At 38.6% G+C, this 72089-nt stretch overlaps 2 protein-coding genes, 4 non-coding genes and 1 pseudogene across 11 annotated transcripts in view; 6 read left to right on the top strand and 1 right to left on the bottom strand.

Annotated features, from left to right (window-relative positions):
* The window catches only part of LOC148862246 (putative casein kinase II subunit beta-4), a 17784-nt gene extending 7269 nt beyond the window's left edge, over positions 1–10515 (bottom strand). The window contains exons 1-4 of one of the 2 annotated variants that reach the window (XM_088975324.1): positions 7314–10515; positions 2930–3148; positions 2428–2534; positions 2176–2341 (exon numbers count right to left, since the gene is read on the bottom strand). In XM_088975324.1, the coding sequence (XP_088831450.1) occupies positions 2176–2341; positions 2428–2534; positions 2930–3148; positions 7314–7533 (712 nt within the window). In that variant the 5' untranslated portion in view covers positions 7534–10515. The remainder of the gene's footprint in view (positions 1–2175; positions 2342–2427; positions 2535–2929; positions 3149–7313) is intronic. The other variant, XM_088975325.1, reaches the window with a different exon arrangement.
* A 28657-nt stretch (positions 10516–39172) lies between these two features.
* On the top strand, positions 39173–42310 carry LOC148862241 (large ribosomal subunit protein uL16 pseudogene; annotated as a pseudogene). Its single transcript, XR_016109790.1, has 2 exons — positions 39173–39312; positions 41370–42310. The product of XR_016109790.1 is annotated as a large ribosomal subunit protein uL16 pseudogene (transcript).
* On the top strand, positions 39196–39278 carry LOC148862245 (small nucleolar RNA Z159/U59). The gene has a single exon (XR_016111743.1). It is a non-coding gene; the product is annotated as a small nucleolar RNA Z159/U59 (small nucleolar RNA).
* LOC148862244 (small nucleolar RNA Z159/U59) lies at positions 39687–39770 on the top strand. Its single transcript, XR_016111742.1, has one exon. It is a non-coding gene; the product is annotated as a small nucleolar RNA Z159/U59 (small nucleolar RNA).
* On the top strand, positions 39905–39986 carry LOC148862243 (small nucleolar RNA Z159/U59). The gene has a single exon (XR_016111744.1). It is a non-coding gene; the product is annotated as a small nucleolar RNA Z159/U59 (small nucleolar RNA).
* On the top strand, positions 40633–40707 carry LOC148862242 (small nucleolar RNA R21). The gene has a single exon (XR_016111740.1). It is a non-coding gene; the product is annotated as a small nucleolar RNA R21 (small nucleolar RNA).
* A 5615-nt stretch (positions 42311–47925) lies between the features above and the next one.
* On the top strand, positions 47926–66970 carry CXIP1 (CAX interacting protein 1). Of its 4 annotated transcripts, XR_016109789.1 has the most exons (4): positions 48759–49073; positions 50123–50392; positions 64162–64269; positions 66435–66970. XR_016109789.1 is itself a non-coding variant. In XM_088977534.1 (3 exons), the coding sequence occupies exons 1-3, from the start codon at positions 48812–48814 to the stop codon at positions 66488–66490; spliced, it is 588 nt and encodes a 195-aa protein (XP_088833660.1). In that variant the 5' UTR covers positions 47926–48811; the 3' UTR covers positions 66491–66970. The 4 variants fall into 4 exon arrangements, 3 of the variants coding, with proteins under 3 accessions (XP_088833660.1, XP_088833658.1, XP_088833659.1); XM_088977534.1 differs by lacking the exon at positions 64162–64269 and having other exon boundaries at positions 47926–49073; XM_088977532.1 differs by lacking the exons at positions 64162–64269; positions 66435–66970 and adding an exon at positions 55449–55777.
* Positions 66971–72089: the final 5119 nt, after the last annotated feature.

Raw genomic sequence — 72089 nt, 5'->3', positions numbered from 1 at the left:
AGGGGCATAAGGGTCTTTTCCCTTTTAATTATGGTCGCCCTATATATAATAATATAAGTTGGCACCGCCAGTCAATAAGTTCTTTATTTCAATCTATTTCGGAACCTTTGGTTCCATGCCATGGATTCACTTTACTCATTTTGTGAGACTCCATTATGTCCCCACCTCATTCTCTGAGCCATTACGCAACTCATTCGAAAGGGTCCAGCAAATTGGTTACCCAATTTAAAGAAACTCCACTACACTAGACCCAGGCCCTCAGACCAAGCCCTTTCAAATTTTAACATATGCCTAACCCAAGCTTACCCAAGTTGCACCCCTTAGGCATTCAGTTTTATGCCATTCCTCCACCCACATCAACCCATTAACCTCCATTTCTATTCTCCAAACTGTCATTCCACAAGCTTCCTTCATTCTGTAAATCTTCTAATACCATACCCCAATAACATATACACATGCAGAGATTGTATACAAATTTTATATACAGTAATAATAGACTCCAACATCTACTACTAACACACTAAGGTAATTGCAAAAAGGATTAACAACATTAGGCTCAATGCAACATTATTTGCACTAGTACAAATAAATGGGAGTGAAAATTCTGGTTCACTTTTACTCCAGGTTTTATTAAACTTTGATACAGGTCTTATTGTATTTCATCTAATATATGAAAAAAAAGGAAACAAAAGTAAACTAGAATTTGTAATCAAGCTCATTTGGACTCCCATACTTCATTTCCAGTTCAAATGAAGTTGCACTACAAACAAACAGGGTCATAGGTACATTTTATTGATATTAAGGTGGCAAGGTCTAAGGAAGGTGTTTTCATTGTTCAGCATAAATACACCCTTGATCTTCTTTTTAAAAAAAAAAAGGAAATTTGTTTCCAAGATAGAAGATACACCTATGGGAAAAAAAGGTATCTGAAATTGAATGATCAATAAGGTGAGCACTACATGATGTCAGTATGTTTCAACACATGGTACAGAAGCAAATATATCTCTATCCAAACCAGATTTTTTTTATTAGCCATCCAAACCAGATATTCCATATGACATTGGAGTAGTTAGCTAGTTAAGTCGTTCTCCAAGGTCTAGTCTTCTCAATATTTTGAAAGAATGGACACATGAAGGTTGAGGCCAATTCATATTAGATTGAAGAGGCTTAGTTACTAACAAAAGGTCAACTTCTGGGCATTCTACACTAGTGGAAGGAAATCTAGCCTCTAGAAGAGTAACAAACAATCCGGTGTGGTTGGATCTACTTTTAAGGTAAAGTATCATACCATTGTACATGGACCTGTGAGTTTCTCTGCTTGAAGACACTTCTCCACAAACTTGAGTGTCCAATAGTATAAGCATTGCCCACAATCCAATTCAAAAAGAGAGAATTGAACACATTGATGTGGATAGGAATATCACACCACACATGTGAGAAGGCTGAACTGGGGAACTTTGCTAACCTACAGAGGATCAGTTACCAAATATAACCGAAGTGATTGTAAAGTCCAATCTGTATACTATTGCTGGGTATATATGACAATTATGCTCCAATCAAAGGGGGAGAGTTGCATGATGCATTTGAGACTATAGTATAGGAATATAAAACACCTTAACATGGGTATATTTTATAATTTAAATATATGTTTTTGAGTAAATAAAGAGGAATAGGAATCATGTAACCTATTCTCTCATTTCCTCTAAACGATTTATTCTCTTCATTTCTTCCAGCTATCTCTCACATTACTTGATCCAAGAAGACATTTACCCAGTAACTCTCTTTTTTGTGTCCGTACATAGATAAGCTCAACTATAGTTGTCACTTTTTTCCGCTTCACATTCCCATGATGTATATGAATGATGTACATTCCCATACTTTTTTTGAAGTAATAAAATGCACAATATACCTTCTTGAAGAAAAAATTATCTAAGTGAACCAGATATGTGTGAATATGCATGTACTGATATATGTGTATGCACTCGTAAGTATGTATACATGTATGAATACACAAAAATAGATGTATATGTAAATAATATATGAAAACAAGAGTTATATGATCCATATAAGTTTTATCTAGATAAAAGGGCTTGTATGTATCTATGTTTTAATGGTGCCAAATTTGTCCATCAAAAAGTAATAGTGCTGAATTTTAAACATCTAAATAAAGGATACTACCCTGATATTTGCACCTAGGAAAGTACAGATCTTCACATTTTGGGCAATAGATCTTCACAGAGCCATTACGAGGAATATCCGATGTGCCAACAGGCAAGCATGGCTGCCCTGCACAAAAAACCCGAGGGCACCGTCCAAAATCCACCCTCTTGTATTTCTCATGCTGCAGATACAAGTTTGTAACCAAAATAAAATGCACCTAATAAAGTCAACAATCTCTAAACAATGCCATCAGAAGTGAAACCTTACCATAGCATTTAATCCTTTATTGGTTAAGATATAGCGGGCATGTATGAGGCCATATAATAACTCTGCTGCAGATTCAATCTCACTGTGTTCTTCGCCATCCAACTCACCTGTAAAATGTTTTCCCAAAGATAAAAAGATTCCCAATGCAAGGAACAGGTAATGTTTAGAGATGAGCAAAGACACAATAAGTGGTACCAACGGTAGAGGTTCCACAGCAATTTCAAATGTTTAGAGCCCACATGCACATTCTTAAAACCCAAAAGGCATCAAATTGCCCCATTATACCAAAAAAAAAAGAAGGGAAAATCCGGATGTTGAAAAAAAGGACCATTTCCATTACTTCATAGCAAAACCATTGTTAGTTACTAACTTTATATAAGATTGAAACATTGCTTAACTTGTTCCAACACCTAAAGATGATAAAGTGGAGACTCGTGGGGAGGGTGAGTGAAAAAGATAGAAAAGAAAAATAGCTAGGGAAGATTGTATAGAAAAACCATACCACTCAAAGAATCATTATCCAAAATCATGTCCAATGCATGGTCATAATAAGGTACTTGTCCTTGAAGTCCACACAAGTTGAAATCATCCTGTATATAGTCCTCATCAACTTCACAAAGGAGTTCATTTCCTCTAAGCCCACAATACCAAGAGATCCAAGATGACTCCTCTCCATTGGAACTACTAAGTTCTGTCTCCTCACTTTCTGTATCTGATAGCTCTTCAAAGAAGCAAAGATAACAGATGAAACATGTTAAAAATTAAGAAATATTAATCATAACAAAAAATAATAATTTAACAACTGCCTAAAGACTAGGAATCATTGGATTGCTGAAAAGCAGGTAGCATATAGTATTATGATTAATGATCTTCTAGTTTGTTTTTCGTAAAAGTTAAAGAACTATGCATTTCTTTCCATTTGATCATAAAAGAAAACTACAAAAAACAACTATTACAAATGTTGAATCTGAAGGCCTAAAATCCCATCCAAATTCCATCTACAAATACTAACTAAAAGATGAGGTTTGGAAATAAAAGTTTTCTTCACAGATCATAACAGAAGTAATAAAAAAGAAATTAAAGAAAAGCCAACTTATTTATTCAGAGGAATAAAGTCAGCAAAAACCAACAGGCAATTTTTCTTCATTTAATTATAGGGACAACCAAATAAGCCTTTTCGAATTCCCCAAAAATAACATAAAGGAGATTGAAAAACTATAAAAAAGTTATGGAGGAAGAAAAAAGAAAAGAAGCCTTTTTACCTAGCCAAATGGGATGTAGTGTGTGTGTCAAAACCAAATTGTGGTCTAGGAATAAAAAAAAATGGAAGCCATCAATAGTGCAAATCTTATGAAGCTTGGATGGAAAAGCAATGAAGGAAGATGATAATCGATGGGTCAAAATTGTAAGGAAAAAATATTTAAAAAATCAGAACTTCCTACAAGCCTCGGTTCGAAAATTAGCTCCATGGGTGTGGAAAGGCATATGCAAACAAAGAGAAAAGATAAAGCAGTTTGTGTCTTGGACAATAGGATATGGAAAGACATATAACCTATGGACGGAATGATGGGCTACAAACACATCCTCGGTAGATTCTATTGGGTTAAGAGTAGTACGAACCAGTCAAATCAGACTAAGTTGAGGCAATTATCAAAAATCCAATGAGGGAATGGGATATGGAGAAAATAGGTTTACTATTCCCTAAGGAAAATAGGAAAATTTTCAAAAATTAGTGTTGCCCTTGAGTGAAAAAGGAAGATGATATGGTATGCGGTCTAAATCCAAAAGGAACCTTTTTGGTTATATCAGCCTATGATTTTATAAATAAGGAACAGGAACAGGAAACTATCTAGAAAATAAGCATGAGAATAAACAGAATTCAATGCCCCCCAAGAATCAAAATATTTATGTGGCCTAACCCTAAGAGATAAGCTCCCTACAAAAAAGAAACTATTTGATAGAGGATTCAACTATGACCTAGAGTGCAAGTTTTGGGGAAAGATGGAAGACATAAACCACCTCTTTATCCATCACCAGGCAGCAGGTCAAGTTTGTATGCTAGTTGATGATATATTATCACCCCCTTCAGGTAATCAAACTACAATCAAAGAATAGTTGATAGAATTTCTAGTAAAAACAGGACAAGACATACCACTATCCATGGGAAAAACATTGCTTTTATTTTCAGGTATATTTGGAAGCATAGAAGATCTTTAATAACAAGGAATTTAGGCCTCCAAAAACAATTAAAAAGGCCCTAGAAAGCTCAAGAGATTACTTACATACTCAAAAATACAAAATGGCAATGAGAGGAAGGATCCAAAAATACTATAGAATATGGATCGGGTGGAACCCTCCCAACCCTGGTCAAATCAAAATAAATATTGACGCATCTAGGAGAGAGGATGGCAACTGTGCCTATAGGTATGTGGTAAGAAACCATAGGAGAGAAATCATACAACGGGCCAAAGGACCCATTGCTATCACTAGTATAATGGTGGCCAAAATGAGGTGGGCCTTGAGGCCCACGAAGTAGTTAAATCTATGAGTGGAAGTCAATTCCAGTGTCTTAAAAGCGCAAAGCGCAAAAAAGGCACAGGGGTCAATTTGCACCTGAGGTGCAAGGCACACGCCTTTTTGAAACAAGGGCGAAAATTAAAAAAAAAGTAAAAAAATGTTAAGTATACTATTAATAAAAAATATAAACTTTAAACTTTAAAATAAATGTTTTAAAAAACCTATTACCTAAAATTAAAACACATAAACATAACATGTAAAGCATATTCAAATGTGAATTTAAAAATAAAATCAAACATATAAAACATTTTCAAGCATGTAAAACCCACAATCTATTTTTTTCCTCAATTGCATTACTTAAAGTATCTAATGTGATGTAAAACATATTACATTCCTGATTCTACAATCCACTTCAAGGCAAGCCCCAACAAGTCCATGTTAAGATCTTAAATTCTTAGTTCTCACACAAAAAAAATAATGATTTTATAATTTTAATTACTTTTTAAGAAGATACTTTAGTAGGACGAATGAATGAACAACATCACCAAATAGGGACTAAGAATTTAAGACCTTGGGCGAGGCGCCTACCCTAAAATGTGCCTCACCTGTCCGCCTAGGCGCACCTAAGGCATGCCTTTTAAATCACTGGTCAATTCATCATCGAAGGAGATTCCAAAGTCACTATGGAAGTTGTGTGGTTCGTTTGAAGCTTCATGGAGGTGCTTCGCCGAGTGCATGAAAATTTAACTGGAGGAGAAGATAACAATCTTTTTTTATCAATAGAGAACATAACAATCTCATACTCTCACATTAATACAGAGTGTAACCAGGTGGTAGATTGGCTCACCAATCAAGGTCACAGTGCTGACACGCTATCATCTCCTTGCTGGGCTATGGCTTATCTGGCATTAGCTTATAGTTCTGGATGTTGTTTTCCGAGATCTGATTGACCTTATTTCCTTTGTACCCAAAATAATTATAGGAACACTACCTATAGCTTAGAGAAATACCTATAACTGATTCAAATAATGCCCTTTAATCCTTTTGAGCCATATTATACTACCATGCTTGGTAGCTGATATTATGACGCCTCATTTTACCTATTGATTGGCATTTCTGGCCCTTCTTCCAAAATTCAAATTATCAATTCCATGCTATACTATAGCTCTCTGGAAGCACTCAGTTTGGCAACTGGTTACCCTTTCCATGCAACAGCTTCAAGTAGCCCATCTATCAGGTAGTTTTTTTCTTTTTTGTGATTCAAATTCTAAACATGGAGTTTTCCAATATTAACTGATTCAAACCAACAAATACAAGAAACAACCTAGGACTAATAAAAATTAAATCAGACCCTTTTATCCATTTGTATCCATAAAATACCATGCCCTGTAAAAATTAAACCAGGCCCTTTTATCCACTTGTGTCCATAAAATACCATGTCCTGTAATCAATGTCTTGACAACTCACTGTGTGTGGTTCTCACTCCAGTGGCAACTGGCAAATATCCTTTTCGAACAGGTTTTTTTTTTTTGATAAATTTTCCACGAGGAAGTTTTCACCCTGCTCCATGTAGGCTTTCTTTAATCTAACCTTTTTCCATTACTCAATCACATTTTTTGTAGTAAATAGAAATTTTTATTACAGAAAAAAAGGATCATTTTAACCCATGTTAGCTCTAACTCCAGGCAGCTCGCATTTTTTCAGCTATGGCTTTCACTCTACTCCAAAAAACCACTTCAGCCCTTCTTCATGATTCAAACCCGAGATGTGAGATAGGCTCTAACACCGATTAATGAGAACCAAATCAGGCCCTTTAATCCTTTGCGATTGTAACTTACCACTAGCAATGTCTCAACAACCCTCGCTCAGGATAATTCTCACTCTCGTACTTGATATGTGCTAGCTTTTACTCTACTCTAGCCTCTAGGCATCCATTCACACGTAACTCTCAAGTAGCCCATCCAGTGACTTGAAGCCATGGTGCTACTCACTTAAGTCTAGGCAGATCTAACACCAATTGATCAAAACCCCAGGACTAATGAAACATACCAAATCAAAGCCCTAGCCCTTTAACCCTCCAAAACGCACCATACAACCTATGCAAGAAAGAAAGCATCACATAAACTGACTCAACATAACTGTAACCAAATAAAATGCATAATGGCAAGATGTCACGAACAAATCTACCAAAAAGAAAAACTTCGACAGAAACATATTTATCATACTGAGAAGACCAAGAACACGTCTGAAACTCTAGTACACAAAAAACATGCACAGCTAAGCACAACTACACAGTTGCTTTTCCACATAAATGTGCACCTAGTGTACAACTCACACATGTCAAAAAAAAAAATGGATGGAGAAAGTACCTGGAGGAGATTGAGCACTGAGCTTGGTCTCTTTGCTCTTAGGGGCCGAAGTCGAAGCGCCTTCCGGCCGTTTCTTGGAAACCATGCCAGAGCGCCCATCTGCCACAGCGGTCGAAGCGATTTTCAAAGGTTTAGAGATATCGATTCCGGTACTGGTACGGCTACTGTTCAGGTTAGACCTCGTGGCCACACCGCGAGAAGATGCCGTGTTTTTTATCATTATTCTTTTTTTTTATTATAATTGCAAAGCAATATACTGTTAACAGTTTTTGTAAGTTTTATTGATGGTGTTACCGTGTTACTATTACAACAATGATCACTACGAACCCGTCCTCGAAGAATGGAGAGAACGAAACCCTAGTCCATCGATGAGCTTCTTCTCTCTTTCCTCTAGGTCTTTTGTACGCTCGCTAGATGAGCTTCTTCGTCCCCTTTTTCTTTACTACTCTTGATCCAAAGTTCACAACCAAGTTGTAGGGAGCCAATATGGCTCTGACGGTACTACCTCTACCGTTCTGGGTTGAATCAGACGATGATCGATGACGACGACCGATGGTTCTTTATCATTAACTCATGTCGTCGTCTGCCGCTGACACTCGATTTTAGTTTGAGGATTTGAGCAAATAAACGGCAACCCTAGAAGCAGGTTTCTGGTGGGTTATTTGGCACGGCCTAGTATTATAGTATCAGAATATCGGGTATCGGGTATCGGGTATCGGGCGTCGTATCCAATCACTCATCGGACTGTTTTTTGGGGGGACTTAAATTTATTAAACTATTTTAATGGTTTAACTAATTGACTAAATATACTCTTATTGTTTAAAAGTTGATTAATACTACCCTACTTTCTAAAAATTGACTAACTCTATTCTTATCGTTAAGCTCCGTCAAAAACAATGCAAAATGTCTAAACTACCCTTCCTGAGTTCAAATGTTATTTGCTGCTAGGTGGAATTACACTACTCTACCTCATTCTCTCTCCAATATTTTCTACTCCCACCCACTTGCCACCCATTCGTCGCTAGGTGAAGTTATAGGGCAATGCCACCACTATCGCCTAGAGGAAGAAGAGAGAGAGAGATTAGAGTTCAGATGTTGTCATCATTGCCCAGAGGACGAAGAGAGAGATCAAGGTTCGGAGTTTAGATGTTGTCGTCATCGCCCAGAGGAAGAAGAGAGAGAGAGAGAGATCGAAGTTCAGATGCTGGCATCGTCGCCTAGAGGAAGAAGAGAGGAGATTGGAGTTCAGATGCTATCGTCATCGCCCAGAGGAAGAAGATAGAGATTTAGAAGTTGTCGACGTCACCCAGATGAAGAAGAGAGAGATCGGAGTTCAGATGTCGCCATCACCCAAAGGAAGAAAAGAGATATTGGAGTTCAAATGTTGTCGTCGTCGCCCAAATGAAGAAGAGAGAGATTGAAGTTCATATGTTGTCACTGTCGCCCAGAGGAAGAAGAGAGATCAGAGTTATGTTGTCGCTGTTGTGGAATGAGAGAGAGAGAGAGATGGAAGTTCAGAGGGGGTTGCCACTGCCGTCGCCATCGCCCAGATGAAGAAGAGAGAAAGGTCGAACTCTAAAGGGGGGTGCCGCCACCGCTGTCATCACCCAAAGGAAGAAGAAAGAGAGATCAGAGTTCAAATGTTGTCATCGTCACCCAGAGGAATAAGAGAGAAAGGTCAAACTCCAAAGGGGTTTGTCGCCGTTGTCGTCATCTCCAAGAGGAAAAAGAAAGAGAGATCAGAGTTCAGATGTTGTCACCATTGCCCAGATGAAGAAGAGAGAGATCGGAGTTCAAATATTGTCGTCATCGCCCAAAGGAAGAAGATAGAGAGATCGAACCTGATGTTGTCATCGTCGCCCAAAGGAAGAAGAGAGAGAGAGAGATTCAGATGTTGTTGCCGTCACCTAGAGGAAGAAGAGAGAGACCGAAGTTCAGATGTCATCATCGCCCAGATGAAGAAGAGAGAGATTGGAGTTCAAATGTTGTCATCACCCGGAGGAAGAAGAGAGAGATTGGGGTTCAAATGTTGTTGTCATCGCCCAGAGTAAGAAGAGAGAGAGATCGGAGTTATGTTGTCGCCGTCATGGAATGAGAGAGAGAGAGAGAGAGAGAGAGAGAGGGGTCAAAGGAGGAAGGGTGTGTGTGTGAACGTCGGAATAAACCGGCAGTTCACTTCCTGGCTTAGTGTTTAGAGTCGCCACCCATCAAGAATTTAATAATGGGGAGTGATGGGTCTCCTGAATTTAAATTTTACGAAATCATTTAAAACCAACGACTCTATACCGATCAACTAGGACAAGGCTGCTCTGGGAAGTTGAGAAAGAGAGGGGGAAGGGGTTAAGCACCCCTATCTCTGGTCAATGTGAATACTGAATTTTCCATCTTGGCTTACCAGGTTCTCTAGCAACTCAAAGGAGCATTTTATCTCTTATCTTGCAGACCAGTCCCCTTTTGGATGCAGGGGCTTGAGCAAAAGGACGAGGATCCCTCACCCCTTTTCTATCAGAACCCCCACCTTCGGACTCAGTTGAACTGGTCTGAAGAGTGGAGAAGCATGCTAGCCTCTCGGTTACAGGAGACACTCCGATTTCAGAATCAAAACAACAAGACAATATCAAAAACAAGCAAAAAGACAATGAAAGAAATAAATAAACAGATAACGAAGGTTAATCTACTTCGAGCAAGGAAAAGGAGATGAGGTATCAAATGTTACCTCTTGTGGCCTGTGAACCAGACCGATGATGTTGCAATAGAACTCTAAGGCTGGAATATCCTAATGTACCTAGTCTTGAGTTGTTGGGACAATGCTGTTGTTGGATTCTCAAGAGCTTACGGATTCAAGCTAGACGACTTGAAGGATTCGACGTCATCGAATGTCTGGATTGACGCTAAGGACTTTTAGCACGAGGAGACATGTCGAATGTGCAGACATTGGCGCTGGAATCTTCTCTCATTTCGTATCTCTATTATCTCCTTTGACTTCTAGCTCAAAGAAGTCTCCTCTTCCTCAATCTCTCTCAAACTCTTGAAACTTTCTATCGCAAAAACACTTGTCCAGCAATCCCTCTCCTCTGTTAGTCCCTTCATCTTTCTTGTCTCACCCGAGCCCTCTCCTTTCTCCCCTATTCTCTTCTGCAGCGCTCCCACTTTCTTTCTTAGTTCGGCAGCTCTTCAAAAGAGAGAGCCGAGAGTCTCCCCCTTTCGAATTCCCCCTTTCATTCCCTTATTCCTTTCCACCAAACACCCCCCCTTCTCTTGGGAAAGGCGCCTGAAGGGCAAGGGATGGGTCAGTAAATTATCAAAAACAAAAAGGGGTTTTGGGTAAGTTAGGGTTTAAAGGGATAAGGGGTTCAATATTTGGGGTCCAAAGGGTAATTTATGGAAATTTGGGGTGAAGGGCGTTTTGGTAATTTTAGGATTAAAGGGTATTTTGGGGATGAGGGGTATCTTGAGAAATTGGACACAATAAAGGTATTTTGGGAATTTGAAATGGTGGAATTTTAGGGTATGAAGGGCATTTGGTCAAGGGGTATTTTGGTATTTTGGAAGGAAGAAACTTCGATAATGGTATTTTGGTAATTTAGTGCAAAGGGGTAATTTGGGAATTTGGTCAGGGGTATTTTGGAAAATTGGGCCAGGTGTAATTTTGGGGAACTTTGGTCAAGGGCATTTCGATAATTTGGTGGGAAGAGTATTTTGAAAATGGGTAATTTGGGTAATTTGGTGAGAGTGGTATTTTGGGAATTAGGTTAGGGTAATTTGGGGTAACTATGGTTAATGACATTTCGGTGATTTGGTGGGATATTATGGTAAACTTTGGTTAAGGGCAAATTAGTAATTTTGATGGGAGGGGTATTTTGGTATTTTTGATGAAAATGGGTTAAACCAGGTTTAAGGAGGTCACTAGGTCAGGCTAGGTTTCTAGTTCAGTGGTGGGGATTTTTGGGTCAAAAAATTGAGGGTTGAGATGGGTTTGACTATAGAAGGGGTTCGTGTCCATGGGTCAGTGAAATTGAGCGAAATGAAATCTTTTTGAATGAAGGGGCAAATGGGGGTAATTTTGAATGAAATATCATGGGGTGGGGTTTTTAGACATTCTGGATTGATTGGCAATGTCAGATTGGCCCAACTAGGCTCGGATTGGATAGATTTGGAAAGGGTTCAATTTGATTAATTTAAGGCTTTAAAATATAATATTTGCGTGATTGAGGGTAAGTGAAAGTGTTTTGCACTAGAATTTCATGGGATGGGGTTTTTAGACATTTCTGGGTTGATTGGTAGGGTCAAATTGGCCCAATTAAGCTCGGATTGGATAGATTTGGAAAGGGTTCGATTTAGTTAATTTAGGGCTTTAAAAAGGAATATTTGCGTGACTAAGGGTAAATGAAAGTGTTTTGGACTACAATTTCATGGGGTAGGATTTTTGGGTAATCTGTAAGGTTAGATTAAGCCAACTGGGCCCGGATCGGGCAGATTTAGAATTTGATCAATCTGGAGCCTCGAAATGGAATCTTTGCATGGTCGAGTGTAAATGAAGGTGTTATGGGCTGAAATTTCATATGTAGGGGTTTTTTGGGTATTCTAGGGTGATTGGAAAAGTTTGATTGGTTTAGATGTGTTCGGATCAAGTGGATATGGGTGGTGGGTGCGAGAATGTTCAAAATCGAATCTTTGTTTTATGGATGGGTAATGAAGGAATCTTGAGCTCAAATTTCATGGGTAGGTGGTTTGGGATGTCTCAAATCTGATGGTTGCGTCTGATATAATGGTTGACGTGTAAGTGAGGGTCAATCGAGGTCATCGAATAGGTATTAGGCAAGTTTAACGGTGGATCTAAGGGCTTTCAAGGTGAAATTTGGGTTTTCTGGATTTTTTGGTGTATTAGAGGTCGAAAGGGTCTGATAAGGTGTTTGGGGTGAATTAGAGGTTTAGGCAACCAAGCAAAAATCGGGTGTTGACAATGTGTCGGGTTGAGAGGAAGAGGATAAGGGTAGCATTGAATTTTAAAAAATTTTAAACATCATGTGATGTTACGTGATTATGGGTTTTGACGAAATATATAATGGATGTTAACGATAAGGGTAGAGTTAGTGAATTGTCATAAACAATAAGGGTAAAATTAATCAAATTTCAAACTCTAATGGTACACTTAGACAATTAGCTAAACCATAAGGGTAGTTTAAGAAATTTACCATTTTTGCAAGTTTCCCAATTAGTACCCTATAATTTGGGTTTAATGTCATTTTGGTCCCTAAATTTTAAAATGCAAGAATTCGGTATCCAAACTTTTAAAATGTGTGAATCCAGTACCTATCGTTAACTAATTGTTAACCAGACGTTAAGTAACATTTGAAAAAGATACAAAAGCCATTTGAGTGTTATCTAATTTTCTATATAAACCATATTGATGTAACTGTTTTTGGTCACATACCAATTTTTTTTTTTTTTTGCTAAATACCTCGTCATTTGACCTGCTCCCAGAAGAGGATGGTGGAGCTATCTGGTGGCGAACTGCCTAGGGGAGAGCTATTCTGAGCTCCCTGATGGCGAACTACCTGGGGAGAGCTATGTCGAGCTCCCTGGTGAAGAACTGCCTATGGGAGAGCTATGCTGAGCTCCCTGGTGGCGAACTGCCTGGGGGAGAGCTATGTCGAGCTCCCTGTTGGTGAACTGCCTGGGGAAGAGCTATGTCGAGCTCCCTGATGGCGAACTGCCTGGGGGAGAGCTATGCCGAGCTCCCTGATGGCGAACTGCCTGGGGGAGAGCTATGCCGAGCACCCCGTTGGCGAACTGCTTGGGGGAGAGCTATGCCAAGCTCCCTGATGGTGAACTAACTGGGGGACTCGTCATTTGCCCTGTTCCTAGGTGACCTGTGACTCAGAGAATGGTGGAGCTCCCTGGTGTAGCGCAACCCGGCTGCCCTCTGCATGAGGTGATCTTCTCTCCTTTATAGGCGGTGGGAGCTAAGGGACATGCGTGAACTCCATCTTTTCCTCCTCTTTATAGGCGGCGGGAGCTGAGGGACCTGCGAGAACTGAATCAGGGGACCCGGGGTATTTACCCAACAGGAACTCTCCAAAGCTTAAGTTAGCACTCTGATCGTAGAGAGCTCGAAGATGATATTAGAGAAATGAAAGAGCTAGATAGCAGGGATTACATCCACTTTTCTTCCTCCTCTTTGTCCTTGGGGGTCGGAGTTCTTATATAGTGGTGTCCTATCAAATCAGGCGTAACCGCCTCTGTTAAGTCAGGCATAAACAACTTTTGTCTCTCTGCTGCAACCGTTACTGCCATAGCTGAGGTGGTGGGTGTAGGCAGTTGTTGTAGAGTATGGCTCTGCCATGCAAGGGACAACTCTCAGGGTTGGCAAGCACAGCGCCGCTTGGCAAGAGACGTGGGTGCAAGTCTCCGGATCTGTCATGTACGGTTGTCAGGTAGGAGATCTTCCTGTGATATGCCGAACTGCTCTTCTGTGAGCTACCCTGTACCGAGCTCTGCCGGGCTCATTGATGGCGAACTACCTGGGGGAGAGCTATACCGAGCTACTTGTGGCGAGCTCTGCCGAGCTGCTTGTGGTGAGCTCCTTGGAGAGCTGCCTAGCTCCTTGGCGAGTTCCTTGGTGAGCTACCAAGCTCCTTGGAGAGCTGCCAAGCTCCTTGGTGGCGAGTTCCTTGTAAGTGTCGAGCTGCCCCTACCTATGCCGAGCTGCCTATAGTTAGCTCGAGCTGTCTAGTTGTCAAGAGGCTGCACTTACTTGGCATGAGGTGTCAGGTGTCATAATTTCACTAGAGGGCCAAATCCGCCCTCATCATTTGCCCCCACTCCCGAGCTGAGAGTAACTTGGCGAAGAGAGTAGATTTCTCCTTTTGGCCCGTAAGTCAACGAGCTAGTAATAGCTGGTCCAATTTCTTAGGCTTTGGGAGCTGCCTGTAAGTGGTGACTTGCCTGTAAGGTGAGAACGTCTCCGCCAGTTCAGTAGTGTAGCCTTAGGCTCTGGGGTCAACTTATAGTCCACTTTTGCTAATTTTGCCCATGCTGAAGAAGCGACTGGGTCTTAAGCAGTAATGTGGCCCGTAGGCTTTAGGAGCGACTCATAGTCCACTCTTCTTGACTTTGCCCGTGCCGAAGAGGTGACTAGGTCTTAAGTAGTTGTGTTACCCATGCCGTAGAGGCGAGTGTGTTTTTTAGCAGTAATGTTGCCCGTAGGCTTTGGGAGTGACTTGTAGTCCACTCTTCTTTACTTCGCCCATGCCAAAGAGGCGATTGGGACTTATGTGGTGTCAGGCTGACCAAGTGTTGAGCTGCCTGTGAAGTGCTGAGCTGACCAAGTGTCGAGCTACCTTGAGGCGCCGAGCTGACCAGGTGCCGAGCTACCTGTGAGGTGTCGGGCTGACCGGGTGTCAAGCTGCCTGTGAGGTACCGAGCTGACCAAGTGCCGAGCTGCCTATAAGGCGTCGAGCTGGCCAGGTGCCAAACTGACCAGGTGCCGAGTTGCCTGTAAGGCGCCGAGTTGACTAGGTGCCAAGCTACCTGTGATTGCGCTGCATCAGCCTCGTAATGCCGGTCACCCACTCCTACAAGAAGCTACTAGGAGCTCGACCTTCGGGGGCAGCACTACTAACTTTAGGTCACTAGCTCATACGGGAGCCTTGGAAGGCTCGACCAGCAAATGTGCCTATGTAGTCTGTTGGCCACCAACTCCCGCGGAATCCACGAAGAGCTCATCTTTGTAGAGGAGACCTTGTAGAGAGGACTGATGAGGTTTTATCTGAATTGAAAGTAAAGTTGGTAGAGCTGCTTAGTTTGTTAGCTCCCTACAAAGACTTTGAGTCCATAAAAAATGTAAACCATAAAGCGAGAGCTTCAATTTCTAAAATGTGAGGACTTAACTTTTTGGGAGAAGGTGACTTAGCTTTTGTAGGATGAGAACTTAGTTTTTTGTAGCGTGTTCCCACAGACGACGCCAATTGATGTAACCGTTTCTGGTTATGTACCAATTTTTTTTTATTTTTTGCTAAGTACCTCTTCATTTGACCTGTTCCCAGGAGAGGATGGTTGAGCTCCCTGGTGGAGAACTGCCTAGGGGAGAGCTATGCCGAGCTCCCTGATGGTGAACTGCTTGGGGGAGAGCTATGTTGAGCTCCCTGACGGCAAATTGTCTGGGGGAGAGCTATGTCGAGCTCCCTAGTGGTGAACTGCCTGGGGGAGAGCTATGTCGAGCTCCCTGTTGGTGAACTGCCTGGGGGAGAGCTATGCCGAGCTCCCTAATGGCAAACTGCTTGGGGGAGAGCTATGCCGAGCTCCCTGGTGACGAACTGCTTGGGGGAGAGCTATGCCGAGCTCCCTGGTGACGAACTGCCTGGGGGAGAGCTATGCCGAGCTCCCCGTTGGCAAACTACCTGGGGGAGAGCTATGCCGAGCTCCCTGATGGCGAATTGCCTAGGGGACTCATCATTTGCCCTATTCCTAGGCGTCTTGTGACTCAAAGAATGGTGGAGCTCCCTGGTGTAGCGCAACCCGACTGCCCTCTGCATGAGGTGATCTTCTCTCCTTTGTAGTCGGCGGGAGCTAAGGGACCTGCAAAAACTCCATATTTTCCTCCTCTTTGTAGGTGGAAGAAGTTGAGGGACCTGCGAGGGGACCCAGGGGTATTTACCCGACGGGAACTCTCTAATGCTTAAGTTAGCACTCTGATTGTAGAGAGCTCAAAGATGATATTAGAGAAATGAGAAAGCTAGAAAGCAGGGATTACCTCCATTTTTCTTCCTCCTCATTGGGGGTCGGAGTCCTTATATAGTGGTGTCTTGTCAAATCAGGTGTAACTGCCTCTGTCAAGTAAGGTATAACTACCTCTGTCTCTCTGTCGCAGCCGTTACTGCCTGAGCTGATCTGGCGGGTGCAGGCAGCTGTTGCAGAGTACGACTCTGCCAGGCAAGGGACACCCTCTCAGGGCTGGCAGGCACAATGCCGCCTGGCAAGAGATGTGGGCGCAGGTCTCCGAATCTGTCTAGTATGGTTATCAGGCAGGAGATCTTCCTACGATATGCCGAACTGCTCTTCCATGAGCTACCTTGTACCGAGCTATGCCGGGCTCCCTGATGGCAAACTGCCTGGGGGAGAGCTATACCGAGCTGCTTGTAGCGAGCTCTGCCGAGTTGCCCATGGTGAGCTATGCCGAGCTGCCTGTGGCGAGCTCCTTGGAGGGTTGTCGAGCTCCTTGGCAAGCTCCTTGGAGAGCTGTCGAGCTCCTTGGAGAGCTACTGAGTTCCTTGGACAACTGCCTAGCTCCTTGGCGAGCTGTCGAGCTCCTTGGTGGCGAGCTGCCCCTACCTATGTCGAGCTACCTGTGGCGAGCTGCCTATGCCGAGTTGCCCCTAAGTGGCAAGCTGCCTGTAACTAGCTCGAGCTGTCTAGTTGTCAATAGGCTGCGCTTACTTGGCATGAGGTGCCAGGTGTCAAAAATTCACTGGAGGGCTAAATCCGCCCTCATCACATATCAACATTGACAAAAAATTAACAGTCTCAAATCCTTGCCTTTTCTATTCAAGAAAGATGGGGTGACCAAAATGCCCACTAAGACATGACCCCAACTTTCTTGAATAGAAGTGGCAAGGATTTGTAACAGTTAATTTTTCGTCAACGTTTGGATGGTTTATAAAGAAAATTAAATGACACTTAAAGGGCATTTATGTCTTTTTCAAATGCCACTTAATAGCTACTTAATGATAGGTACTTGATTGACACGTTTTAAAAATTTGGGTACTGAATTGTTGCCTTTTAAACTTCGGAGACCAAAATGACACTAGGCCTAAAGTACAGAGGACTAATTAGGAAGTTTTCCCTCTTTTTACGTGATTCGTAATTGCACCCGCACCAAACAGGATTTCCTACTCACTTTTCCTACCCACTCTCTACCCGTCGTGAGTTGCAACCACACATCTCTCAATTATGGGTTCGACTCAGACATTGAAATAGTAACAATTAATGTATATTTGAAAAGTATATATAAAGAAATACATTATAATTATTATAATAAATGCATAAAAATAACATTGACAATGTATAATCAAAAGTTCAAAACACATATAAGATAGATTTTTATAAATTAAAACATGAACAAAGCCACTATTATTTAATCTTCTATCGAAGTTGAATATACAACTATTATATTTGAATTATTATATTAATTATTTTTTATTTTACTATTTTTAATTTTTAATATTAACAAAAATGTGGACTAAAAAATTAATTCTCAAATGTTTGGCAAACAATAACTTTACTTTTGTAAAAAATAAAGATATTATTATAAAATATAAATTAAAACTTAATAAATAATTTATAAAAATATAATTTCAACTTAAAAATATATCAAATCTATTGAACTTTAGAAGATACATATCATATGCAAATTCAAAATTTTTAATTGCTAAAATAATTTTCATGTTAATTTTTTTAGTTATATAAATTCTTTAAAAAAACTCAATTTAAATAAATTAATATTATTGGATTTGATAGATTCAATTTATATTATATTATTGAATATTTTGTAAATAGTATTTTGAATTTTTGTAAATAATAAATGCATTGTTATTTACTAAATTTTAAAATAACAATTAATAATTTATACAAAATTAAGATACATATCAATAAATTTTAAGTAATAAAATAACTATTCTATTATTAATATTTTTATTTATGTTAATTTATTGAAATTAAAAATCATATTTTCATATAAATTTGGATTTGATTCATTAGTTTAAGAAATGCTAATTTGAATATTACTATTTTTAATTAGCGGGGACTCATGCGATGCACGAGCTTTGTTAATTGAAAGTTAAACAATAGAAATACATAGAAGTATATAATTGCTTTATATTTTAACATTTTAATAACCAATCCGCTTGAACTCGAGCTGAGTTTATCGGTTTTCTACTATTTCTGATCAATTTTGGTTTAGTAGTTTTCCAACACAACCAAGTTAGGTCAGTTTCGATTTGACCATTTGTTAACTCACTAAAATGAACAAACTCGCCTTGGAGCTTCTAGACGTTGGCCCTATGATTGCAAGCGTCGCCGGAGTGGATGTTGGTCCGGAGGGCCATGGCGTGGATGGCAGAGTTCACCTACCAACAAGAGACTAAGGTCAGAAAAAAGGAAAGGAAAGGAAAGAACGAGAAAAAGGAAAAATACCACTTACCACCATACAGTGAGAAGCCGCAAACGCGGTGAGCTCCTTGGGATTCATCTCCCCCCACCTAGCAACCTCCTCGTGGCAAGATTGTCCTTCGGCTCTTCCGCCCAGCCACGGTGTAGTCATTGACACCCTCCTAGTTCCCTACCGGGAACTGCGGGTAGGGGAATGGACGGAATGGCCCAGGAGGAAACAGCCTTGGCCTTGGAAGCTCGCCCTCCTCGAGGCCACCTTCTCTGGCAACTCCTTCAGATGGGACCGGTGGAACCTCAAGCAATGGAGAAGCAAATTCTGGGTCAGTAGACTCGAACTCCGTGCCCCCAGAAGTAGAAGCTCGATCAGGACACGACCTCTTCACCTTACGCTTATGGTTGCTGGAAAGAAGGCAGCGCACGTCAACACCAAACATGATGGTTGCCAAAAAAACACAAGGTATTAATCCAGTAAAAAAAATAAATAATACATTTCTACAAGGCACTGTGCGACCTAAAAGGCAACCTACCCGGACTCAAGCTAGCATGCGCGAGTTTTTCCTTGGTCAAGTAGTCCGAACAGTGAAGACCTACTGCTACCCAAGATTGCAACATTTTTCGAACTTCAAGGTCCAACTCAACCCTTGAATCCTGGATGGCATCCCTCCAAATAGTTGGGAAAGGCCACCCCTCGGGGTTACGGACCACGAAATAGTCCCGATTCCAGGTTGGGATCCTGTTCGGCAGCTCGTGCAAGAGCTTGAAGCCGCGGCGGGGAAAAGATAGTAGGAACGCCTTTCCGGAGGCGTTCCGGGAGAAGCACTCTTGATGCAGAGAATGGTAGAAAAGATATATGGATTGAGGGGAAGACAATACTTATAACATAGAGAAATAGTCCCAACCACATTTCGGATGGAGTTGGGGTGGAGCTAGTCAATGGTGACGTTGAAATGTTCCTGATACCTCCACTATTAGGGGATGTAGAGGAAGACGCAAGTCAGCCTCGAGCTATTCCTGAAAAATCACTATCTCGTTGGGACCATGCTTCTAGGGAAAGTTACCAGAGGGGAGACTGTAGATAAGGTCCTCAGGAAGGTTAAAGTGAAGAAATAGAGATCTAAGTCTCTCCATCGTCATAGAGGAGGGACTGAAGTTGTCGGGCTCCCTGCCCCGAGAAGTAGAAGCCATCTCGCCAGAGGCCTCCCGAGCCTCCAAAGCCTACCCCCAAGCTCTCCTTGAGCTCAAGGGGGCGTCATCCTGGTTATCGTCCCATGAATAGATGTGGTACGGATATCCAGACATATTGACAATATGATAAGACTCACCAGGAAAGAAGAAACGGTGTGAACGGGAAAAGAGCCCGGGCAGCTAGATGAAGACGCAACCTCAGAATCCGAAGACAAGGCAAGTTGGCATAAGAGAAATGAGGCCTGGGGCCTTCCTATTTATGGCTACTATGCCCTCAAATCGATGGCTCGAACTAAGACAGATCTGACGTTTCGTAGTCAAGCTGACCACACGTCTTCTGAAACCGAAATGTGACTAGTTGCACGTCTCCCATGATTGAGGTAATGACGGTTGCACGACATCCGAAGTTAAGAGTCGCTTTGGCGCGTTTCTTAGCATTCGAAATGTCAGAAATCCTCTAACTTTCGCACGCATATTTAATGCGAACAGTCAATCAAGTTTGAACTTCAGTCAAATCCACCTGTCACACTTCATGAACTCCTTATACTAAGGTAACACTCTTAACCCGAAGAGTGGGGGGCAATTGATGGAGGGTGATTTGACCCAACCCCTTGAGACGATGACACATGGATATGACTCAGCATGAGCAACAACTCAGCACCACATCCTGACCACGACTAAGTAACAAGCCCATAAGGCAGCTCGCTACACCATAGCTCGCTATAGGGTGAGCTCGCTACTACGTGAGCTCGAGGTCCCCCGAGCTACTGAAAGGGAACACTCCAAGACAAGTCTATCCCAGCTCGCTCCAACAATTAGGCAGAAAAACTACCCCAAAGGCAACCTTGAGAGGGGTCACCTCGAAGTACCCCAAGGAGCTAGTGTAACTAGCTCGTAACTAAGCGACGCGATGCTTTCAGGAAGTTTCTATCTGACAAGACCGTACCCGTCAGACTGTGCCACGTCTCCTAACCGACGGCACAGTCCCTGCCAATTCAACAGACTGCACCCACATCTCTCGACAAATGGTGGCGTGCCTGTCCTCCTGGGACGTGTCACTCGTTCGGTTGGGTAGTGCCCTGCAATGGTTACCTGTGCAGCCCTGGCAAATAATGATTGCGACAGAGGCCCGGTGGCGGTTACACCCAATTTGACAAGAACGCCTATATAAGAGCCCCTTAGTTGAAAAGAAGGGCTCTCTCGAACATTTGAGATCTTATCTTGAACTTACTCGAACTAACTCAGTGATCTATCGCGACCTACACTCTTAGCCTTCTTTACACTCTTTGCTATTTTCTCCAACGTTCTAAACTGAGCATCGAAGTATTCCCACCGGGCAAGTCCTTCGAGAATTCTTCACCGTCTTCTTCTCAGGTGCCGTCCGTTTCTAGATAGGAGCCAATCAACAGCCAGTTAGGAGTGCCCGGATTGCGCAGCATTAATTATTTTTCTACTTTTAAGAAATTTTTATATTTATTACACATATTTGTTACTTTAACTATTTAAAATTTAGTTGTATTAAATATTTAAATAATATGTAAAATCTTTTAAAATTTTCATCATTTGAATTGTATTCATTTTAATGTTATTATGTACTATTAAATATTTTATTTTATAATTATTTAGCTATTTTTAATGTTTTGTTATTTAAGATAATTAGTTTTTGAAATATTTAAATAATGTTTTATTTTTAATGTTAAATTTTTATTATTTGAATAAAATTTAAATTGAATAATTCATAAATTTATAATTTATATTGTTACTACATAATTTCATGATAAATTTTATAAAAATATAGAATTATTAATAATATTCATATTATTAAATCTATTATAATTTATTTTTTGTGTTTTGAATAAATATTTTAAAGTTAGTATGTAATTTTGTTATAATATTTAAATAATTCTAAAATTTTTAATTTAAACATTCTTTAGATAAATATAGATAAAAAGCAGGGGAGAGGATAAATTGGAATTAGAGATAGTTTATGGTGGTATCTCTCTACGAAATTAGAGATAATTTAAGAGATTAATAGGAGTTAGAGATAATTTAGGAGATAAGTAGAAATTAAAGACTATTTAGGAGAAAGTGGGGGAAAGTGGTGCCACTTGGCTAAACATTAGAAACACAGTTCCCTCTTTCTTCATGGTTATTAGAAATAGTTAAGCTTGTTTTATTTCCTTGCTGGTTTAATGGATAATTATGTAGAATTAAAAAAATTGAAAAAATAAAAAAAAGGAAATTAAGCAAAAGCTAAACAATAGAAATACATAAGAGTATATAATTGTTTTAAATTTTAACTTTTTAATAAACAATACGATTAAACTCAACCTAAGTTAGTCGGTTTTCTAGTATTTCTAATCAGTTTTGGTTCAACAAATTTTCAACATAACCATGTTAGGTCCGTTTTGGTTTGGCCATTTGTAAATCAACCAAAATTGAATCGACCTGATCATATATATATATATATATATATATTAATATTTTGTATTTTAAATACATTTTTAATATATTAAAGTGGAAAAATTCTCATATTTCTAAGTATGAAATGTTATATATCATAAACTTATTTTGCATAAATACCACTTTAATTTGTTGGATTTAAATTTAAAATTTAAGTTTGAATATTTTGAAAAAACAAACCAAATTGATACAACCTGATTTGGTGAGTTTCCACTTTTCAGTAATTATTAGTCGGTTTCGGGTGACAAACTCCCAACCTGACCTACTTGATTTGGTTGGCAAAATATCCTACAATCGAAATGAATTGATCATTGAACAGTCCTGATTTCAACTAAATTAATAGTCTAATCTCTAATAAATAACAATAGTTTTATTTCCAATAATTATTGAAAACTTATAGCAAAAATACACAATTATTAAAAACAAATTTATAATAGAAGTACAATAGATATTTAAAAAAAAATACATTAATTTGAAAAACATAATAAATACTAAAAATATATTAAATTAGTCAATTAATAGTGTAATATCAAATAATAGTTTAATATCTATTAAAAATTAATCAATAAATTATAAAAATACATAATTACTAAAAAAATTATAACAAAAATACAATAAATACAACATTCCAATGATTTTCAAAGAAATCATCATCAATGCCAGACATCACCTTATGCAAATGCAAATGCAATCTCCGCCTCTTGTCCTCTCCCTCTTTCACGTTTTATATTTCCAATATTGTTAAAGAGAGATAAAGTGCATGATCATAGTAAAAGTGTAAAATATTTCCTCACTTCTCATGTCATTCTCATACTCTCCCCCTCTTCATTGTCTCATATTTGCAAGGTTTTCTCACCGCTATTGACCCAGACAGTCGGATTGTTCGGCCTGGGAATCATCCAGGCAAGTGGTTTCATTTTACCCCAAACCCGATTTTTGGTCAAAAATCGTTGAAAAAGTAAACATTAACCTGGGTGGTCAAACCGTCGATCTGTTTAATGGTTTTGATCGTTTCTTATTTTTAATTTGTTTGTCATAATGGGCCATCCATTCAAATCAGATGGTCGGACCATTGGCCCTGAAACAGTGGCCATAATGGTTCCATTTCCGACCTTTTTTAAAACATTGCATATTTGCATGTTTTAGAAGAAATTAAGAAAAAGCAGGGAAATTAGCTTATAAATTTCATGAACCCAAATATAAGATTTGTCAAAAACATAGTTTGGATGAATTGGGAACCTCACAATTCTTAACACTCAATTTGGAAGGAGTGCAAATACAAATATGTATGGTGTAAATAGATACAAAATAATATTAAAAAAAAAGATTTTGCACTCTACATATTTGTATATTTGTATTTGTGTTCTTTCCAATGTGAGCATAATTTCTTATATGAGTGTAAGATATGGGGGTGAAAAGAAGAGAAGCCATTAAAATAAAGGGTAAAATACAAAAACCTCCCCCCCCATGTTTTTGACAATCATAAAAACCTCCCTCTATTTTTTAAAAATTAACAAATACTTCCCTTATATCAATAACCAAGACAAAAAGCATTAAAAGGATGGTCATTTTTTCAAAATACCTATTTTACCCTTTTACAATTAATGTGCATCTATTTCTACTAAAATAGCCTTGTTCATCTTCTTCCTCGTGATGCACAATAGTAGAGGAACCATAACTCTATCCTTGGCTGTCCCCATCCCCAGATTGAACAGATTCACATTGTGAGGCTTGCACTCCTGTACTTCAACATTTAGATCATTCTCAACCCCTTCAACATCATATTCATTGTTGTTGCTAATGGCAAAAGATCCACTCCCCGCTGTTGATGACACAAGAGGGCAGCTCTCAGGGTGGAGCTTCTTGGAAAACGCCTCTTCGTGGTTGATGAAGGCAAGCCAAGTTGCAATCTCCTTCACTACCATCTTGTCCTCCAAGCCAAGGTGTGAAGATCATCAGAGGCTCCGCTCACAGGCTTCCCCTCCTCTAGAATGATGCCATAAATGAAGCCTTGAGCTTTATAAAATCTATTATCTCTCACATATCGCAAGAAATCCAAAGTGATTCATCAAATTGACCCATGAGCCTATTTCCCACCATGGTCTCCACCAACAGTTGACCCACATCCATCTCCCCCATCGTTGAATTCCAATTTGGGGTTCCATCCTCATACCCATTCCACGCCAGCCTCTTCAACCCACATCCGTCCAATCTCACCACGTATAGACCACCATATGGCTGAAATTGATTATGCATGGACACTGGCTCCACCGATACGTCGCCCAAAATGGTGAGAACTTGCAAGGCAATCTTCGTTCATACCAATGACTTTGAAGAAAGGGAGAGAGAGAGAGAGAGAGAGAGAGAGAGAGAGAGAGAGAGAGAGAGAGAGAGCTCACATGATTCAACATTCACATTGCCATGTAAAAAGAATGAATTATTTTGCACTATAAATAGACCTAATTGCCTTGTTCTGAGACAATGAGAAGGGGCGAGAAAAAGGAAATGGAATATCAGATGGCCGACTCTGTAACTTCATGCGTTATAACTAAGTTGGGCGATTTACTTATTCAAGAAGCAATTTTGTTGTCCAAAGTGAAAGACCAAGTTGAATAGCTTCAAATTGAATTGAGGAGGATGCAATGCTTCTTAAAAGATGCAGATACAAAACAAGCAAGAAGACCAATAAGTTCATAACTGGATTTTCATAAATTCGAAAGGTTGTTCTCAAGGTGGAGACAACTGTCCTCGACTATATCCAAGTAGTAAAAGTAGCACAGCAGAAGGGCTTTGTGAAAAGGTGTCTTTGCATCGTCAAGGAAGGTGTAGATCTCCACAACTTTGGAAAGAAAGTTGAAAAATCCCATAATCCAATGGAAGATGGTTAACATCTCTAGTAGTCAAGAAAATTATGAAATTAGAAATATTGGTGAAAGAATATTAGAACGGGCAGGAGGCTCTTCAACTAAGATGCAATAACAGTTAAGATGGAGCTATTCACATGTTGTCGATGAAGATGTTATTGGACGAGATTGATCCTCTCCTTGCATGCCTATGTTGATCCCTTCGCCCCTGCTGCGTAGACTTGTCGGAGTTCTGTTCCATCCGGATGGATAAGGTATATGCTGAAGGCCTCCACGTTGTTGGTATTGTGTCGGTTGGACGAGAGGCTATTAGTTTCCTGTTTTCCCGTTTGTCGACCAGTTGGACGAATCTCCCTGACCTGAACACTACGAACTTATCGTCAGGTGAACACGACGGAAATGCATTGTTATAGGTTTGAAATGCATAACAATTGAGTCATGGTTGAATGCGATCAGGTAACCGTTGGGAGAACACGACGGGAATGATCCGTTAAGCTGGAGCATTCTCAACTCCATCACCAGAGAAGTTATAGGTTCGAGATGTAGAACAATTGAGTCCCTTGAAGTCAAATCACCTCGAAATTGGTGGTATCCAAGAAAACCTGATTTCAAAGAGAAAAAATGATTGTAGTGGTGAAAATTTGGGCTTATAGTCTCCGTTACCCTGCAAAATGACCCTAGCTCTAGATCAAAGATCTCGATGTGCCTAAAGTTATTCTCTTGCCGCCGAGTTGCAACAACAATTCGTTTGCCGTCATGCGATGTCGTTGGAGTAAATGCATGGAGTCCCAGTGGGGTAACCTGATGAGGAGCTTCACATACACCAGAAAGTAGACAATGTATGGTAGATGCTCCACCATCCTAAATTTGTAAAAGGGTATATGAGAGAAAACAAAATTTGTAAAAGGGCAAAATAGGTATTTTGAAAAATATTATCTCTTTAACATTTTCTGTCTTGATTATTGACGGAAGAGAGGTATTTATTAAATTTTTTAAAAATAGAGGGGGGTTTTTGCTAAAATGAAACTATAAGAGAGATTCTTATGATTATCAGAAACTTCAGGGAGGTTTTTTATTTTACCCTAAAATAAAAGAATCGGAACCTCACATTTCTTAGTCTTAGATTTTATTCCACTTTTCATTTTTCATTCTGATTTTATTTTTCTATTTGGGTTTTGACCGGAAATTTGCAATTATGTATTGCATAACATCTATGGGGAAATTACAATGGAGCTCGGAAACCATCGCAAGCTTCAGGCGTTGAATCTTTCCATTAACCACTTCAACATTTTTGCGGATTCATTGATCAAACTGAATGTGATGTGAGTTCTTAAATGGAGAAGTCAATGATCATTTTCTCCATGAATTTATTTGACTTTCTTATTTGGTCCTCTTCATCCCATCTCTCTTTTTTCCCTTTTATTAGTGTCTTAGCATTCCGGAAGAAAGTCTTATTTATTTTAAACAAGCAATTAATGCAAGCCAAAAAGAACTCACAAAGACCGGTAACGTAATACTGGATGACCGCTACCATTTGACTTGACACTACCGATCACAATATGTCAAGTACTTATCATTTGATCAACCATGGAGAATCGTCATAGAAGATGGACACGTTCGGGTTAGGTAATATCCAGCTAGAATTCCTTAAGGATCATTGCAGATCAATAAAGCCATCAACCAGACAGGAATTATGCTTGAGGAGATATCATAGTCATTTCGTAGAAAGCTATTCTTCTCGTAATGGTAGATATATTTGATTGGGGGCTCCATGGAAGTATCAAAAACTCTCAAGGGTCATTCTTTTTTTTTTTTTTTTAGTTTTGATTGATTAAGAATATTATATTTTTTATATATTTATATGGGGATTAGGGAAATTTATTTTCATGGGTATACCCATCTCCTATATGGGTAAAGAACTTTCCCACTTGGAAGAAACGTTGTCAACACTTGAATAACCCTTCTAATAATAATATTTTTATAGCTAAAATGGTCATTGCCTTATTTACCTAGGAAATAAAAGAATATGGGTAAATGCATTAAACCTAATAAGTGTTTTATAGAAAAAATTTACTCAGATAATTACATTTACCAATATAAGTAATTTACCAAGAAGCGAACGGTCCCAGAGTGAGTTTAAGAGAATTCACCAAAAGTGATGGGAGTTTTAGATATTAACCATATAAATAATTTACAAAATTTTAAAAAATAATCAATAAAATTTAAATATATAGTTAATTGATAAAAATTGTAATAAAATTAATACTTATTGTAATTATTTTTAAGATTAATAAATAAACATTATAATATTTTTGAATCATTTAAAATCTATAATATTAAATTTTATTAATTTTAATGCATTAAAGTTCCACTTAAAAGTACTTGCATTGAAATTTAGAATTTTAAAACAATGTTGTCCACCTCAACAACATCCATTTTAGGGTTCATCATTTTTTGCTCAATTAGAGCCCGACCTATAAGGGGACATTTTGCGGCTTGAATGTATTTGTTATTATTTGTTTTTAGAATAGCCACATCAACAAAACAAAACATACAAGTTCTTGAGCTCTTTCTTTGTTTTCAAGGGAAAAACAAGTTGGTTTTGCTTCAAAAAACAATACATATTTTTTAAATCATTAGTATTATAAATTATATGATTTATGGAACATGATGTTGAATAAAAGCAACAAAAACATACATAATCAAATATATATATATATATGTGTGTGTGTATTTTTTTGTTTTAAGAAATAATCTATTTTCAAATAAGATATGTTTGATTTGTTTTTAAAACCTAACAAAAATCACGTTGTAGAACACCCCTTAAATTTTCTAGGCTAAGCCTAAGTAGCCATATTTCTTTCAAGCTTAATCCTGAGATTGCATAGCCCAACTTGAAAAGTTTGGTTGGTTGGTCCTCACCTACTTGCATAGTTTGACCCGCTCCAATACATAATGTGTGTTGGACTTAGATAGCCAAGCCCGATTTATATGACCAATACCATATGGCTGACATGGCCCATCATTATCCCTACTCTCTATACTATCCCGGCCCCTTTATTCTTATTGATCATGGCAAATTTTGATTTTTTTTCTTTGCCTCCCAAATGGTAGGGATGCAAATAGATTGAATTGAATTTGAGAAGGAAATATCCAAATTTGATAAAAAAATATGGGATATTCAAATTCAATTCGAATCCAATGTAGTTAGAAACATATCGACTTTAAATTTGATTTGATTAAATTATTGAAATATCCAATGCATATCTAATTTGATTCAATCATTAACAATTTATACTATACATATTGATTAACCTATTTACTAACCAAATAAAGCACTATAGGTGCAACTTTGATGGATTGGGTTGGGTTTTAAGTCAACCTAGGCCCAATCATAAAGGTGAAACCCTTAGGTTGAAACATACACCAACCGAGGTTAAGTCCAAATTTATCAACCCAGGCCCAACACTAGCCTAACCCAAAACAATTCAATCTAGGCTTAGGCTAAGTTGGGTTAATTGGGCTTGGGTGGATTGATTGTTTTTTTTTTTTAAATATGTATATTTTTATATACCCATATTTTATTATCTCTTTATTGGATTTTGTGGTCCAAATTAAGAGTAAAATTCATTGAGAATATGTAAAGACTCACATTTACAAATCTACATATGCATTGAAAATATATTTTTATATATACAAATCTACATATACATTGGGAATATGTATTTGTTCAGGTAAGCCTGGGCTGGGTCAAGCCAAGGTTGGGCTCAAGCTACTGGAGACCTTAACTCAAGCCCATCTAAAATTTAGGTCAGGCCCAGACATTCAGGCCCACATTGAGCAAAAATTAAGGCCCAAGCCCAACCTAAGGACTGAAAATCCTATCCCAACCCCTATAAATTTGTAAGTCGAGTTGATTTGGGTTTCTGCTGGGCTCGTTCATGTTGCACCCCTAGATATATGTCATGTTTTTAGTTTAGACCTGTGCTACATACGGTCCATTAATTTGATGCCAATATGACTCCATATGTTATACAACATTTGTAACTACAAATTATTAACAAGCATGTGCTTTAGGTTACCTATTTAATTAGGTAACTTATTTATGTGGTTAAACCCCATTAATACCCTGAACTTTGGGCCTAGTGTAACTTTGGTCCCCAAACTTTAAAATACGATAATTGAGTACCCAAACTTTTAAAATGTGACAATCTAGTGCCTATACCCTGAACTTTGGGCCTAGTGTCACTTTGGTCCCCAAACTTTAAAATACGATAATTGAGTACCCAAACTTTTAAAATGTGACAATCTAGTACCTATTATTAACTAGTTGTTAACCAGTCGTTAAGTGGCATTTGAAAAAGATATAAATGCCCATCAAGTGTCATCTAATTTTTTTTATCAATCATCTAAACATTGACAAAAAATTAACAATATCAAATCTTTGTCTTTTTCTATTCAAGAAAGTTGTGGTCAAGTTTGAGTGGGCATTTTGGTGACTCCAACTTTCTTGAATAGGATTTAAGACTATTAATTTTTTGTCACTGTTTGGATGGTTGCTAAAGAAAATTAGATGACACTCGAAGAGCATTTGTGTCTTTTTCAAATGCCACTTAACAACTGATTAACATTTAGGTATTTGATTGTCATGTTTTGAAAATTCAGGTACTAAATTGTCACATTTTAAAGTTTAGGGACCAAAATGGCACTAGACCCAAAATATAGGGTATTAATCGGGAATTTTCCCTTAATTTAATTATGCAGCATAATTATTACTAATAAAACTGTAAAAGTTATAATTTTGATCCATTTAAATAATATTTAAAATAATAAAAACTAATTAAGATTTGTTATAATAATAATAATAATGATTGTAATAATAATTTTTATTATTTGAGAGTATAGTTAAATTACCAATTCTATAAATAAAATTAGTTCCATAAATAAAATCTTATAAAATTAATCTTTTTATGGTAAAATTATTATTTTAATTTTTTTTATTAATTTAAAATAATTACATTAATAAATCCTTATAATAGGCCCATAGCCTAACATGGCCCATGGTCACACCTATTTAAGAAAGTTATATTTCTCGTTCCACTTTATTACGTCTAAAAAAGTCCATACATAATAGTCGTTAGTTTATGTTACTTCACTTTCCCTTGATAAATCCATGCATCGCATGCATGGGTCCTGCTAGTAAAAATAACTTTGAAGGTTTGAAGCGTTCTTGCACAAACATTGCATGATAATCATAACTATAATAATGTTCATTCCAGTGTTAGGCATCTCATGTTTGAGTCATTCAAGTAAGTTGTATGAATTGAAACCACGAAAAATAAAAAGATAATTAAAAATAGACAAGACCCCTTACTATTTGAGATGCCATCAATGTCATTGGTTTATTGGGAATAAGAAAATTAGAGAATTAAAACTCAGAGATAGGGAGGATGAGGAGGGGGTGGGGGAGGGAGATAAGGAGAGGTACCTTAGAAGAATTGTAGTTGCAATGTCCCACATTGTTGAAGGTTGGAGAGGTTGAATTGTGAAATGATGTTAAGCATAAGAACAAAGCCATTGTATTAGATGGTAGGGTCTAGATCAGTTCATGGGCCGGGCCGGGTCGGGCTTTCACTTGTCATTAAGGGAAATATGTTAGGCCCGAGCCCGAGCCCGACCCAACCAATAGGCCTATAACTTGGGCCTGAGCTCGAAGCCTGACCTAATTAAAAAATAAATAATTTTCCCTATTTAAATCAGAATTAAAAATTCAGATAGTTTTTTTCCTATTTAAATGAATAATGGGCCTACAAGATGGTTTTTTTCCCTTTCTTTTATATTTTAAAACACAGTTTTACATTCTTCAATCAAAAAATTTATTCAAATGGACATAATCACATTACTCACTTTAAGTCTAATATTAGGTTGGATCGGGTTGGGCTCGAACCGAGCTATTTTGACAAAACCCGAGCCTGGGTTGAATTTATTGTGGGGTGAGCTTTTTGGCCCGAATTTAAGCCCATGGGCCTATAACCACATTCAAGCCCATCCGGGGGCCGGGCCACCCAGCCCATGAACAAGTCTAATAGGTTCTAGAGAAGATGAATCGATGGGAATACGACGAGGGTAGATAATGATGGCGTTTGGAAAACACTTTTTTTTATTAGAATTTTTTTTTGAGAAAATTAATAATCAGTACCCTATATTATAGGGATTGTATAAAGTGAGTCTCCTAATTTCAAAAACATGTCTCCACAGTACCCTAAAGGTCTTAAATTTTAAATTGTGTCATAGGTTTGTTAATGGATAGGAAAAATACCCATCATGTGTCATTTATTTATTTTTATTGTAAACAATTCAAAAATTGAATAGTTTGAAATGATAGCACTTCATATGCTACGATTATGACAAAGAATTCAGTCAGTTATTTTGTCGATGAAGATAATACGTGAACCTTTGCTCCCGATTTCTCTATGAATTTACCAAGTTTTCATATTTCTTCATAGTCTCCACGTTATGACTTCTTAAAAGCTTGTGAGTGATTAGCAAGACCTAATGTAAACCCAACCTGCTTGGTCCTGTAACAAATGTAAACAAGACGAAATGGGTAAAATGGTGAAAAAAATACCATAAAGGGCAATCTTAACATTTGAAATTATGTAATGCACACCTAATGTCACATGGCAGTGTTGATTGACGAACAATTAATGATAGAGGTGTATTAAACACAATTTGAAAGTTTACACGTTTTGAAATTAGGGGATTAACTTGACACACCCTGGTGATTTGGCCCGACCTCATAATAAGGAGATATGTGGACGTGACTCAACAGGTGATAACTTGGCATAGTCAGCTCGCTACAAAGTAATGCTCTACTACCCCGACTTAGGGATTCTTCGAGCTAAAGGACTTTGGTATTCATCCCGAGCTGAAGGCACTTTAGTACCCATTCCGAGCTAAGGGCACCTCGGTACCAGGTCGCGGCTTCAGTACATAATCCAGTTCGGGGGTGTACGACACTTAGCTCGAGAACATCAGTTCGAGGTAGAAACTAGCTCGAGTATACCGATCCGCCCTCAATATAACCCCGAAAGTCTCTAGCGGTTCCCGAATTCTACGGGATCACGTCTATTAACAACTAAGCATTATCTTCCCTTCCGACCCGGGCGGAAGTGATTAGCCTTATCTACTAATAATGTTATCTCCAAATAACGCAGAAACAAATTCTATCATGACAAAGATCTCGGAACTACTCCGTAAAGCCCGCAATGACTCCATTATATAAAGGCCTCCTTCCCGGGGCCCAAGGTACACGCATTTTACTGCTTACTAGCTCTCTTGCTCTCTAATTATACTTAGCTCACACATACTGACTTAACCATTGGAGCGACCTCGCCGGGTAAGCACCCTCGGGTTCTCTAGTTCTTTTTGTGCAGATTCTCCACGTCCGTTGCCTACTGGAAGCTAAGCCACCACCAGCTAGGAACAACCAGATTGCGCGACATCAATTGGCGCCGTCTGTGGGATCGCTTCAAAAAGCCCTTTTCTACAAAGCATTTCAAATCCAGTTTCCATGGCATCTTCCAGTAATGTCGAACACAATGCTGACATGAACATCTCTAGGGGCCAACTCCAGGTCCCAACCGTGTGCATTGGACAATTCACCGTACCCCTCTCTGTAGACGGGGTCCCCACACTGAACATGCCTCAAGTCATTGCATAGGTACGACCTTCGCAGAGCCCTTTGTCATTCCCCCGTTAGTCGGACAGAATCAACTCAACGACCTACTGCACTGCATGGGGGCCATGCAGGCCCAAATGAGTAGGTCCAACAATTCCAATTGTACCAACAGCAAGTCCTCCACCTTGTCTATCAGCAGCAGTGCGAACAACAGTTTCCTCCACTACCGCAGAATCAACAAACTCGGCATCCTGTTCCACCTCGGCATCCGGCTACGCAACAAACCAAGCCTCACCGTCATAGCGAACGCCCTCCTCGCCAGGGAGAGACATCCCAAATCCGGAATCTTCTAGGGAGTCAATCCTCGTCCCATGGTAGGAGGGAGAGACAGATTACTCCTCCCACCTCGCAGCAAGTAGAAAGGTCAGGAGACACCCGACCCACCAGGCCTGCTTCACCTTGGCCTTCGCAATTCGAAGTCCCACTCGCGAAGAACTGGTTTGGGGCTCTGACCGCAGATTCCCGACAAGGCCCTTTAGTCCACAGCAGTCGTCGTCAGCAATCCGAACAGTTGCCAGTGAGAACGGTACCTGATAATACTGAGGCAAGTAGCACTAACATACAACTGGTAAAGAGGCAGCAAAGGCGACACTGCAGAGCTCGCCGAGCAATAGTTCAAACCTCCCCCGAACTGCCTAATGGAAAAGAAGAGGCGAGCTCGGGGACCGTGAAGACCACTCCGCTCCTGTCTGTGCCTTCTCCTCTATCTCCTGAACTCTTGGCCATCTCGATGCCAAAGGATTTCAAGGTACCTCCCTTAGACAAGTATGATGGGTCATTCAATTCAAACGACCATGTAGATTCATTTCAATCTCAAATGCACCTGGCCGGAGCAGATGAATCCTGCATGTGCGTTGCTTTCTCCACAACTTTTAAGGGGGTATCTTGCACATGGTATAGAAACCTTGCACCCAGGATAATCAAGAGTTGGGCGCAGTTCATACAGATTTTCACCTCGCACTTCATTACTAGTAAGAGGTACCCAAGGTCCCAGGAAATCCTACTTGGAATAGTCCAAAGAGAGGGAGAATCCATCTAGAATTACATCAAGCGTTTCAATGATGCGTGCTTGTAGATTCCCAATCTAGAACCCGCTGTGAGACTTACAACTTTAAAAAGAGGAATCACCCATAAAGAATTCAAGTGGCACGTGGTCACTAACAAACCAAAAGATGTCACAGAGTTTCTCAAGCTTGCTGATCAGTTCATCGGAACTGAGGAAGAGATGAACCAGAAGAGCAAGAATCCACCAGAGAAGAGGAAAAGAGAATGAGAGACCTCAACTAATGGGGACAACAAGAGAAAGAAAGATGAGCCAGTTTGAGGAGGAAAACCGCATCAGCCTTTCTGAGCTCCTCAAGTTGAAAGAAATTACACTCCCTTGAACGCGAAGCGAGTAGAAATCCTCTTGGCCAACAAGGACGCTTCTTACGTGAAGTGGTCACCTCGGATGAGAGGAGATCCAAACACGAGGAACAGAAATGTATACTACCACTTTCACAGAGATCACGGTCATAGCACCGAGAATTGTAAAAACCTTCGCGACGAGATAGAAGAACTCATCCGTCGCGGATATCTGAAAAATTTTGTTCTAAATGATAATAAAAATCAAACAGGTCGGAAGGGGGAGCAAAATAGAGATGTTCCCGAACCTAGCAATAGATAGAACGAGTAGCCGTAGAGACAGCTGCCCGAAGAGAGGCCAGTTCGAGGAGTAATACATATGATCACCAGTGGATCGATTGTTGCGGAATGCACCTCATTCGCGGTGGAGACATCAGCTCGTGAGATCGATAGAGAAGAACAGAATCCTCTGAAGCAGCCAAGGTTAGAAAAACCCATTCTCTTCACCGAAGATGACATGCATGGAGTTCAATACCCCCATGATGACATGCTCATCATAAAGATGAGAATTAGTGACTTCGAGGTGAAGCGCGTTCTAATCTACTCCGGCAGCTTGGTGGACATTCTCTTCAAAGATGCATTCGACAAGCTGCAGCTTCAGGAGAACGACATCAAGACCGCAAACACTCCCTTGGTAGACCCCGTCGATGAGGAAAAAATGACATTTATAACCGAGCTTGGCCTGTACTGTTACAAGGTCATGCCCTTCGGACTGAAAAATGCCGGGACAACTTTTCAAAGACTTGTAAACCGATTGTTTGTGCCGTTGATCGGCAAAAAAGTAGAGTGTTATATAGACGACATGGTCATCAAAACTGAATTTTCAAATGATTTAATAAAAGACTTATATTGTGCTTTTCAAAATATGCGCAAATACAATATGAAATTGAATCCCAATAAATGCGTCTTCGGTGTCACTTCGGGTAAGTTCCTGGGTTATATCGTTAACCGACGCGGTATTGAGGCCAACCCCCAAAAAATTAAGGTAATCCTAGACATGAGACTGCCCCGTAAATTGAAAGAGGTTCAGAGGTTGGACGGTCGGATAGTTGCTTTGAGCCGTTTCATGTCTAAATCGACATATCATTGCCTGCCTTTCTTCAAGGCAATCAAAAGGAGCAAAGGCTTCGAATGGACCAACGAGTGCCAGCTCACTTTCGACGAGCTCAAAAGGTACATCGCTAGCATCCCGGTTTTAACCCGACTCGAGGAGGGAGATATTTTGAAGTTGTACCTCTCTGCGAGTGACGAGATAGTCAGCTCGGTACTAATAAAAGAAGTAGATCGGGTTCAACGAACCATCTACTATGTTAGCAAAGTTTTGTAGGACGCAGAAACGAGGTATCCAGAGATCGAAAAGTTAGCGCGCTAGTCATTGCAGCTCGGAAGTTCGGCCATACTTCCAAGCTCATACCATCGTCGTCCTCACCAACAAACCTTTGAAGCAAGTCTTGCTCAAGCCCGAGATTTCCGATAGAATGACAAATTGGGCCATCGAGCTAAGCGAGTAAGACATCCAGTACGGGCCCTGAACTGCCATCAATGGCACAAGCCTTAGCCGACTTTGTCGTGGAATGTACCTTCAGCGCTGCAATCCCTGAGTTGATCGAGCTCGAGCACGGAGAAGCTTCAACCAGTGTGGCACCACTTTCGGTTGGAATGGGTCCGACCTGGGACGAGGAGCCTTGGATCCTCCATGTGGACGACTTGTGAAATCAACAAGGTAGCGGAGCTGGAATCATTTTGTACGGGCTTATCTTTGGCAAGGTAGTCTTTATCCGTGGCCACTCGCGCCTCCCAGGATGACTCCACCTCGGGAGGATCGACCTGAGCCGAGGTACCTTCCTCGGGCTCATCTAAAAGATTATCAAAACTAAAATGTGACATAACTATGAACTAAACTAAATTGAAGAAAGAAGAAAAGGTTAGGGGAGACTCACCCAGGAAAACGACTGAACTGAGAAATTGGCGAACTGGGAAGCCCGAGCTAAAGAGTATAAGCACGACCTTTGAGCGAAGACTAATGAACTTATGGCGAAGAAAAACGTTTTGGGTCCCCCCTATTTATAGCCGCTATATCCGAGAATCAATGGTGAAGATCAAGGTGATCTAATGGATCTCAAGAAAACCGGCTGCACGACCCCCGATGTTGAAATCAATTTAGCGCATTTTTTGGCGTCTGTGGAGTTTATAGATCATGTGATGTCCGCGCGTAAACCGTATGCAACCCGGGTTATCCTTGATTGAGCCGAACAACGAACTGGTCCACCCGTCATGTTGTGAACTCCCCACACCAAGTCAGGACTCCTGGCTCGGGGAGTGGGGGGCAATTGATGGAGGGTGATTTGGCCCGATCTCATAATATGGGGACACGTGGATGTGACTTGACATGTGACAACTCGACATAGCTAGCTCGTTACAAAGTAATGCTCCACTACCCCGAGCTAGGGATTCTTCGAGCTAAATGCAATTCAGTACTCATCCCGAGCTAAAGGCACTTCGGTACCCATCCCGAGCCTAGGGCACCTTGGTACTAGGACGTGGCTTCAATGCATAATCCAGTTCGAGGTGTACGACACTTAGGTCGAGAACATCAGTTTAAGGTAGAAACTAGCTCGGGTATACCGATCTGCCCTCAATATAACCCCGAAAGTCTCTAATGGTTCCCGAATTCTGCATGATCACGTCTCGCAACAACTAAGCATTATCTTCCATTCCGATCCGGGCAGAAATGATTAGCCTTATCTACTGATAACGTTATCTCCAGATCAGAAACAAATTCTATCATGGCAAAGATCTCAGAACTACTCCGTAAATCCCGCGAGAACTCCATTATATAAAGGTCACCTTCCCGGAGCCCAAGGTACACACATTTTACTACTTATTAGCTCTCTTGCTCTCTAATTATTCTCAGCTCGCAGATACTGACTTAAGCATCAAAACGACCTCAATAGATAAACACCCCTGGGTTCTTTGATTCTTTGTGTGCAGATTCTCCACATCCGTAAGCTAAGCCACCACCAACATCGGAGCAGCATCTGCCAAGCCCGAGCCCGGCCTATGGTGTGTTTTGAATTCAATCCGAAAGCAAACGGATCATATTTCCTGATCCAATCCATTTCAATAATGGGCCAAGTATAACCAAATCTCACACAACCGGATCGGTTTCGGATCAAAATTAGATCAGGATCCGGTTAATCTGCACCCAACACCAGCCACAACCCACAGCCAGTCAGCCAGATAAGCCCTACAGAGTCGCACGTGGGAATAGTCTAGTGTGTGACGAGACAAGTGGCACTCATCCATGTACTCCATCTTCAATTTGGTGGGGGGAGCCCTGCTAGGGTTAGGGTTTGGAAGGTTCATCGCTATCTAATTCTACAACTATATATAGTGCTCCCATCTCAGAGCCGTTGGACAGCCCTTTTTTCCAAGCGGCGGGTGTTTGATCGTCAAACTGTGAGGTATAACCATGTTGTGTCTCTGTTTCATTCCCATTACTATGGTTTCTTCAAGTCAAGTGTTTTAAATTGGTAGCCGCGATGGCGTTTTTATTCGATTGCATATGTTCTTATTTTTTCAAGTGAAGTATTTTACCCTATATTTTATTTCTTCTCGACCATTTTGTATGAGATTATCGGGAGCAATCTTTCCTAGAGCCTTAGAGCCGAATATGTCTTCGTCGGCGTTATCATTGGTCTTTCGGTCTTCTCGATGTTCTGTTGGATCCGATTTAGCTCCCGAGAGATCCAAGATTGTTTCCTCGAGTACCCCTCGCCTTGTCCAATTCAACCGCCATTTCTCTCTTTCTCCTCCATGTGTCGCTGGAAACTTCTTGATTCGACGAGGAGCACGCAAGCCGATTGCCCTCTTTGTTCGCTGCTTATCTGGTTACTCTCTGTCTCTCTCACTCTGTATCTCTTGTTTCATTGTAGCTTTTGTAGGTAGTAGTAGTAGTACGCAGCCTTTTCGGTTATTTTCTCGACGTTTAGCCAGAGACCTGATGTTCTCTGGCTCAAAAAGATGGGTCCATTCGTAGTTTGTAGCGGCCGAAGAAAGGATTAATAACGGCTATACGGGTGTTTGTGACAGCTACTTCCGCCGGTATTCCGTATTGTTAATCGGATTTTGTGAATCTTTGGTTTCTTTTTTTCCCTTTTAGTAACCAATTATACAGACATGCATGTACAAGACTACAACCTTTATGCTAATAACTACCATATTCTAATCAGTAGAGCTAATAGCCTAATAGGCTTTTGAAATGTTTTATATCTTCCAGAATTTAGATTTGCATATTCTAGTATGTTAAGTTTCCTTTTGTTTACTCCTTCATGAGTGGTCTCACCTTTTCCTTTTTCTTATTGTTCGCAATTGAAACTTTATTAGTATTTGAAAAAGAATGTTATGTACATCATAATGCTTAGCCCTTAAATGTTTGATCAACCATAGCTACCTGATCTGGTTCCTTAATACAACTGTTCCCTCTAGATCCCTACTTTAGCCATTTAGTCAACTACGTTGTTTTCTGATCTCTGGACTCCTATAAATGTGATAACCAACTCCCTTGATTGTTCCTCGATCCCCTTGTAGACCCTGCTTGTCATTATTCTAGAGTCCCTTCCACAGTCAAGATCAAGTTCCTGAAGTTCAGAGCCTGTCCAAACTTCAGTCCCTTTGAGCATTCACTGGTTGCCCCTCCTTATTTGTCAATGTTCATACATTCCAATAGCGAGGTAATTGTTACCATCATGTGTTTTTTTGATAAACCAACAAAACTACAGTGTTCAGCCCGGTGGTCCACCAATAACCTGTTGTAGCCTAACTTTATGATATGGTATTTCAATTCAATGAAAAATTGTTTCTTTCATATCCAATCATGCGTTTGCTTCAATGTAAAATGTTCATTAATCAAGGGCATTGTCATAAATGTGTTGAAAATATATGTTAAAAACTATTTGGGTTTAGAGATTGTCTTTTTTATAAAGCAAACAAGTTCCATTCTTTTCGTTATGGGATTTTCATTAGTGCTGGGTTGAACATCAAAGATTTTTCCCATGTCTCTGAGGATGACTAGAAGAAAACTTTCGTTCTACCGAGATAATCCATGCGGAAGTTTATGGAGACCTGAACTGAAGAGGCTTTGTCAGCATTTTTTGTGTTCATGTTGTTTAATGTACGTATATATGATATGTAGTTTTTTGTTTTTACGTACCCTTGTTGAATTTTATCAATTGTATAGTCTTGAGGACATAAAAAACTAAATATTATAAAAAATTTAATGCAATGAAAAAGTGTTTCTTTCAAATCCAATTGTGTGTTTGTTTCAATTTTAAAGTTTCATTTATCAAAGTTCATGCCATTAAAGTGTTGAAATTATATGGCAAAACTAGTTGTGTTTAGAGATTGCCTTTTTTACATTTTTATAAAGCAAATAAGGCATAATCAAAGTGCCAATCTTTCGTTTTAGGATTTTTCCGAGCGCTTGGTTTGAACATCAAAGATCTTTCTTTATTTGAAAGGAAATGGTTCATCAAAGATCTTTCTAATGTCTCTGAGGATGACTAAAAGAAAACTTTCGTTCTTCTGAGATAATCCATGCGGAAAGTTTATGGAGACCTGAACTGAAGAGGCATTTGCAAGATCCTTTTATATTATTAATAATCAACGTCTATATGCTATGTATATTTTTAGTTTTTTAGATTACCCAAGTAGAAATTTATTAGTTATATAGGCTTAGAAAATGAATAATTAAAGATCTTTCTTATGTCTCTGAGGATGACAAAGAAAACTTTCGTTCTTCTGAGATAATCCATGCGGAAAGTTTATGGAGACCTGAACTGAAGATTCATTTGCAAGATCTTTTATGCTACGCTACTGAATAATCTACTTCTATATGTTATGTATATTTTTATTTGTTTTAGATTACCCATATATAGGCTTAGAAAGTGAATAGTTAAATATTGACATTGTTCTGGAAAAGCATATAACCAACATAAATGCGGAAACTAATGAAGTTGTATTCATATTCACGGGGAGAGGTTTCATTGGTCAAAGATCTTACAGCATCTTACCTTTTCGGCATCATATATATTCTTCTATGTTGTGTTGTTACTATGATTCTTAATGCGTTGAGTTTTTTTTTTCAGTACCGTTCACTAGTGAGTGATAGTACGACGAATTGGTACATAGTCCCTACTCCCTAGTAATGTAACGAAACTTCTATGAAATCTCGGTTGTAAACTAGTCAACTAGGGTTTTCAAATATGATATGTTATGACATGATATAATGTATATTGTTCATTTGTTCCTTGTAAGGTTTGAAGCACCTAGCGGCCCTAGCTAGTTCTTCAGGCCATACTTCGAATGATTGAACGAGGACTTGGTTATTTTTTTCTCTGTGTGCATCTATTTTAAAAATGTACTGATAATGATTTGTCACTGTGAATTTGTCAATACGTTCCCACTCTTGTATGCTATTTATAATCGGATGTTGCATCCCTATGAGGAACGCTAGCCAAAGTAAAAGTAGTGGACTGATCTCCATTGATGAATTCAATTCTGAGGGATGTGCATGATATCTTATGGGGTTGTGTTGTTTGATATAACAAATAACGTGCATCTGTTTTGGTCCACGCCTGATTGGATTTTTGATCAATATCCATGTCTGATTTGTTTTGAGATACATGCCTGTCAAACACAATTTTGATTGTGAAGTTTGTGCTGTAGTAATTGTTATAGTTTTACTAGTACAAACGAGAGGTTTATGTTGTTATCAGAACCAATGTGAATTTTAATGAAGTAGTAAATAAATGGCCGTCTCTTTGTTTAGAGTTGAAACTCCCAATGATGTAATTTACACATTAGTTTCAGCCTTGTCTGAGTTAATTTGCTGAAAATAACACTGGTTCTGAGGGAGTTTTTTGGCCTAAAAGTCTTTGGAGTAGAATTAATTGTAGGCATTTATCAATTATGGCAATGAACAAAATTGAATGGTGGTGTTGCAGGATTCATTTTTCATTGTTCTCTAAACAAGGAAATTTAATTGGTAGTAATGTTGCCCACAAGAATAAACTAGGCTGCTACTGAGATACTCTTTTCGTTTCCCTTGGTCTACTCATGTTTCTCTCTCTGCATTTTAATTTTTAATCTGATTATAAATCGACACAATGTTAGCCATGGTCATTGCGTATGTTGAAAGTAATTATTTCTGCTTTTTACTTTTGGTTATAGGCATTCTATGTGATTTTGTGCCATGAGGTACATGCATACAAAACTGATTCAATACTTCTCATTAGGGGGGGATAATGAGTCGAAGACCTGCGCGGTGCTACCGACAGATTAAGAACAAGCCCTACCCAAAGGCAAGATACTGCCGTGGTGTCCCTGATCCTAAGATTAGGATCTATGATGTGGGAATGAAATAGAAGGGTGTTGATGAATTCCCATTCTGCTTCATCTTGTTAGCTGGGAGAAGGAAAATGTCTCTAGTGAAGCCCTTGAGGCTGCCCGTATTGCCTGCAACAAGTACATGGCCAAATTTGCAGGATAAGATGCTGTCCATCTCCGTGTAAGGGTCCATCCTTTCCACGTTTTGAGGATCAACAAGATGCTTTCATGTGCAGGAGCTGATAGGCTTCAGACCGGTATGCGTGGTGCCTTTGGCAAGCCACAGGGAACATGTTCCATGGTTAACATTGGGCAAGTCCTCTCTGAGGTGCAAAGATGCCAATGGAAACCATGCACAAGAAGCATTGAGGAGAGCCAAATTCAAGTTTCCAGGAAGGCAGAAAATAATTTTTAGCAGGAAGTGGGGTTTCACCAAGATCAGCCGGATTATATCAAATACAAGCAGGAGAACAGGATTGTCCCTGATGGTGTAATTGGGATGCCATGGGCCTTTGACCGAAAGGCAGCTTGGGAAGGCATTTTTGAATGAGGGACTGGCTTAATTCACCGCAAAACCGTTGTTTCCGGATTGAACATTTATTCATTTTGTTCTGGTAAATTCAAATGGGTTTCGGTTCAGAAGTATTTTTCTCCCTATTTTACTTTAGTCGCTTGTAATTTTATGATTAATTACTCCGTATCGTACATGCCTCCATTCGGCATGTAAATTATTGAGGTGTTAATTGTTATTGAAGGACTTGAACCAACCCGGTTTCTTTGATTAATAAGCTCATGGCGATGGTATGTGCTATCGTTCAGACATCAGTTAAGAGCATGATTTGGGTTAATCTTGGTTGGTCCTTACTCCCAGGTCCCAACTAATCAGTTTGATTTATACCCACGGTTCATACCCACACTTTATTAGTTTATTAGAGGGTGTAAATGGGTTGGGTCTAGGTTGGTCAGTGTAGAATACTCTACAAGAAATGTTAAGGAGTTGGAACAATACCAGACCGTGTAGGGTCAGTAATTTTAGGCCCTGAACAGAATACATTGGTTTTCAGACTGATAATCCAGAATAATAATCAGGACAATAGATCAAGAAGAGAATCGAAACCATCACTACTAGACTATTATTTCCAGGAGACAACCATTCGATTTGGGTCCATAAGATCTGACCCGGCCCATTTAGAACCCTAACAATATTCGAAGATGTTAATTAACAATTTAACGTAGAAAGTAAAAAAAAGTTGGTACCTTTGACGAACCTGGAGAAGACTTGAATAAATATAGTGTAGAGAGAATTGGTAACCAAATAAATCTTTGTGGGCTAGAGAGCAAAAGGCAATTAGGAATTTAGAGTGTGAGGATCAGAGGAGTGGTCTAGTAGTAATTTAAAATAATTGAGTGGATGTGGATCCTAGATTGGGTTAGAAAAGATCTTGAGTAGAGCATACCTATCAAAAAAATAAAAAATAAAAAAGAGATATTAAGGAATTGGAACAAAACCAGACCGTGTAGGGTCTGTAATTTTAGACCCAGAACAAAAAAGATTTGGATAAACCCGGTTCAAGAGATGAAATAACGCAGAATCAGGAGTTGAACAAGTTCTTGATTCCCAAGTTTCGGGAAACATCAGGACTGAAAAGATGGAACCTGAATCATGCATGGGTTGGGGGAGTTTAGATGTGATAATTTTGAAGGAACATTACATTTGAAAGCGGTCATATTGTAAGCCAAAGTCAGATGGAGAAAAAAGTAGGGAAAGGAAGGGAAAGGTGGGGAAACTTTTACAAACCTTGTATATGTTTCCCTACCTTTTCCTTCCTTTCCCTACCTTTTCCTTTAAATCAAACATAGCCTAAGGCTCAGTTTGGATGGAGTACAAATACAAAAATACAAATATGTATTGTACAAATACATACAAAATAATATAATATAGAAGGTTTTGCGCTCTACATATTTGTATTTGTACTCCTACCAAATGGAGCATAATTAGTTTACTTCAACTTCATCTAATAAAAGGGTGTGGGTGACTGTTCTCTCTTAGCCCCAAAAGGGTTAATGTTGATTCTAAGGTAGCGTTTGATAAATCTGAAATCTGAAAAAGTTAAAAAGATATTAAGTGTCTGAAATCTGAAAAGATACATAGTTGTTTTTGGATGTTTTAGAGGCTTTGAATAAAGAAGGTTGTTTGTGTTCGATCAAACTTTCACCATTTGAAATTCACTAATTTTACTATTTTACCCTTAAATTAGACTATTCGGTAATTTTGAGTTCAACTTGTACTATTTCATAAAATAATTTATTAAATTGAATATAATATTGAAAAATATGTATAAATTGTAAAAAATAAAAAATAAATTTATTAAAATAAGAAAAAAATGAAAATACATATAAATTTATAAATTAAAAATAAATTATTAAAAGTTAAAATAATAATGAAAATAGTAATAAAGTCATTGTAGTAATAAAAATTAATAATTAAAAAAATAATATCTTAAAATTATTAAAATATTTAATATTTAATAAAAATTAAAATAATTAATACAAATAAAATCTACTCAGTGGAGAAGAAAGATGAATACAATGAACTTAGGACGAAAGATGAAGATGGTTGGAGGAATCACTCGCCGCCATTGGTTCGCTTGAGGAGTCACTTGCTGTTGCTGGTTTGTCGTTGCATCAAGTGGAGAAGATGATGGTGAGATGGAGAAATACAAGTATATCTTTAAGGGTATTTTGGACTTTTGGCCAGGTCTGAAGCACATCTGAATGTGTTCAGTGCCTGGCCCAAGCTTTATTATTTTAAATATGAAAATAATTTTCAGACTCAAATTTAGATATACTTTTAAACACCTCTAACATTTGAAAAACTACATTTTAATACTTTAGATGTCTGAAAAGTGTTATCAAACACCACCTAAGTTGAATCTATTAAGGATTTAAGGCTCTCCCTCAATGGTTCCAGCATTATATGAGTTTTTCATAAAATAAAGCCAATGTGATGTTTTTTTGTAAAAATTGAATGTTCGATGTTATGTAAAATAAGATTTACGTGGGTTGTTGGGGGTGAATTCCGTACGCCTTCATGGGATCTTGATACATCAATGAAAGTTAAATTGGTGAAAGAAATAACGATCTTAGTGAAGAGAAGGATCCATGGGATGTTTCTTTTATCTATGGTGAATATGACAAGAAGAAGAAGAAAAAACGATATTTTGGATTTTTGGCAAAGAACTACAAATGTTAAAATGGTCCGTTGATTTGTATAGGGGATTGAATTTGATTTTTAGAAACGAGGATAAAAGTGGAGCAGGGTAATTCAAGGGTAGCAAAGAATAAAAGGATTTTAGCGTCAAATGGCTCGGAATTGATAGCAAATCATGGACAAAAGGGATGTATTAGAAAATATCAAGGAAAAAAATTTCCTTGATATGGTTACAACAAATAATGAATGGTGGGACCTACTTAAGGAAGAATGATTGTTTACTCTTTTCCCGAAGGGTCTGGGCATATCCATATCCTTAAAACTGGAAAATCAAACCAAACCAAAAAATTGATTAAAATCTAACTAAAAATTCGATTAATTGAATCGACCGGTTTGGTATTTAAAAAAAACTAAAGGTATCAATTTGGTTTTGGTTAACTAACATATAAAACCAACAGCTGAGCGGTATACATATATTTTTATATATTTTATATATATTATATATATATATATTATATACTTTATATATATTATAAATTAATAGATATGCATTATATATAAATTAGACTAGTTCATTGGCCAGGCAGACTTTGCCTCTTTATCAATAGAAAATGTGTAGGCTCAAGCTCGAGTATGAGCCAACCATTAGGTCTAGATCTTGAGCCCGAGCCCTGACCCTTATATAAAGCCCGAAGCCCAAGCTCGAACTCGTGAGCTTGAAATTTTGTCCAAGCTCGAAAAATAATAGGTCAGCGTGATCCAACCTATCGTGAGCTTAAAAATAAAAAACCGATGAACCGAATTGATGATTAACCGAACCTATCAACCGGTTAACTAATCAACTTTGGGTCGGTTTTGATTACCAGTTTTCCAGGGACCAGTAATACTAGTTCGGCTTAAAAAACATGAGCCCGGATCTCTTGCCCGTGTTTATCACAATCACACATGAAGAACATCTCATCCTCTATATAGTATTATGCAGGGGGAGATGTTCCCAATTCACGGGGAATGGTGTATTGTGGCTAGGCGTGGGCAAAAGATCCGGAGTACAAAAACACCTCCCCTAAAAAAAGAAAAATATAGGAGGCTAACAACCTAAATTTGAAAATATTTGGCATTCACATGAGAACTGTGTTAATCAATAAATCTTGGGACTCAATTTTGAATGGTAATTGGCTGAATAAAGTAATAGAAAATTGTAGGTATCTAAGGGTAGAACTATCCAAATGGACTAAAGTGTTCGGTAAAGTGTAGGATAGAATCAAAGCTATCCAAATTGATCAAAGAAGTTGGGCAAGTAATTCTTATAGCCAATCTAGGGTGAAAGAGCTAAAATAACTTTTGGATGAAGAGTTGAAGAGAGAAGAAATACAACGGACCCATAAATCTTGACAAAATTTGTTCAAATTACGAGATAGGAACAATAGATGTTTTCATTAAGCTATTTTGAGAGCAAGAAACTGTATGTGACTAGTATCAATCTCAATCTCTGTTCTTATGAATATTGAGTTTTTAATTGTAAAAAAGGAGATAAATTAAGGTATGTTTAAGTCGAGTGGGGTAAGAGCAAAAAAAACATATTTAAGTATTTAAACTCTATTTAAAAAACTTTGTGTATGTTTAAGTCACTCTAGGAAACCGTGCTCGTCTTCATGATGGCAATACTCTCAGCGGCAGCCGCTACTGTGTCCGGCCAGGGCGATAGCAAGATGCGCCATCCCCTACTCCTTCCATGGTCTCAGGATCGCCCTTTGCTCTACCCATCTCCGGTGCCCTCCTCTGCTCCTCCCTCCCTCTTTTCTTTCTTCGCTCTCTTGAAGCAGTAAATGAAGAGGCGGCATACGATACAATCGGGAAGGAAGATGCTTCAACTAGTTGTCATTTCATCAGAAGAGCAACAGTTTTTAGATTTAAGCGGGATGCGTGTCCATGATGCTCTCGTTCATAAAGAAACAACCAGCCATCCAAACTTGGATTTGTAGGAAGTAACAATTTTTACAGAGCTGGATACCCCAAATCTTAGACGGTAGTATTGTCACCGACAATTTGAGAAAGGTGAGTAAAATAGTCTTTACTGTAAGAAAGATTTAGTTAATTATCAGTAATTTAAGACGATATTAAAACAGTTGGGATATAATTAGTAAATTTCTTAAATTTAGGGGTAACTTAAGAAATTTGCCCTTCAAAAAATGGCATAAATGGACTGCATACCACCTCATAAATATCTCAAGTTTTTTTGACAATGAACAGTGGTCAAAGACCGTTAATAGAAAGATAAAAAAAAACTATTTTACCCTTCATTTTTTTTTTCAGAATTTCAAAATATAATATTTGAAGAAATGTTAAGTCCCGTTTAAAGCCTGAATCTTACAATCAATCTTGCCTCTGACTTTGTTCAATTGGTAATCAGTGGTTAATAATAGAGGTGATGAAGGAAGATTTGGCCCGACTTCACAGTTATGCGACACGTGGCAGAAACGACAGTTCGGCAAAAGGGCCAAGCCTAGGCGTGAACAAGGGGACACCAGCGGACCAAACTCCCTACGGGGGGCCCGAACTCACCCTTGGCCCAAAACCAGAGTAATCCGAACTGGCCAACCTTATAACAGCTTGGGATATACCTCGCCGAAACCTTGTAACAGCTCGGGATATACTTCGTCGAGCTGGCCAACCTTGTAACAGTTTGGGATTCACCTCGCCGAACTGACAAACCTTGTAACAGTTCGGGATATACCTCGTCGAGCTGGCCAACCTTGTAACACTTCAGGATTCACCTCGCCGAACTAACCAACCTTGTAACAGCTCGGGATATACCTCACCGAGCTGGCCAACCTTATAACAGTTCGGGATTCACCTCGTCGAACTGACCTGCCCCATAGATACCTCTGAACTCAAGGCTTCGCCGCGCTCACCACTCCGCATCACCTTCTGGGCACCAAAACCAAACAAGTCGTACCATGCCTGACACTGAGGAAGTCCGTGCCCGAGGGCGCCGCACCTGACTGACTTGGGATCTGACGCTTGGCGGCCGCATTTTAAACGGCCACCCCGTTCAGAAACAAGGTCATTGACAGCTAAAACCAACCGGATCGCGCTCCATCAAGAAGAATAGAAGGAGAATGATAGAGAGGGAAATGTCTTTTCCATTGGAAAAAGTTTAAGTTCTAGGACGTTGGGTTGTCTTAATCTGCGTTTGAGGTTTCGATAAGGAGGGTCTTACGACATAAGAAACAATAACCGAGGAGCCTGAAGAATATGAGTGCTTGCAGTTGACAGATGCTCGATGTTCAAGATGCATGGAGAAAAAAAAGTGGGTCTAACAGACATCATTCGGGCAGGGGGGACTTGGATACTGATATCAGGTTCTATCGTTTTTCTTTCACCTTCAATCCTACGTTACATGCCAATTTTATAGAAAAGAAACATAAGGAAACGTAAGGGATGGATTATTGGTAGTTTTGTAACTGATTTTACAAGTAAGTTTTTTAAAGAATTCAAGGTTTGGGGACACATCAAGGACCCACTTTTAGGAAGTTGGTTGGGTGGAATTAACATTTTTAATGTGCTTATCGACAAATTAGAAACAAATCTTGACAAATCCCAAGTTTGTGATGCGCCTAATTTTTTTCAGAATCAAGGATAAATTTGCTTGGAAACATAACGGAAAACTTTTGGTGAAGTATCTCCTTTAAAGGGATGATGAACTTTGGGAGACCTTATAATAGTTGAGCATTCTTTATTGTGAAAAATTATCAAAAAAAAAAAGGATTACAGTAAATTATCACAGGTAATCCACGACCGGAGCAGAAACTGAGATATTTGGCTTTGTTTTAAATGAACACCTTCAGCTTTGATATTCTGAAAAAAAGGAATTATGAATGGTTTTGTAAAATAGATATTTAAAATTATATAAATCATCTGGCACCACATGCTTAACGGATTGTAACAGCATATTAACGGTAAAGGAGTATTTTGTTCAGTATAAAAAACAAAAGACTAATAAAGTTTTGCATTTACACATAAGGGGAGTTTTAAGTATTTTACCCTATATTTTATTTCTTCTCGATCATTTTGTATGAGATTATCGGGAGCAATCTTTCCTAGAGCCTTAGAGCCGAATATGTCTTCGTCGGCGTTATCATTGGTCTTTCGGTCTTCTCGATGTTCTGTTGGATCCGATTTAGCTCCCGAGAGATCCAAGATTGTTGCCTCGAGTGCCCCTCGCCTTATCCAATTCAACCGCCATTTCTCTCTTCCTCCTCCATGTGTCGCTGGAAACTTCTTGATTCGACGAGGAGCACGCAAGCCGATTGCCCTCTTTGTTCGCTGCTTATCTGGTTACTCTCTGTCTCTCTCTCTCTGTATCTCTTGTTTCATTTGTAGCTTTCTAGGTAGTAGTAGTAGTAGTACTCAGCCTTTTCGGTTATTTTCTCGACGTTTAACCAGAGACCTGATGTTCTCTGGCTCAAAAAGATGGGTCCATTCGTAGTTTGTAGCAGCCGAAGAAAGGATTTACAACGGCTATACGGGTGTTTGTAACAGCTACTTCCGCCGGTATTCCGTATTGTTAATCGGATTTTGTGAATCTTTGGTTTCTTTTTTTCCCCTTAAGTAACCAATTATTATTGGGAAGAGGTAGATGAAAACCCAGGCTTGTTTTGGTTGTTTATTCATCATTCTCAATTATAGTAAAGCTGAAGACACAACATTTTGCGCGAACTTTTAGAAACTGAGGCTGTATTTGGTTGCAGAGCAAATTTATTTATAATAGTACAAATGCATGGGAGTGTAAATGTAAAAAATGCAAATTCTTGATTAGTTTGTTTTGTATTTTACTTTATTCTGCTTCACATCTTAATTTATTTCATTTATACTGCAATCAAACAGAATAAGCTAAAATTTGAAACAAAATTGGTCAGAATTTACACCCAAATCATTTGCAATGCCATGGTTTTGTATCAGTGCAAATTTGATGACTATGGTATGGTATAGGTCAAATGATCTTCTGTTTCTCTTTCTTTCTTCGTGGGTATTAATGAATACTAATCTTTTGATGACTATGGTTAATTCTTCTAATGGCCTAATGGATATAGACAAGAAAAGATGCCTGTATAGGTGTCTTCCCGATTTCTCTCTCAATAATTTCTATGCAATTTCTCTTCTGGAACCTGGATTGTGCTTTCAGTTAGCTAAAAAGACCAATGGACTGGTGTTCTAGTTGACTTGAACAACTCACATGGATTGAAAAAATCTGTCAATTGACTTTCTTCCCACTTTTTAATGATCTGTTTGTTAGACGCTGTTTACATCTCGGTGGTTTCTCTAATTATCTTTTCATTTCCTTGCTAATTTTGAATCATTTCATGTGTTTGTCTTCTCTTTGCAGCACTAACTCCTGAGCTGAAGAGTACATTGGATAAAGTTGTTACATCACACAAAGTGGTCCTTTTCATGAAAGGAACCAAGGAATTTCCTCAGTGTGGATTCTCAAATACTGTTGTGCAGATACTCAAGTCCCTCAATGTACCTTTTGAAACGTTGAATATACTAGAGAATGAAATGCTACGTCAGGGATTAAAGGAGTACTCCAACTGGCCAACTTTTCCTCAACTCTACATCGACGGGGAATTCTTTGGTGGCTGCGACATCACTGTTGGTAAGTCCATTTTGTTCTCGTGCTTTCATCATTACATGAGGGCAGTATCGGTTGATACCACTTATCAATATCAATAGATCACCAGGAAAAAAATACCACCCGTCAATGACAAATAGTTTCTGGAGCTCTTTGAGTGATAAGATGCTGAAGCTACCAGATATTAGTAGGCAGATCATTAAACGCTTCAATTCATTGTCTCCATGTCAAGTCTATTGAAAACAGATTCAACTTACTTCACAGTTTGAGGAATGATGCTTTTGAAGCAGAAAGGGCTGAACAACATACTTATTTACAATTGTTTGTCTTTTGCTAAGCTTCTAAGAATTTATTTCTCAAAAAAGGTTCAACAAAAGCTGAATTATGTCTTAGTGAAATTTTATTGTTTGTCAGACTAATTTTCCAGTTGTCGTATGGATATGAAATTTAATGAAGGATTTGTTGATGGGAGCCATCATTATTTTAGCATTTATCTAAAAAGGGCATCTGATACAGGTATCAGATTAGAGATCTGACACAGTACAAAGTATTGGTGATGTAGGAAGGGAAGAGAGTGCCTTGTAGATTTAGCATTGGTGAGAAGGGTGGATTATAGACAAAGAAAGTTCAACCTGGGAAACATTTGGAAAGATGAGAGAAAGGGAGTAATTTCATTTCTGTATTTTAAATCTGTATCACTGTATGACTTAATAGGAATAAGATATAGAGAAAAAAGTTCAAATCTGTATGTAGAAGGAAAGTAGAGAGATGACCTTACACTTTTAAAAAAGGAGAGAAGATAGAAAAGATTGGGCACACCTTACAGCAACCAAATTCAATTTCTTATTTCATACTCGAATCTCACTCACTATCCAATTTATAAAAACACATTTATAGACTACAGGAAGAGAAAAGATAGAAAATATAGGACACACCTTACAACAACCAAATTCAAATTCTTATTTCATACTCGAAACTCACTCACTAGCCAATTTAGAAAAGCACATTTATAAGCTATAGGGCGTGAAAAAATAGAAAAGACAGGGAGCACCACACGCCTTACAACAACCAAATTCAAATTCTTATTTCATACTCAAAACCCACTCTCTAGCCAATTTATAAAAGCACATTTATAGACTATAGGAAGAGAGTGGCTAGCCCACTTTTTTTCTTCAAATAAGACTCAAAGAATATAAACTTTAAACTGAGTCTTGTCTCCATTGATACCCCTACCAATGAAATGATCATTGCTTTCCAATTCATATTGGATTTAGAAGATCCTGGTTTCATTAGATAGCTAATCCAAAAGCCTCTTCATAGACACCAAAATCAAGCAAAATGGACATGTTTTAACCCCTTAAAAAATAAGCAGAAAGAAAAGTTATGTGATAGCAGTAGGGTTAGAGTCAAAGTAAGGAATTTTCCCTTGCTGGGGGCAAAGCAAATGTGATAAGATTCTCTTTAATTGAAAATTCCTTTTTTATTGTATAGAGTTCTTCTAAGAATTGAAGAAAAATGTATAAAGAAAGCATTACAGGATCTACATAGATGTTTTTCTTAATTCATTTTTTGGAGCCATTACTAACATTTTGCCATTATACAAACAATTTTATCATTATATTTATATTAGTATTCCTCCTATTTGATGTTGAATTGTATCTGTACTATATATAAAAGTGTGGATGCAAAGTGAAAGTTCTTTTGGACTAAAATTACCTCCTATTTCTTTGTTTGAGAAATGGTATAAAAGTCATTTTATTACAGTTTTAATGGCTACTAAAATGCCCATATTTGTGTATTTAGTACATCTCTCATTGTAAGGGTTGAAAATGTAACTTTAATTATTAGTTTTCACCTCATTTAATCCCCTCTCATTAAGTCTTATACTTAAGGTATTAACTTCCATTTTCTCTTATTAAATCCTATATTTAAGTTATTTTTCACTAATAAATGCTACTCAATATATCTATGTCAATATTTTCTACATTCTTTATCCGAGTGGTGGCTAAGCAATTCAACCATCTGAATCAAATTGGTTAACCTATGAAGTCATATATAGGTAATATTTTTTAATAGAAATAAATATAAAAATTACAAAAAATGTAGAAAAAATTTATTAGGCACATTTATGATATTTTTATTAATCAAATTAAAAAATAAGTGTAATAAACAAGAAATATTTTTATTGATAGTGAATATTAAATACATAATTTAGAATTGACCAAAAATGAAATTACTTTTTTATTTGGCAAAGATCAATAGTTCAACTTTTGGGTCAAATGTGTTAAATGTTCCCTTGATACCCCTTGTTTAGCTAACCCATTCGCTATGGTATTAGCTGTTCTACCCACCCACTGATAATTAGTAGTCATGTTCCTTGAAAACTAATTAGCTTTCCTCATAAGATCCCTGTAGCACCAAATAACTGAAGCCGGATTTTTTAACCAGCCCACAACGACTTTGGAGTCTCTTTCAATAAGCAAATTCTGAACTCCTAACTGGTTTGCAATCTGAATACCTTGTACTGCCTCTAGAAGCTCAGCTCTAATAGAGTCTCTTATACCCATGGAGCCTGAGAATAAAGCTAATATATTACTATCTTTATCTCTCAGCACGCCACCCATCCCTAATGGACCCAGATTTCCTTGGCTGCTACCATCAAAATTCAGCTTTGTCCAGTCTTCTGAAGGAGACACCAACATAGCTGGTACCTTGTTCTTCCTGTTACTGCTACTAGCCATAGAAATCCAATTCCTCCAAATCTTACATTTTCTTTAATAAATGAACAAAAAAAGATGCACAAAAAAGATAAAACATTACAAAAAGAAGTATCTAGCCAAGCAGGTAGGCCTGTCAATGATACTTGAAAATTCACAACTCGATCCGATTATCACATATTTGGATGAGGTGTTTATGTAATCAGATTTGGATTTTGTAATTTGCATCTGATTAATAATAAAAAACAAAAAATAAGAAATACATATTGTTTATAGAAAATTTTGGATACATTATTACTATCATTATCATCATCTAGAATTATCACGTGCAAAGCACATGCACACTTAATAGTTCATTTAATGAGGCATCTAAATGAATTTAAATGAATCTGGTGGGGAGTCCAGAATCAGACAATCAGTTATAAAAGGGATAACATTTAAAATAAAAGGAAAAAAGGTAATGCAACACAAAATAAAGCACAGTAAAATTTTTGCAAAGAAAAAAAGAGGAATAATTGCTTGGATCAATAATGATGATGAAACAGGAAAAATTGCTTTTGACTGTCATTAATGGAGAAAGATAGATTGCTTGATCTTATGAATTTCAAGGGATGGGGTATTTTAAAAGTGACACCTCAAGTAAACTTAGGCTAACAAGTGAGGTTCTTTTTATGGGTTGAACCTTGCCTGAACATGGATGTGCCTCACCTGGCTTGTTGCTATATTTTGATGAATTAACCTTGAATTTGAAGTTGAATATGTAATCTTGTATATTATACAGTATACTTATGATGCTTAGAGTTTAAATGCTTTAGTATAAAGACGTGCATGTACAAGACTACAACCTTTATGCTAATAACTACCATATTCTAATCAGTAGAGCTAATAGCCTAATAGGCTTTTGAAATGTTTTATGTCTTCCAGAATTTAGATTTGCATATTCTAGTATGTTAAGTTTCCTTTTGTTTACTCCTTCAGGAGTGGTGTCTCACCTTTTCCTTTTTCTTATTGTTAGCAATTGAAACTTTATTAGTATTTGAAAAAGAATGTTATGTACATCATAATGCCTAGCCCTTAAATGTTTGGTCAACCATAGCTACCTGATCTGGTTCCCTAATACAACTGTTCCCTCTTGACCCCTACTTTAGCCATTTAGTCAACTACGTTGTTTTTTGATCTCTGGACTTGTATAAATGTGATAACCAACTCTCTTGATAGTTCCTCGATCCCCTTGTTACATTCTGGTCTTGTCGAGAACCCTGGTTGTCATTATTCTAGAGTCCCTTCCACAGTCAAGATCAAGTTCCTGAAGTTCAGAGCCTGTCCAAACTTCAGTCCCTTTTAGCATTGCATGGATAGCTAGTACAACTCCATTGCTCCAATATTATCTCCTATTCAAGAGTAGCCCATATTATCCTATGCTAAATTCATCAAAGTTTAACTTTATTTGACTAAAAGTAGGGGTTACCAATCCTTATAGACATTGATTCTTCTTATTGGAGGAAGGAATGATGTGCTGCCACCTTCTAATAATATCAGCTATTGAGAATGGATCAAATACATATAGAGTTTTTGCCGCATGCACTAGTCTCACCAAAATTCTTTCAATGATGCCCTCCTTTGATCATGTTTTTCATTGAAGTTTCTTGCATTTTTTTTCTTCCCGCTGTCTATAAAATTGCTGCCCATGTGTATCTCCACTGTCCACATTATCTTCTTTGTAAGGTCTCACAAGTGTTAAATCTTTAAGTGAAATAGCTCCCAACAAAATATTCTTTTTTTTTTTTTTTTTATGTGGGACCATCTCTCTATAAATGGGCTTAACTAGAAATGCCTAGTATGAGTTGGTTTGGCTAGTGATAGCACTAAAGAAGGATAACATGAGTGAGGTCCAAATGCAAGAATCAGGTTTAGAAAAGTCAAAGAAGACTCCTGCTAAATTAATTCCAAAACTAATTTCAAAATCCCTTAAATCTATCTCCTAAGGCCCAAATTCTAAGAGATTCCTGTATTGATAAAAAAATGAATCAAGGGATAGGTGTAAAAATAAAGGAAACAAGTAGGGCTGTCAACAAATTGGGTCTGGATTGGGATATGGTGGTCCCTGTCCCGAACCAATTATTAATCGGGACAAAATCACAGACCCAGAACTGTCCCGGTTAACAGTCAGGCCTATTGGGTCCAGATCCGATAGACCCGATTATACTGAAAACTATATTTGTATATTTAAATAATAACTTAAAATTTAAATTTTGATAATAAAGATGCAGGCAACTGCCTTTTACTGCACTGCAGTTTCTCTTACAGTATCTGGGTAAGGATTTTAAAGATGTTTGCATTAAGTTGTAGCTGCCCATCAACAGTGGATGCTTTTGTGAAGAGCTGGAGGATACAAGGCCCAAGTAAGAAAGGGAAAATTTTATGGAACTTGATTCCCGGTGCAATTTTCTAATTGATTTGGCAAGAAAGAAACTCAAGGATGTTCCAAAACAAAAGCTGTCAAGAGGATGTTGTGGCAGAGAATTGTGGGGAAATTGTACTCTTGGTCTGCAGTACAGATGAATATTGACAGTTCCTTCTATTAGGTCCCTTTTTGATCATGAAAGTCTGTTTGTAATGCCTCATGGGATAGTGGTCTGATTGTTTTTATGTATTCTCTTTTGTACAGCCTCTGGTTGTACATTTTGATCTTTATCTTTGAATGAATGGATACTTTACTTCTGCTGAAAAAATGCATTTTTAACTAATGCTATCTTATATATTATCTATCAAATTTACCATTTCAAACATATAATATGATAAAAGTTATAAGAAAATTAAGAAAATGTTATATATGTTTAACAAAATAATCATTTCTGGGTCTGAATCAGTTTGGGACAGGAAAGAACCGGAACCGGCCGAATTATTAATTGGGACAAAATTGTGGAACCAGAACAGTTATAATCGGTTTGGTTGGTTCGGGTTCATTGGGTAGACCTGACCCATTGACATCCCTAGAAATGAGAGAGGAGCCTTTCAAAAGTCATCTCTACACCAAACATCTTCCTAGAATTTAGTTTTATTCCCCATACAAACATCTGAGTAGACATGTTGTAGAAACTTTGGGGGATTATTGCAATCTCGAAGTTGTTGTTGAAGGAAGTGGCTTCCTTCAAAAATTGGGGCTTATGAGAGTAACTTTCTCACCACAAAGAAGACAAAATTTTCAGGCTTAAGTTCTCCCATTTTAGGAACCTTATTTATGAATTTTGATAAGTTTGCCATTGGTAAGCTTGGCTTATCTGGAATGGGTAGAGCTGTTAAAAGAGTTTGTTAGTTCTATCTTGTTGAGCTTTTTAGGTTCAGTTGGAGAAGGAACCTCTTTGAGAGCTAAGCTACTTGCTCTTCGAGAGATGAAGCCGGTTTACTTGTCACTTTGTCAAGTTGGACTGATGTTCTTGTATAGGGCAATTGCAGAGTGGTGTTGGATTGGATGGCTGCTAGTTCACAAGGTTCATAGACCTCAAGGCACTATCATAGGCAACTAGACCTGTTCCCGGGCCTAGCTTTGGGCCCAATTTTACCATCTCGGGCTTGGGCTTTGGGCCGGGACACAAAAGCCAAGCCCAAGCCCGACCCATGAGCAGGCCTATAGGCAACTAGGTGTTCTTGGCTAGGAAACTTGCTTTATAGTAACAGGAAGCTCATCTAGGCAAGGTTCAAATTATTGACATGATATACCTGATACAACATACAAGGTGCATTGTATTGGTACCTAAAGGCATGGGCCGACATGTTGCCACTAAGGACTTTTAGTGGCGGTTATGACTATTGCTAAAAGTCATAGTGGTAGTCATAAGTCATAACTTCCACTAAAAGTTCAAAAAAAAAAAAACATTTTTTTCATGCTATAAATGATTTTCAGTGTAGAAAGGAACTATAATATGGATCCATCAATGATCTTTTAAAATCATTGATCTAAGAACAATTCATGTCAAATTATTTTTTTCTTAAGTTTTTAGTTAAAACCAAAAATTATTAAATAATTTATGTATATTCTAAATGATTTTCATGGTAAGAGAAAACCATAAGTTGGATCTATCAATGACCTATCAAACTCATTGGTCTAACAACAATTTGATGTGTCTTGTAGTGAACTTTTGGTAGATTGGAAGCTCAAACATTTTTTTTTGATGAATAAAGATAATTTATTAAATAAGAAAAACAGGAAACGCAAGAAGAGGCACGAGCTGTTACCTCTTCAAAAACTATTACATCAAATTAAAACAAAAATAGCCAGAAGTAAAATTACAGAGCAGCCCAAAATAAATTTTCCCTTGTGGCCAACTGCTTAGCTAACCCATCCACTAAGGTATTTGCTGATCTTCCCACCCAAAGAGAGGTAACAGTCATGTTTCTTGTAAGCCAGTTGACTTTCTCTGTGTCGCCACATGGCTGAAGCTGGGTCTGTCAGCCATCCCACAACAATTTGAGAGTCTCCTTCCACTACCAGGTGCTGAACTCCTAATTGTTCTTCAATTTGAATACCTTGTACCGCTGCTAAAATCTCAGCTCTATTAGAGTCTCCTATTCCCACGGGGCCTGAAAATAAGGCTAAGATGTTGCTCTCTGTATCTCTTAGCACCCCTCCAATCCCTGATGGGCTTGGGTTTCCTTGGCTGCTGCCATCAAAGTTTAGCTTTATCCATCCTTCAAGCAGGGGGATCAACACTGCAGATTCCCTGTCCTTCCTTGTATGGCTGTTAGCCACCGCTATCCAATTTCTCCAAATATTGTCAAAGGAAAAGGTATGAAAGAAGTCCATAGTTCTCAACCAATGAATGATCCTAGTCAAGATACAATCCTCAACAGCCTGAATGCTTCTTTCCTTTTCCTTGAATATCCTTGCATTCCTTTCTTCCCAGATTATCCACAATGCAACTGCTCTAATACATCTCCGCATCAATTTTCCTTTTTTTGTAGGCCACACAAAAAAGGAAGGATCGAACAGCTGACTTAAGTCTGTGGACAGATTCCACCTGCACCCAAACAAAGAAAAAATTTAATTCTAGATAGCACTAGCAAAGGGAACAAGATACAATTAAGTGGGAACAATCCTCACCACTAGCCCTGCAAAGTACACACCAGTTAGGGGACAAACACATGAAAGGCCTTTTCTTCTGCAAGCAATCCAAGGTTATTAATCTTTCTATAAAACACCTCCCAGCAGAAAATAACAACTTTAGGTGGAACAGGTCTAGACCATATCTCCTAGGTTGGAAAACCCCATTGCCTCAGGGAAGAGCAACGGGACTTAAAGAAGGAAGCACAAGAAAAGTAACCTTTTGGATGAGGGGACCATAGTCTCATATCCACACTAAGGGGGTCCAAAAAGAGACTCCCAAGAAGAGACAACAGATCTGAAACGCTGTTAAGTTCATCATCCTTCAAACCTCTCTGAAAGCCAAAATCCCAACTTAAGGACGAGGGTGAAATAGGAGATGGGAGAAAATGAGAGATAGCTTTTTCCTTGTAGAGGGATATAGAATAAAGAGACGAGAATTGGTCCTTAAGAGCAACAATACCCACCCAAGTGTCTTCCCAAAATAAAATAGAATTACCAGAATTGACATCATATCTGACAAAGTTGAGGAATTGAGGGAGGATACTTTGGATTGCTTTCCAAGGAGATGCCAACGTTGCTTGATGTGATACACCTGCATCCCATCCATTTTCTAGTCTGCCATGTATACTAGCTATCACTTCATGCCACAACCTCTCCCTTTCTCTAGGCCACCTCCACAACCATTTTCCTAATAGGGCTTTATTCTTGAGAGTTAACCTTCCTAACCCTAGTCCACCTTCCTCTTTGCTCGTACAAACTATTTCCCAATTGATTAGATGATCCTTATTTTCCTCCCCTGGCTCTCAAAGAAAAGTTCTCATTAATTTCTCCAGCTTCTTAGCCTCCCTATTAGGAATCCTAAAAATGGATAAAAAATAGATCGTAGGTTTGCTAGGGTGGCTCTCAATAAAGTCACTCTACCCCCCTATAGAGATATAGTTTCTTTTCCAAGAAGCTAATCTTTTCTCAAACTTTTCCAAAACTGGTGTCCAAAAACTACTCTCTTTCAGATTAGCCCCTAGAGGGAGACCTAGGTACTGCAAGGGCCAAGAAGAAATGGGACAACCTAGACAATCTGCTACAGATTGAAGAATCCCCTCATTCATATTGATACCTACCACACAACTCTTATCCAAGTTTATCTTCAAATTGGAGACCTTCTCAAAGTGTTGCACCAGAGCTCTAAGGTTCCTCACTTTTTGCCTGTCACCCCCTTCATAAAATATTATTATATCGTCACCAAACTGTAGATGGGTTACCCAGACACTGTTCCTTCCTATCCTCCAACCACTCACTTCCTCTTCCCTATCTGCCTTAGAGATTAATCTGTTGAAAACATCTGCAACTAAGGTGAAAAGAAACGGGGAGAGTGGGTCACCTTGTCTAAGGCCTCTACAAGCTGGAAATAAGTCTTTGACCGCCCCATTAATCAAGACTGAGTAATGGCATGAGCTAATACAACACTTTATCTAGTTGCACCATCTATCTCCAAACCCACAACACCCAAGGACCTCTAGTAAAAAACTCCAATCCACCAGATCATAAGCCTTCTCTGAATCTAGCTTACACGCAAAACCTTGATTCCTGGCTTTCCTTGCACCATCTATCTCCAAACTCCAATGTTCTCCACACACTCATTTGCTATTAAAATATGATCTGTTATTTGCCTTCCTTGCACGAAAACTCCTTGTGCTTGACTAATGATGGATGGTAGTACTACTCAAATTCTCATAGACAACACTTTAGCCAGGATTTTATAGATGCTTGTTACCAAATTAATTAGCCTTTAATCCTTAGGGTCCTTTGCATCTATGTTCTTTGGGGTTAGGGCTAAGAAAGTTGCATTCACTCCAGGGCTTACCTTTTTTTTATCTGCAAATTTCTGAAACACCCCAACAAGATCTTCTTTAATCACATCCCAACAATCCTGATAAAAAGCCATTGTGAAGCCATCTAGACCAGGTGCTTTGGATCTATCCATTGAAAACACCGCCTGTTTGATCTCTTCTTCACTAAAATCCCTTTCTAGCCAGTTTACTTGTTCTTCAGATATCCTATTCCAATCCAAATCTTCCAATGTTGGGTTATTATTCAATGGTTTCCTATAGATTGATTTGAAATGATCCACAAACAATCTTGCTATCTCATCTTGATTTTTTACTTCCTCCCCATTCACCTCTAACTTAGCCATGAAATTTTTTCTTCTCCTCCCATTAGCCAACGCATGGAAAAATTTTGTGTTCCCATTCCCTTCTTTAATCCATTTGTGTCTTGACTTTTGCCTCCAAGAAATTTCCTCTTTCATAAGGACCTCTTCCAAATCATTCTTTAAGTTTCTTCTCAAAACCCTTTCTTGCCCACTCATCATCCTTTAGGCTTCTTTGGAATCTAATTCCTCGATCCTAGACAACAAATTAATTTTTTTGCTCATCTTTTTCCAAATTGTTCCCTATTCTACTCCTTGATTCTGGGTCTCAACCTTTTCAGCTTTTTGTGGAATCTCACTCCCTTCCACTTCACCCCACTTAAATCTTCTCTCCACCACTCCCCAATCAGGTGCACAAAATTCGGGTGAGTTAACCACATATTCCAGACTTAATTGGATAGGGAAGTGATCAGAAGTGACTCTGGGTAAGGCTTTAGCCATCAAGTTTCTCCAATGACTCTCCCACTCTTCGTAAAAAATGAATCTATCTAATTTCAAACAAAGAGGTTTTCTTGGAAATTAGACCAAGTAAAATTGGCTTGTAAGAGAGGTAAATCCTTTAGACCACAATTACTAATGAATTCTGTTATGGGCCCGGGAATAGGATCTCGTCACGGCTCGGTCCATGGGGAAAACCTCCTGTTTTCCCTTGTTCCTCCCTGCTCTTGATGAACCTATCTTGGCGCCCTAATGGTGATTTGTTCAAGAAATCACCTAACTCTCCTTGCTTTCTTTCTAGACTGAAATTTTCAAAACCTTTATTGAATAATATCAGCTCCTTAAATAGGAGATTACAAAAGGTAGAATCCTACTTTTAGGAGGACTCCTTGCTAATCTACTATTATATCCTATTAACTGATAAGATAAGACTGAACTGATAAGATAAGATAAAACTTCCTTAATCTATCCTACTGATAAGATAAGATAAGATAAGATAAGATAAGGCTCCCTTAATCTATCCTACTGAACTGATAAGATAAGATAAGATTCCCTACTAATCCATACTACTGAACTGATAAGATAAGAACACTGAATAGATAAGACTCTTACTAATCCCTGCTACTGAAAGCAGATAAGGTAATAATATTGAATAGATAAGATAGGCTGAGAACACTAAATTGTTGCTGCTGAGAACACTAAATTACTGCTGCTGCTGCACTAAATTACCGCTGCTGCTGCCGGCGCCCACATCAAATTCATTAAACTTTCTCATGCTGGTTGTAACTGTTCTTTGGGGGTTGTTAGATTCATTACAGAACCTAATTACATTGAAATCCCCCCCAAGACACCAAGGACCCTCCTATAAGCCTCGTCTTCCATACAATTCTTCCCACATCTCATTCCTCTCTCTATAAGTGTTTGGCCCATAGACATTGGTTAGAACCCAGGTAAATCCACCACCCACATTCTTGACCTTCAAATCTCCCTATTAGCTCCACTGATTCTACAACATCCTCCATAATGCTACTAGACCTCCAGAGGCTCCCCAAGAAGGATCGAGGTCCAACAAACTCCTCTTTATCTCCATACACTTCTGACCCACCTTTCATCCATTTCTGCCAACTTGGTTTCATGTATCAATACTATGTCTGGTTTCTCTCTTCTTAGCAAGTCTATAATAACCCTTCTCTTTCTTTCTTTCACTTCCCAATCCTCTCACATTCCAGTTGATGATTTTCATTGAACACTTTTTTTCCAAAAAACCCTTCCCAATAAACCCATCTTACAGCAGAGTCTTTCTTCTTTCCTCTCCCCCACTAAATTCAATGTCACCCTCAATATCTGAAATCAACCTCTCCACTTCTGATCTTTTCTTGTTCTTCTTCCTTTTCTTATTACCCTCGGTCTTCCTAGATGATGCATTAGCTTTAGCCTCCTCTCCCCCCAACTTGAAGCTTCTGTAGTTTGTACTCCTCCAACAGTGCACAGATCATCTCCCATATTCTCTCTAATTCCTTGTCTCTCTCCAGGTGCCACTTCTCCCTCTCTCAGTTTACTCTCAGGATTGTCAATCTCTCTTCTCTTCCCCCCAACTATAATTTCTCCTCAGGATGCTGGAGTATCTGTTACAGCACAGAAGGCACATTCGTATCCAAAACCTAATGGACATTCATACTTGTGTTATTGGGGACCGATGGGCCATCATTCAAGGGAGGGGGCTGCGCATAAGGAGAGAGGCCTAAATCTGCTCCCTGTGATTGAGCATGCCTTAGAGAGTCTATAGTGGGAGTCAATACCCTGTGGGCTTTTACAGTTAAACTATTCTTCCTGTTCTGTCCTTCTTCTGGTACTACGTTACAGACCAAAGTGTTAGGATTTTTTCTTACCAACCTCATATCCTGATTTTCCTGAGCTACTGGACTGACTTCCCTTGCGAGTGCAGGCAGCACCTGAACCGCAGCTTTTGTTGGACGATCCAAAACATTCGCAGCATCTTCTGTACCCAAACTGTCTTCATCAAAAATGTTCCTCGAGCTGCTCAAATCAATGCTCCCTAGACTTACTGTATTTTCTGAATCAGTATCACTTGAAACTTCTTCCTCAGAGTACTCATAGTGATTCCGCTCCTCAAGATCACTTTGCCTAATACTCCTCGGATTGCGTTTTTCCTGCGACATTCTGTTTGATTTTTCTGACGCAACCTAGTGTAAGGAGTACCCAGGACTAGCAAACTTCGCTCTTTGTGGTTTTCGGGCCGCTGTGCTCAACGAAGAAGATAGATGGTGTTTACCATCTATCGACTCCACCCCCTGGTCACCTGACCTTTTAAAACCCTTTTGGGCCCCTTCGATGGGCTGGTAATGTTTGGCCATCTACTGTTTTAATATGTTGTTCCCCCTGTCCCTTAGATAGGCCCACAATGGTCGGCCCACTATTAATTTTGTCCCTCCTTTTATCATTTGGCCCAAAATTTTGAACATGGGGCCCACCTTTTTGAGAAGACCCATTCACAATTATCTGCCAGATTGGGTAGAGATTGGGCCCCATTCATTTTAAAGGGACCCAGCATTTCAGCTCCCCTACTCTCTGCCCCCTTCTCACATTGGAAGCTCAAACATTGTTTGATGTATTATTAACATGGTTATTGTATGATATCTACATGTTCTAGATTCTCGGTGTTGTTGATTGTAATGTTTCTCTTCATATAAATGATTAAAATGTGCATTTCTTATGTGTTTTTAACTTATTCATAGTTCTTATATTTAGTGTTTTTTATGTATTCGTGGGATTTGTAAGAGTTTGCCTTATGTATCCAAGCATATTCAATATCTTTCCACCAAATTCATGTGTATCCATATTTGTATCCAAGCTATCCTAATATGATACATGATATTGATATTTTGAATCTTGCATCATCTAGGCAATAAGGTGCTTGCCTAGGCGACAAAAATGGCAAGGCAGGTGCCTTTTATAGTATCACTCGTAATGCTACATCTTACTAATATGCATGTTAATACATTCTATTTTATACAACATATAGTTTTTACTTTGTATTAAAGTATAATGATATAGTTAGGGCATAATAATAGAATTTTTAAGGGAAAGAGAAGAAGATAGAGATTAATGTGTTAATTACGAAAATTGAGAGGCTTATTATATTTTGGGATTGCATCAACAAAGATTTTTCTTTTGGAGTCTACTATTAACATACAAGTTGCCATTGGAATAGCATCTTATGGCATACTGATTTCGTAGTATAATATTTTTTGTATGGCTCATACACCTATACAAATATACTATTAATACAGTTCATTTCGTCTTTCAGAAAATGTATAAATGATATAGGGTGGAAGAAGGCTTCGACAATGATGATAATGACTATTGAAATTTAAAAGATCCATGGGATTTTGAGAAGAGGAAAGGAAAGAAAAAAGTACTAGAGTTTTTTTCCCCAATCTCTCTCTCTCGCATTAAATAAAATAGTGACTCCATTTTTGTTCTTTTTCTCTTTACTTTCTCTCTGTCTTAAATTTTGTCTTCTATTAAATACTAATTATATTAGTATTGCTTTTGAAAGTATGAAATTGCTATATTTGAAATAGTATTGTCCTTGATATGATGATTTTGTCATGTTTTGAGAGAGAATTTGATGTTGTTAATAAAGAGAATTACTATTTTTTTCAATTAATATGTATGCTGAATGATATATAAACTATGAAGCTAGCAAAAACTTAGTATTTTATTTTATTAAATTCTAATTGCCTAGGCATAGGCTAGGCTCCCCACTGTTTCCCCTATTCACCTAAACTCCTTGACAACTATGGGCACCATATTGGTGAAACTAAGGCACTTGCATCTAGGTTGAATTGATTATTCAATTAGATTTTTTGATTGGCTAATGACTTGAATGATTGTTTCTTGTAAGATAAGGTGGGCAGAGCCAGATTCGAAGTATTGAAATCTCGATGTGCAAATTTTGTGTATTAAGGGTTTCCTGAAGTTGAAAATCAACCTTTTTTATTTATTTGGTCTGGCACTTTGTTACTGCATGTCTTATAATGTAATAATATATAAAAATAACAAAATGAAATAACTCTTGAGTTGAGCGTATTGATACTTTGAACCTTGGGCAGAGCTGACTTTATTTGGAGGTCACCAGGACTAGAAGGTTAGTGAAAAGGCTGATGGTATTTTTATCATTTCAGTACTGCAGGAACGAAGTCAACAACTTGGTATCCACTCCCTTGAAACACAGCCTAGTTTTTTTTTTTGATAGTTTACAGCCTAGTCTTTTACTCTTTTTAGCTTTACCTATTTCCTTTTTGTGGCCCTTTTGTAGAACAAGACTCATGATGTTTGTTATACTGCAAATCTAGCGTATAGAGGCCATGTCAAATCAAATTCATTAATTCCTTGCGAAAGTTTCTACTATGATAGGGTGGACTTCTAAACTGAAAAATCTTTGCCATATATATATATATATATATATATATATATATATATATATATATATCACAAGAAAAATCGACTCCTAAACTAAAAAATCTTTTAAATCAAGTAAAACTTTCATCTTCTCGTAGCAGCAGTGAGTGATCAGATTGGGTTCTGCAGCTTCCAATGAATAAAAACTCAATAAAAAGGTGAATCCTTAATTATATTCTTGGACGAATTATTGTTAAACGTGAGAGATCTTTGTGGGCCCTGTCGCACTAGTGATTGCTCTTTATGGGCCATACATCATAGAATTGAGCTTGTTTTACATGAGCTTTCAAAAACTTCTTAGCTCGCTCATCAGACCCATTCAATAGCTCACGAGCCATACAGGCTTTAGACAAAATCGTGATTTAGTGGTTCATTTTTCTTATCTTTGAGCTCTGCACCATTTCTCTTTATGATTCAGAAGACTGACATTCTAAAGAAAATTTTGGTATCTTGGCTACTACTAGTACATGTTTTTATTAAATCATGATTTGGGGAATTATGAAACTACAACCCTGATTTTATTGGTTCTGTCTGTGCTTCTTGTTCATGCATTGGCATATGCAAGTGCATATATAGGAAGTAAATTTTGATTTGTTATTCATTAAACATTAGTAAGGGCTTTCACCCAATGTCATTCCTAGCTGTTGGGGTCGTTGGGAGGTAGGGATGTCAATGAGTTGGGTTAAACGGTAAGCCCGGCTTGACCCGACCCTATAGGGTTGGGTTAGGGTAAAGCGTATTTGGATTTAAGGTTGGGTTACAGGTTAGGGTTTTGATTCTTCGTCCTGAGTGGGTTTGGGTTTTGGCTGACCCACCCCACTGGGTCATGGTACCCTACATATATACACAATTCTTGTAACTTCTTGACTTCTAACTCTACATCCTTGAAGCTTAAGATTTATTTACATGTTGATTTTGGGCTGGAGGGTCGGGTTAGGGTTAAGGCAAACCCATTCTGACCCCTACCTGTTGACATCCCACCAGATACTGACCTAAACTGTATTTTTGGCAACCTGAGAGTTTACCATTATTGCACCACGCAATGGTCCCTTTTCACCAAAAATCGATCATATAATTATTTAACCATCTAAATTTTGATTTTTATTTCTGCAACAGAGGCATATAAGAATGGACAGTTGGAGGAGTTGTTGGAGAAGGTGATGTGCTCTTGATGATTGTCAATCCCTCCAAAATGGGTCAAGCATTTCCAGTTTAGAGAAGTTTTATTTGTACCATTGCCAGTCATCACCAAGATGTTCTAAAAAAACTATGAAAAAAGAGAAGCAAAAGAAACATATCTTTTGTCTATATGGATGCGCATCAACTCTTTTATGTGCTTCTTTATACCAGGCCTCCGTGATTCTTTATTTGATTATCACACTTATAGATAAATTTGCAGAAGCGGGAACCACTTTGACTGTTTATATTTTGGTGCCCCCAAGTTCTGATGTAGGTGATTTGAAATGGTTGTTGCAGATCAATCTTATCTCAACATTTTTTATATGCAAATTGCCGTTTCAACTTTAAACTCATACTCGTGTTATGGTGTTTTTTTTTCCTTGTATTTGAAATTCTGGGTTATCAGAGAATTGGTGATGGTTTACATTCATAAAACTTATTTGAGATGTTTATTTTTGTTTTTTGATCATTTATTTGAGATGTCATCTTATCTACAAACAGAATACCCTGCCTTGTACTTCAACCCCTTACCAGAGCAATTCTCTTGGGAAGAAGAGCTATAGCTTGCCTAATTTCTAGTTTTTCATATAGAGATATTTAAATAAGCTTACCCTTATATTATTTTTGGTGTACAAGAGAAAAAAAAAATCAAATATCAAATTATTTGAACACGTTTTTGGGTTTATCAGCCTGAAATTGTTGGATATGGTGGTGAAATGTAAAATTAGCAATATCTCCAAGTCCTCGTAGCTGTAGGACGGGCCATCATAAATTCATAATTAGGGGTGCTCACGGTTCGGTTAAACCGAATTGTGGGGTATTTTTTCAAACCGAATCGGTGCAACCGGTTAACTAGTTCATCGGTTAACCGACTGGTTAATCGTGATTCGATTTTTTTATACACTTCAAATAAAAAAAAGAAAAACTAAAACTGGTACCAGACTGCTGGTGCCGTTGGTTGTATTCGGTGCTGGTGGTTGCCGGCGAGTGTCACCTGAATGAGAGCCTGAGAGGTGGTGCGGCTGGCGCCTGGAGACGCAGAGAAGAGAGGTGAGAGAGAGAAGAGAGAATTGAGTGAGTGAGAGTTGGTGCTTGCTTGCCGGACTGGTTGGACACTTGGACCGTTGGTGCTTGGTTATCAGCGACGCGGTGACCGTCGTTGCCGTGCTGGTGGTTGGTGCGGACCGCACGGCCTTTGGAGTGGAAGAGAACTGAGAGAGCGAGAGAAGAACAAATTGAGAACTGAGAAGAAGAAAACAGAGAGAAGAAAAAACTAAGAGAAATAGAAAAAGAGAAAGATGAGAAAAAGAGTTGGCAGTCTGAGAAAAGACAGAAGAGGAGTAGAGGACTGGTAGTCTGGCACTCTGGCAGAGGCAGACTGCCGAACTTTCAATTGAAACTTGAAAGGTTCAAATTTCAAAAACAAAAGAAAAAATGAAATTTGAACCTTAAGGCTGAAAGTCTCTTAAGCTGACGGTAGGCGAGGTGTCAAATAAATTGAAATCTTTTATTCGATTTAAAAAAAAACTAAAAAATATAATATAATATTTATATAAATATATATTATTGTATATATCGGTTGGTTCGGGTAACTGTCGATTATTTTGAATGATTAATCGAAAATGAACTGAAACTATTGACTTTTTAAGAATATTGAATCCAAACTGAATCAATTGGTTCGATTAACTGATTTTTTGGTTAGATTTTGGTCGGTTTTTCGGTTTTTTTGCTCACTCCTATTCATAATGAAATCTATCGAAATTCTTTTGAAGAAATGCTGTTAAATGTCACAAAAATGCGCTATCTTTTTTCTTTTTTCGGTATTTTTAAAGTAATACATTAATGACTCGAATACAATAAAAAAGGGTAAATTACAAATAACCCCTGTACTATGGGTTTGTGACGAAGACCCCCTGTACTCTGTTTTGTGACAAAGACCCCTCATGTTATGACCATGAGACAAAAGCCCCCTTTTAATAGCTTTCCGTCTGTTATTAATATTTTTTAATTTCCATACTATCCTTATAATAACTATTCGGACAATTGAGAGAAAAAGACTATTCATTTTCCATAAACTCATGATACACGAATAAATCATAATCCCTTATACATCAAATTCTTTTACATTCTCTCTCTTCCTTTCTCTCCCTAGATCCCTCTTCTTCCCCTTCCCCTTACCCTTTCTCTCTTCCCCTTTCTTTTTCCCGCTTTCCTCTATTTTCTGTTACTCTCGGTCATAACCGCCACAACTCATTGTCCGGATGCTCAGTCGACAAGCACACAAGGCCACTTTTGTATTTTATAATATAATACATAGTCGCTCTTTACTCTCTCTTTTTCTCTTTCCCCACACGACTAAATCCAGATTTTGCAATAGAGAAGCTGCGACATACCAACTAACTCTTCCCCTAAATAAAGTCACCACAGTTCAGTTACTTCGATGCTAAGGCACTAATCAATTTTGAATTTCTCGCGACTTGAGTCATAATTCTTGTCGTGTTTTCGTCGTTTTCCGAAATGGGTGTACCTAGTGATAACGTGGTATTGATTTAGAAGGGGAAGTAGCTTGGTGAACCATGTGTGATCACCGTGAATTGTCCAGACAAGACTGGCCTCGGATGCGATTTTTGCAGAACCAACCTCGAATTCGGGCTTTGCGTTACTAGAGGAGGTCAGGGCGATCCTTGGTTGCAGTTACTGTTTTTTAGTCTCGATTTTGTTAGTTGTTGTCTTGGGTTTCTCTCCTGTTTCTTTTGGATTATGCCCATTTTTTACTCGAGGGTCGAATTTCTGATTTTTGATTTTTGGTCCATTATTTCAACCATTTTTTTTTTCTTGCTATTTATATATACTCAATTTAGTAACTAATGAAGGGTGATTTGTCATGACCTAGCAACAAGGGGATACGTGGGCGCGCTCTGATCGAGGGGTGACAACTCAGATAGGCGAACCTAGCTAGCAACATTCGAAGCTCGGGTATTTAGTATCCTCGGCTCAAAACTCACCTCAGTGTAGAGGCACCTCGACACTCAATCCAGTTCGGGACTAAAGAATCAAAGTTTCAACTTGTAGCTAATGAGCTGAAATGCTACATAACCGACTCCAAAGGCCTCCCGAATTTTCCGACATCACGATGAAAACTCATCCCGGCTTTGCCTGAGTCGGAGGTAAACGATAAACCTTATCAACATATTACTCTCCTTAAAAAACGGAACAAACCTTATCTCCATAGCCCGGAGATCCCAAAGCTCTTTCGTAAGGCCCATGACTACTCTAGTATATAAAGACATTAAGCCTCAAGGCAAAGGTATGCGTGATTATTCTACTCAATAGCATTCAAGCTCTCAAGCATTCAACTCGCATTCACAACATAAGTACTGACTTAATCATTGTAGCGACCTTGCCAGGTTAACTACCCTGGGTTCTCTGATTCACTATTTTGCAGACTGGTCCAACTCACCACCTAGTTGGAGTTCGGATCGCCTTCCAACTAGGAATAGCTAGATCGCACACCATCAATTGGCGCCATCTGTGGGAATTCGATCGAAAGGTCATCCCTATTTCTTTACAGGTTAACTACCCTGACTTAATCAATGCCAACCGCAATGGCATCTTCCAGCCACACCGGAAAAAGCATCGAGATGAATGTCACTGGGGGGCAAGCCCATCAATCAACCTTCCCCCAAGGTCCTATGGTATGCATCGGCCAATTTACTATTCCGCTCATAATGTCTGGAGTCCCGTCACTGTCTACACCACAAAACACAACGCAAGTGAGCGTCCCACTTCCCCTAGTGGTAGGCTTGACTTTCTCTGAACCATTCGTGGCCCCCCCCAGAATCGGGCATTCCAGTTCCATGATCTCGTTCAGTGCGTCCGGGCAATTCAGATCCAGATGCACCAGGTCCAATAGTTCTAGCAGTACCAACAGTACTATTTGTACCAACAATACCAACACCAGTTCCCTCCATTGTAGTCGAACTAGCAATCGGTTCCGCCCTAGCACCCAGGGCCCTGTCAGAGCCAGAACCCGAATCGGCTAGGAACTAACCAGAACATCAGTTGATCTCCCCATCAGGGTGAAGAGACCTCGCAAGTACCGATCCCTCTTAGGAGTCAGGTTTTGCCCTATGAGAGGAGAGATGGTCAGCACACTCCTCCAGTCTCGCAAGGAAATCTCATAAACAAGTCTGGGGATAGTCAGCCCTACATGACCAATCCGCCTCGGTACTCCCGACAAGAAAATGATGGCTTGTGAACAAGTAATAACCAGCTCGGAGTTCGAGGTGCGAACTCAAAACAAGACCTCTTCGTCCCTTGCGATAGCCAGATCATGCACCATCAATAACAGAGACAGTTTGTTGTCTTGCTTGATTAAATTCTCTTTCCCTATCAATAAGTTTCATTTGACTTGGTTAAAGTTGTGTTATTTTCCTTTGTGGGCAATGTTATTGGATTTTGTTAAGTTTGTTGAATTTCAATTGTGCTAGTTTCTTTTTTTTTTTGCTTTTTCGTTTTTATGAGAGTTGGTGACTTGGTGGTAATTTCTGGTAGATGTTTCAACTGATGGGAGATGGTGTTACGTAGTTTTGTGGGTGGTGTATTAGTTGGGGAAATTTTAAAAAGTGTCTTCTACTCCTTCCCCATTTTGCCTGTTGAAATTATGTTGCCTCAACCGAAAAGGAATGCTACATGGTAATTGCATATGTTTTACTGAAGAAAGATAAATATTCCTAGTCCTATTTGCTGGGAAAGATATAACCCATCAGTTTGTTGGTAAGGCAACTTTGAGGCCTGGGAGCAGGCCTTGCAATTTGTTTTCAACAACCAAATTAGCCGCTGCAATGAGTTGTGGCGATTATGGCCGAGATGAAAGGAAAATAGAGAAAAGCGGGAAGAAGAAAGGAAAAAAGGAAGAAGAGAGATCGGGGGAAAGAGAGATGGAGAAAGAGAAATGTGAAGGAATCTGAGGTAGTAAGGATTACCACCACTGCTATTTGTGTATTGTGAGATCGGGGAAGATGAACATTATTTTCTCCAGTATTAGGTTATCTCTATGTGCGGATGTAACCAATCATTTGGTGTTCATCCAAATTTACGTGGATTCTTTGCATTTTAACAATTTTTTTAGGGTTGTTACCTAATATACCCTTTTATCTTTTTAATTTTTTCTTAAACTTTGATTCTTTAATATCTCTAGAAACCTATCAAGACATTTGCCCTTTTATTCAGCTCTATCATTTGGAACCAAATTCTCAAAACTGCATTTGGTTAGAGTGCGAATAGAAATATGTTCAATGCAAATGTAGATATGTATGGTTCAGGAAACTTGGTTTGGTTTTGCATTGACAAATTTTTCTTTCTTACCAAATTATTTGGTTGTGATGGGTATAGGTTATAAACACATTCGAGACTGGATTCTATCTTTTTTACATTTATCAACTTTGAGTGCAAAAGTTTAATTTCATATGATTTTAAATGCAAACATGTTAGAAAAACAAATCACTGTCATCTTCAATACACAAATGTATTCTTACCAAATGCCTGCATAACTAAATCGGAGTGCAAGTTTGCTTTGGTTCAATATTTACA

This window comes from Nelumbo lutea, chromosome 3, assembly GCF_056320005.1.
Source record: "Nelumbo lutea isolate HS-2025 chromosome 3, American lotus-T2T, whole genome shotgun sequence".
Lineage (NCBI taxonomy): Eukaryota > Viridiplantae > Streptophyta > Magnoliopsida > Proteales > Nelumbonaceae > Nelumbo > Nelumbo lutea.
This window is presented reverse-complemented; position numbering and strand designations above follow the sequence as displayed.

What these genes read in the sequence shown, in the direction of transcription:
- CXIP1 (XM_088977532.1), top strand. Translation starts at nt 48,812, where the DNA reads ATGAGATTATCGGGAGCAATCTTTCCTAGAGCCTTAGAGCCGAATATG. An exon ending in CTTTGTTCGCTGCTTATCTG is followed by an intron (nt 49,074 to 50,122) that starts GTTACTCTCTGT and finishes TTCTCTTTGCAG; the next exon opens with CACTAACTCCTGAGCTGAAG. An exon ending in TGGCTGCGACATCACTGTTG is followed by an intron (nt 50,393 to 55,448) that starts GTAAGTCCATTT and finishes GCCCATCAACAG; the next exon opens with TGGATGCTTTTGTGAAGAGC.